At 38.0% G+C, this 51,116-nt stretch overlaps 2 protein-coding genes across 3 annotated transcripts; one reads left to right on the forward strand and one right to left on the reverse strand.

Annotated features, from left to right (window-relative positions):
* Positions 1-1,076: 1,076 nt before the first annotated feature.
* LOC136771785 (aldo-keto reductase family 1 member D1) lies at positions 1,077-20,033 on the reverse strand. 2 transcript variants are annotated; one of them, XM_066724303.1, is made up of 10 exons: positions 19,888-20,027; positions 13,343-13,470; positions 11,166-11,333; positions 6,496-6,612; positions 5,624-5,701; positions 4,711-4,833; positions 4,316-4,425; positions 3,919-4,077; positions 3,065-3,154; positions 1,077-2,563 (listed from the first exon to the last, which is right to left on the reverse strand). In XM_066724303.1, exons 2-10 carry the CDS (start codon positions 13,433-13,435, stop codon positions 2,521-2,523), a joined length of 981 nt encoding a protein of 326 aa, XP_066580400.1. In that variant the 5' UTR covers positions 13,436-13,470; positions 19,888-20,027; the 3' UTR covers positions 1,077-2,520. The 2 variants fall into 2 exon arrangements, with proteins under 2 accessions (XP_066580400.1, XP_066580401.1); XM_066724304.1 differs by lacking the exon at positions 11,166-11,333 and having other exon boundaries at positions 19,888-20,033.
* Positions 20,034-21,424: 1,391 nt separating this feature from the next.
* On the forward strand, positions 21,425-46,419 carry trim24 (tripartite motif containing 24). Its single transcript, XM_066724302.1, has 18 exons — positions 21,425-22,244; positions 26,977-27,095; positions 31,963-32,116; positions 32,406-32,538; positions 34,413-34,529; positions 35,333-35,447; positions 36,431-36,577; positions 37,535-37,649; positions 39,927-40,291; positions 40,800-40,970; positions 42,015-42,126; positions 42,824-42,881; positions 43,232-43,367; positions 43,464-43,717; positions 44,147-44,276; positions 44,660-44,734; positions 45,129-45,284; positions 45,547-46,419. Exons 1-18 carry the CDS (start codon positions 21,962-21,964, stop codon positions 45,742-45,744), a joined length of 2,838 nt encoding a protein of 945 aa, XP_066580399.1. The 5' UTR covers positions 21,425-21,961; the 3' UTR covers positions 45,745-46,419.
* Positions 46,420-51,116: the final 4,697 nt, after the last annotated feature.

Raw genomic sequence — 51,116 nt, forward strand, 5'->3', positions numbered from 1 at the left:
GGCTGACTTGTCGGTCTATCAGTTCATCAACCCTAGGTATTGGATAGGCCTCAAAACACTGAGATTCAAGTAATTATTACAAAACCATAAATACATATCTGCATTAGGTACTAACAAAATGGGCTGGACCACCTTATTTGTGACTTCATATTTATACCCAACCCAGTCTTGGTAGCTGCTATATTAATTCCGTCTCTCTTTGCCTGAGATATGCCACACAGCTTCACATGTAATGTCTGCCCTTGTTTAGCTGCAATATCACATTTGTACACCAGAAAACATCCCTTTTTACATTTATAAATTTGATAACTTCATCTTTCCAGTGAACTGACAATGTATATTTATAGGTTTAGTTATAATTTCCCCCTAAGTTGTTATAATTATCATTAAAAATAAATACCATGTAATAAATACCAGTTACAACAATCAGCTGTCCATTTGTGTGTTCATATATTATTCTAATACAGGGAGAAAATATAATTACCAAACAGCCTCATTTAAAATAAATGACACTTATTAGTATTTTCAGTTAATGTTTGATCTGATACAGGTTTTTTATGTAAAACCCCACTGGTCATGGGAAGGCTAAAAGTTCAACGTGGTCACATATTCACAACCAAGAGACACAAACATCGAATTATGCAGTTCACAGAGTTTGCATAGCCTGTGGCCAATTGCATAAACATAGACTAAGTACTTGTCTTGGTATAATTATAAGTCATACTAATGATAGACACTCAGTTCAAACAGTTGCATAAAACAGTCTCTCCTTAGACTAGTCTTACTTAGTTAATCACGCAATGCATTCTGGGAATTGTAAGACATTTGAAGAACACAAAAAAATGGTGGACATGATTCCACTTCACAGTAAATTAAAATCTGTACTTCTTATTGGAATATAATGGAGAATATATACTTTTGGGGAAATTTTCTGAAACTTGCTCTAACGCACTCAAATACAAGGCATGGGGTAAAATACAAAAGTTAACAGCTAACCCACTGTGTGTGTGATCTGTAAAAGACATACAGAAACAGTGGAAGAATATGCTAAAATAAATATTTACTGCTGGAGTACATCCCTCAAAACTTAAACTTTATTAGTTTTAGGCCGCTAACTCAAATATTCCACATGACACTTAGAACAGAGGATGTGCCAACTGACTGGAAGACAGCAAATGTCATACCAATCCACAAGAAAGGGGACAAAACTGAGCCAGGAAATTACAGACCAATCAGTCTCACCTGCATCACCTGTAAAATGTTGGAAAAAATGATTAGACAGATAATAGAGGAGCATCTTAATGAAAACCATATTCATGCTGATAGTCACCATGGGTTTAGACGAGGCACATCATGTAAAAATGATGAAAGGCATCGACCACATCAAACCAGAGGAGCTTTTCCAGATCTGCAGGGACACACGCACCCAGGGACACAAATGGAAACTGGGCTACAAGGCATTCAAGACAGAAAACAGGAGACACTTCTTCACACAGAGAGGCGTTACAATGTGGAACAAACGCCCCAGCAATGTGGTAGAAGCGACAATTTGGGAACATTCAAAAATAAACTGAATAGGATCGTTGGATCACTTAGATATTAATGGACACCAAACAAGCACGATGGGTCAAATGGCCTCCTCTTGTTTGTATACTTTCTTCTGTTTCTTATGTAAATGGTCAACAGGATTGGTTATTGGGGGAGGAGTCTCTATGTTTTGGGGGATTGCCGGTGGGTGGGACAGCGGATTGTATTAGAGCCAATGGGAGGCTCCGCCCGTCAGCATCAGTGACAGTGTTGTAGACTCAGGCAAACTGTTTCCATGGAAAGACTTCTATTGTAAGATAGCCTTTGGGTGAGGAGGCTAACTTTTAGCCTTAGTCAGTCTTATTTTTTATGCAGCTGTCTAACTAACAAATTAAGACTAGTCTAATGATTTAGGCTAATCTAATATGGTTTTATGCAACTGACCCCAGATGACTTCCAGCAAGGATCGGCAGTATCAATAATACATGTATCCAAAATACATATGTTTATGACATATTATACTTGGTTACATTTTTTATTTAATCTCAGCAGGAAATTGTAATACACTTCCTTTCCCCTTAGATGAGCTTTGATGTGGTTTTATCTGTTCGTAGAGCTGTTTACCATGAACTATATTAATGTGACCGCACCGCAGATGATAAACTGGCTGTAATGCAGACATGGCAACATTATCTAGGTCACCTCTTGTTATAAAGAGTTTTATAAATTGCTTTTCAAATCCCAAATATATACAATTACATGTATTATAAGCACCCCATTTCTATATGCTGAATGTTTTTTTTTTAATGGTCCACAAATACATGAAGGTAGGTTAAACATTTAAAATCAAACAAAATATGTATCTCAGAAACAGCAGACATACAGACAGATATGCACAATCTAGGTTTGCTCTTATTAGTCTCCTGCATTTCAAATCTTTTCAACTCGGGTTTGTGTGATTTCTGTCGATTGACGCTCTGATGCCAACGATGTCTAGAATTCATCATGAAACGGGTATTCTGGATGATCGCTCCACCTGTATGGAAACAATATTTTGTGTTTTCAGGTTAATTACATTTTAACTACCACAAAAAGTGTCATCAACTTTTTTTTTTAATTATTTCCAATTGTGAAAGGAGCTATATAATGAATGCATCGACATCAACATTATCATGGCGCTTTGTCCTGAGGAGATGAATGAATATTATTCTTTGTATGAATACGTAAGCCTTCCTTTGTTGTTGTTTTTGTGTATTTTGTTCTTTGTTTTGTTTTTATGTGCAGTTTTGCTGACTGGTGCTAAAAACACTTTGACTACTTTTCTATTACCTTTGCAGTAAGCAGTCTGTGGCCTTAATAAATTGTCAAATATGACTGCTTGAATTGTTTCTGAGCTGACACCAGGGTCACCTACAATCCTGGTTCAGCATGTATTCAAAATAGTTATAGGTTGTGTTAATCTATTATTGTTTGCATGAATTAAAATTTGATTGAAATAAAGTTGTATGTCCTGCCTTTCCCCCCCAGGGATACCTACATCAGCAGCTCCACAAAGCGTATATTTTTGTTAAGCTCCTCAATGGCTTTCATTTCTTCATCGGTAAGGGAGAAGTCAAAGATCTGTAATGTGAAACAGCACATGGTCAACTAGTGAACACTTTGCCCGTAATTTGTGATAGTGTGTCACAATCCTAAAGGGGTAGGAGAGAAAGGGAATCATATATTTTTGGACTGGAGTGTCTAAGGGTTATTTGAGGATTAAAGTATATATAAACTCTTTACCAAAATTAATAAAGTTATTGGTAAGAGTTGGTTGATTAATCCCCACATTGAAATAAGTACTGAAACACTACATTACTTTACTGGACTAATACATTTCAATTTGTCTGGAAAATTGAAGATATCCATAAACAAACCAAATTGGAAGCTAATCTGAATATCCTTTCTTTTCCTTTTTAATTCTGATCAAAAGTGTCCAAAGTTTCACTATATGAAAGGCAGATACAGGAGACCAGATACATTGTACATTGTGAATCTGAGACTTTTGTTTTGTTTTATTTGTATCCAGATTAAATTCACCACTACAATCAAACAACAAATCCTCAAGCTTGAAAAGGTAGTTTTAATACTAAAAGGGTTTTTCTGATGGTGGTATGAAGACAATGGGTGGGAGCTGAGAGAAAGTATGGAAGACTGGTCTATCTTGTTCCTTTCCCCTGGAGGATGCATTTGAAAATGTGTTTATTTAATTAAGTTCACTCTGATCAGGGTGGTGCCTAACAGACACAGATATTCACAAAGACATCAATGGAAAATGTTATGCCGAAGTGATGAAAGACTCATGCTCATGGAATGCCTGTTTAAGGCAGTAGTTTCATACTAGCCTGGAAGTTGTCCTTGATGCGCTGAGCGCTGAAGCTCTTTGGAATGACCACGACACCCCTCTGAACATTGAAGCGCAAGGACACCTGCGCCGTTGTCTTGTTGTACTTCTTTCCAATCGACACAAGAAGAGCATCTTCTAACAGAGGTGGGCAAGTTAAATTGACCCTATCGAAAGAAAGACTAATTATACCTTATGTTTTTCTCATTTAACTTTAAATGTAAAGGACACATAGCCATTTCCTTCCACTAAACATCTACTGATATCTTGAAAAAATAGCCATAGGCCTTAGACTTTCATTCTACAATATAGATGGTGGGCAGTACCTCTGTTAAATTCCTAAATCTGTAAAACACCCACTGTAGTATTCCAAGAAAATTGAATGATTATCCATATAGTACATACCAAGACGCATCTCGTGACGTTCCCAAAGGGCTGTAGCCCACAATAACAATGTCATTCTGCCGGCAATACTCTAAAAGCTTGGGCTGAGTGAAATATGGGTGACATTCAACCTGTATTTGAGGGAGAAAAATATGTTTGCATAAGTGAGCTGTACACGGCAGGAACACATAAAAAACAGAATCGTGCATTTGAATTTCTGCAACCGGAATCATTCTTTTAACGCATTGAAACTTAACGTTGAAGAGGAAAGATCAGAAATGTATGCAAATCAGGCAGACATGCTTCTAATGCGATTGGACTTTGGAATATGGGCGGTCTTATAGTTTCTAAAAGAGGCAGAGTGCTAACAATCAGCGCTGGTGCGACTTGAAATCCATATTGCAACCAACCAGTACCTGATTTGAAACAGGTTTATGTTTGAGGCCTGGCTTTTTCAGGATCAGCTCCATTTGCCTGTGATTGAAGTTGGACAAGCCAATGGACTTCGTCAACCCTGCATCTTTACATGCTTCCATAGCCTGTTTAATGAACAAAGAAATAAACAAAGAACTAATCACACAAATGTGTATAATATACATATTATACATATTATATAGAAAAACTGCAGTTAAAGGTCCTTTTGTTCTATTCAAATTCAATAATGTCTTGAAAAAGGAATGAAATGCCACTTGTAGGAAAGCTCAGTGCAACATCCTAATGTTAGGACCTTATTGTACATATTGCAGAAAATGCATGTCTATTCACACCCGCCTCGGATGTCTCGTGGGCCTTCAGCACGCAGATTCAGATTTCAAAAGACAATAGCCCATTCTGGTGAGCAAACTGACAGGAGCCGACCCTATAAAAGGTGTACACATCATGCAATGACCAATTTACAGTGAATACTAAGGTCTTGCTCCTCAGCATAGTTGGGGTGCTTACAGTTTTTAACATGAATCACTTAACAGAAAACTGGGAAATGGATCTGTTAACAAATACATCATAATAATACAGTTCTTATTTTATTTCATATTTTTGATTATTCCGAATCTGAAAAGCTATTACCTTTGAAATTTAGCTTTGGTTACACATTACAATAAATGCAAATTAAATCTTGTGGGAGAACCTCAGGAATAACAGATTCATTTCTCATGCACTTCCTCTGAGTAGTGTAACAGTTAAAGTTAGGCTAAGGGTCAAGGTTAGGGATTACAGACTTCAGACCACATCCTTACACAGACACAAGCCAAACTGCATAAAGGTTTCCTTAACAATGTGGAAAACAGCCTGCATATTATTTTATGCTAAATGTGATAGGTGATGGTTTACCTCCCATGTAGCGCAAAGGTCTGACTCGTGGTAAATATGCTTCCCATTCTCATCTTTTGGGTAAAATGTGTCCCCTGGCTAGAAGACAAACAAAACAACAGTCATTTGTGAGGCGCAGGACCTCAGAACAGCAACAACATAGAAGCAACACAATTCCTATTTGTATCTCCAGATGTGGACCTTTGGCCAAACATGTTATCTCAATAGTTGAGTAATGCACAGCTGGCCAGTGATTAATATGAAAGTGTAATAGTTTAAGACATACTGCTGGTTTCCAATCATTTATGTGAAATGAGGAAATAAAGTCAAGCTGTGGCCAAAGACCACAAAGTAAGAAACCCAAGACAGCTGTGAAATCTGGAGCCTTTATTACTAGAGAACCAGCCTGTCACTGTGTACTCAAAACTGTACCATATATGAAAGGTTCATATTTATTAAAATACATGGGGTGGTAAAGGAATAAAATGCAAAGCAAACCTTTTTATTAAAGGCAACACTTGAGCTTATGACACTATTACAGTAATATACGATGACTGTAATTCCACTTATTTTTAATTTGGTTGTCTAAATCTACTGTAATAAATACAGAGACATTATTTATCACGCAGATAGGGAAAAAAAATAACTTTTTTATGAAGGGCAGAAGATTTATGTGTCCTTCAAATCTTGAACACAGGGACCTATTAAAACATTAATTGACAAATACTTTTCTTAAAAAGGGGTTTCTGATCAGATTTATAGAGCATAGAATATTGTTAAAGGTGTTAAAAGCAAAATTTATCACATTTGCTCAACTCAAGTTCTCATAGGAAGAGCAAAATTTAATTGTGAAATTAGTCTCAGAAGAGACCAGATAGAGGCAAACAATGTACCTTAAATGCAATGGGAAGTTCAATTATATAGAGATCAACGTAGTCCAGTTGAAGAGTCTTCAAAGTCCTCTCCAGGGCAGGTCTGACCAACTCGGGGGGGTGGAAGGTATTCCAAAGCTAAAGCAATTCACAGCAATAAAAGTACATACATTTAGTAACAGTGGTTAATGCCTAATGCTGTGATTAATGGTTTATTTATTTGTTTATCGTCGTTGTCAGTTTATCAATCTGTAAAACGCTCTGTGGCTATCCTGTGAAGGGTGCTATACAAAATTAAAAGTGATTGAATCGATTACTCTAATGTAATTTTTCAGCTTTCAATGTTTGCTAACGGAATAAGGGACTGAAATATCTGATATAGTCATCCTGGAGATGGAAAAGGTTGCTATTAACATAACACATGCTTCCACAGCAGTACAGGAATGTCCAGTCCCAACCATCTGTCCAATTCATATTGTCAGCACTTTTCCTGATATTTACCCTACTTTCCTGGCAGATATCCTTTCATATGCCTGTGTGATCCTCTTTAGAAAACCACTGGTCTGGACTGTTCTAGTGTAAAAGCTACTGAAAACATTCCCCATTTGCAGGGGGAAATAATTAAGGTTTCACACAGTTGAAAACAAAAATCATTTGAGAGAAATAATATACATATTCTGTGACTATATTAGACTTATTTAGATTGTAGGTATTTTAAAGATTTTATTTCCAGCTTTTGCTCAAAGCCAATTTGTTTACTCTAGGCATCCTACCAATTTTTTTTTTCTTTAATTTAATAATGTGTTATTACTATAAAAAGAGCCTGGCACCATATCAAGACATTGTGCAACATGAGGTTGGAAATGACTAAAGACTCTTTTTATGTTGACATAAGGATGGCACAGGGTTCTGTCTGTGAGTACAGTTGCCACGCTGAAATGGCTGTAAAGTTTCATGTATAATAAAATTCTAAAATGATTATTAGACATTAATTTGAGCTGTCTACATACAGTGTGCTTCATGAACTCCTGGAGGCTAAGGCTGGCAAAGTTAATACATTGTTTGGAAAATGCTGATTTTGGTTCGATGTCAGTGTCACTCTGTTCAGAGTGCAATCAAACTGTTTAAATTATGTTTCAGTGTGGGCTTGTCATAAGAATTGTACCCTGTATGGACAGTTTAAACTTCCTTAAACTTTTTCACATTTTGCTGTGTCAAACGTTTTGCTCTGTCCAAGTTTCAGTTTTTTTCCAGAGGGCAGTAGGTTTTAAACAGGGACTTTTCTATACTTTGCTCAATTCATTTCCACTTCTATCCTGACCAGTGCCCCAGTCCCTGCCATTGAGAAACCATGACATGATGCTGCACCACCAGGTTTCACAGTAGTGTGCCACAAGGTTCAATTTTAGTTTAGTCAGACCACGAAACATTTTGCCAGAGGTGGAAAGAGTACTGAAAAATCCTACTCAAGTAGAAGTACTGTTACTTTGATGAAAATGTACTCAAGTAGAAGTACTGGTATAAAAAATGACTCAAGTACAAGTAAAAAGTAGCTCATTTAAAAAGTACTTGGAGTACAAATTACATAGTTACTTTTAACAAAGCATTGTCACATGATCTTCAAGCAAACACTTCAATAATGGCCATAGTGCAGAGATATGTAACAATAAAGTAACGGTTCTATTGATTTAAAAGTTTGTGTTATTATTATTATTATTATTATTATTATTATTATTATTATTATTATTATTTCTAAATGTCTGTAGCTGATATTTAAATAAATAAATACAAATAAAATCACAATACCAGCTTACCTAGAACACAAAGAAATGTTGATATACCTTTATTGTTAGTTTATTGTGGGGGATATCACTGGTCAGGACAGGAGGCTGTATTTGGGACAGACTAAAACGAATGACAAATCGGAATATCCATTGACTATAATTGTGAGTGGAATGCCCATAGACTACAATGGGGAAAACAGAAGGACAATTTATATCTCCAAATCCCACACAGGAATCCTAAAATCCTGAATACACTTTCTATAAAATATGCTAATATATAAAATAAAAGTGGAATGACAGCTGATTTCTATGGAATGACAGGCCTGGAATATTGAAAACGCAAAATTCAATTTTAGTATGTCCCTGTATTTTACAGAAACATCCCTTTCCAAAAAGCAAATTGCTATTAAGTACGGGTGTGTAATGTGTGATATTGTCTGATATTTGTTGAATGATGTATCATTTTGATCGGGGACGGAGACGGAGACGGACAGTTTTTAGCATTGGGATTACAAGACAAAACTCGTTTTAGATTAAACTGTGTATACTACGTGAAAAGGGTACCCACTAGGAGTATATCCATAGCAAGAACCTGAATTATGTGTGGAATTGGCTTCAATATCACGTTTTGCCAAGAAGCTCTTCAAATGTTTGCTCACTATAGGGCTGTAACGATTCAACACATTTTCAATTCAGTTCAATTTTTGATTGCAGTTGTTATTTTTCTTCACACACTTGTCTCCAAATTAATAACCTTTTTTGACAAAAATTGAACAATTATTTTAACACTGCCAGCCAGGAAATCAACAATAACAGTATTAACAGTAAATGAACAGTAAGGGCTTATGAAACACACTTTAATGGACTTTGATTGGTTCTAGATTTGCATGAACAGTTTTTCTGGAGTTGTCATGATTGAATTCCAAAGGAAAGATAGAAATTTGCTGAGCCGATCAGGACAGACAAAAGAGAGCTATAGTAGGTGCAAATCTGCTAATTAAATAAATAATGACAATAATATATGAATGTATGACTTGTACAAAATCACGTTTCTGGAGTCAACACGATTATAACTCTTTCACAATGACTAATTTTTATTACAAAGCACAGATTGTCTTCAGTATATCCTGCTCCATAAACTGCAGGTCCCGCAGTTGGAGAAGAAAGTGTTTATAACTTATTACATTTGAGGAGTTCACAGCTGAAACGCCGTATAGGTATTAAATTCAAATATTTTGTGACATAGAAGAATGGATAAGTGGAGAAATTCACACACGCAGAGATATTGTCTGCAGTCATTTTGTTTTTTTCTGATATTGCTCCTTCATTTATTGGTCTTTTTTTCTGTCATCCACATTTATTTTATTTATTTTTTCCATGACAGCCTACAAAATGTGTAAACAAATGCCTTTTTAAAAGTAGCGAATTTGAAAAATACTCAAAAAAGAAACAGCTACTCAATTACTTTCCATCCCTGCATGTTTTGTTTTTTTTGCATACTTCAAATGGGATGCAAGGTGCCAAATTTTTAGAGTGCATGGGACATTTTTGTCAGTTATCAGTAGTCATAGATAACAAGGGAGGCAACATACAATATATCACATTATTTTTACTGGAGCAATTTGTAAACTATAAGGGTACAACAGCAGTGTCCCACACCTGGGACTGAACCCCCAACCCTCCACTCCAGAATCCAGAGCCCTGACCACTACTCCACACTGTAGCTCTTGCCATGGCCTCTAGGAAGCATCTCTGATTGGTCTCCTTGCTCTATCATCCAGTCTGGAGGGACAGCCTGATCTAGGCAGGGTATTGGTGGTATCATACACCTTCCACTTCTAAATAATCATCTGGACTGTGGGATTTTCAAGCCCTTTGATATTTTTTTTACCCATCCCCTAATCTGTGCCTTTCAACAATTTTGTTCGGGAGTTCTTTTGAAACCTCTTTGGGTCTCATGGTTGAATCTTTGATTTGAAATGGACTACCCAGCAGAGGAGACCTACAGGAACTCCTGAAATCATGAGAATCACTACAATGTTTCACAGATTAAATTCAATGGTCCAATGGTGTCCAATTGTGACACTGTGTGGTTTTGGACATGGCGTCTGGGGCTCTCAGGTGGGCCTTAGGAAACAAGGAGGCAGGGGTACAGTGCAAAGATGTGCTTTTATTATATACAGTGTAGTCTAAACTAAACACATAGACAGGTCCCTCTTTACACATATAACTAATTGAAGAGGAGCATACAACAAACAGCAACCAAGTCCAATCACCAATCTATAATCCAATTGCCAAGTTCATTACTATGAGTCAAAAGCTTTTCTTTCTGTCACTCACTGAGGGAACTGAAGGTCACGTGTCTCTCAAGTAATTTTCCTCCCCCGGGGTCCGGGGAGGTGCAGGGCTGTTTGGGCCGGTCTCTCACCGAGCCTCCCAGCACGACAACACAATATATGTTATTATTATTATTATTATTATTATTATTATTATTATTATTATTATTATGTTTTATGCCCGACATATATCCACACATAGAATCTGTAAAAGTTCAGACACCGATGTAAATATAATAATTAACTGAACTGAACTGAAGAGCAGTATTACAGTAGACTAATGAAGATTCAGTTACTTCCAATATAAAGTAATTAAAGACAATGTATAATATAAAGTTCATATAGTAGTTTCTTTCATCTATTGAATTTGAATGTGATTATGTACAACTATGCTTTAGCCACTGAGTAACTTTTCTATAACTACTGTGTATTTATTGTACCTGTAACAGTACCAATGATTTTCCTAAGAGCACAGTTCCCAAACCATAAGTAAGCAGTTTGTTTTAGTACTCTTGGGAGTCTATCATAGAAGAGTGAGAGTTAGGGAGTAAGTCTAAAACAGAAGACGCACCTTGCCACAGTAAAAAATGTCTTCCCTTTTGATGCTTCCTTCAGCGATTTTCTCCCGTATGGCCTGTCCAACCTCGTGTTCATTGAAATACACCAAGGCTCCATCTAAGTGTCGGTATCCAACATCAATCGCCAACTTTACTGATTCATAACAGGTTCCTTTGGGGGTCTAACGAAACAAAAAACAAATAAGAAAAAGTAAGAGGATATTTATAAGGAGATGGGTAGTGAGAGATAAATAGGCCATACATGGAAATATCAAAGAAATGGCAGATAAGCAAATTATAACTAAATACATAGCAAACTATTCTAGCTCAGGGCCTATACTAAAACTCTGTTCAACAGTTTCATAATTTGCTAACTTTACATATACTGTATATTGCATTCCCATGCAAGCATGTTGCAACACAGGTAGATATCTGGGTTTCAAATTGTTGGTAATAAAACAGTGATACCATAACAAGGAATTAAATTGTGGTGCAGAATGCTTCTAATTTTTATTTAAATTTGCATTAAGACACCACACATGTATACAGTCTGTGATCTTTGTACAGCCCATATTGTATGTATGTACTGCATTGGGAGGTTATAGTGTTATAGGCTGTAGTGATAACACCTCTTCGTAATCATGAATCACAGGGGATTACAGTATATTCTTCAATAATACAACATGCATGTACTAGAGAAAAGAAACAATGTATGAATACATATGAATATGAATGTATATAATCATTTGTTTTCTAAAATAAATACATATATAAATAACTATTGACAATTTCAACAATAAACGAAATGACAGTAGATTTTTGAACATATTTGTATCGATGAACAGTCAAATGAATTTTTAAATATGAAAAATCTGCCTGTGGGTGGCATGATTTTGCTTCTTTTAATGGCTGTGTCAATCAGTTCTCTGTTTATGGTTAGCTAGCCACTATGTAGGTTCACTAGGTAGAGATAGACAGCGATATCAAAACGTGTATTATTTATCATTTTCCTTTAAGTCTTGGTCTGAACCTGCACATAGCAATTCTAAAAGGAATTGTTGGCTAATTACTGGTAAATCATTGTCATCTCATACACTCCATCTTGTTTCTCATAAGACTTTTAAATCAGTTAAGAAAGAAAGTGGTAATTGTAGCTAATAATGGGAAGAAGTTGGGGCACTTTTTTTTTTTTTTTTTATTAAATCAACACCAGATTATATTGTGTGGATACGCTGACAATTGCTTTTGATTAAACTAAAATAAATAATATAAATAAAAACGTCTTTTCACTGTCGGTAGCTGCTTCGTCGTGTTTCTGTGTGTGCTCAATCTGTCATTCTCCAACTGGTTTTCTTTTGAGTTGTGTTTTGCTGAGATCGATGTAGTGTAAAGACTGTCATTCCAGAAAGAGCAAGGAGACACTGCAGACATTTCAGCTGCTGCAATGATTGACAAGTTCACTTTAACCACCCACTTCTACAGTGCTTTAGAACTCAAAGCAATCCCGTCGTATGATTGTTGTTGAATAGTCACATAGAGAGTTCTTAAGGCTTATATAAGTATACTGAACACCATTCTGCTGTGTATGCACCATAGATATTATTTTTCTCCTGACATTAACCATATTTTTCCCTAACAGCACCCATGTCTCCTTATTGAGCAATACAACAAACCCTTTGGGACAGAACTGTTAAGGACTTTTTTCAGTTATACCTGTGTTGTAATTCAAATTGGTCACTTAAAGCATTATATATGGCTGCCATAGATCAATAGAACCCCCAAGATTCAAATAGACTATTAATGGTATATGATAAGCACATAATTGCAAGCTACAAACAGGTATGGGTATAAAGTAAGCCTCAATCTGCAGAAAATCATGCAAATAAGACCAAAATTATAATCATTTATGGACTTTCAAATGGGGTTCGTAGTTGGCCAGTGGACCATTAAAAACTGCTAGCGCATTGATGGACTTACTTCAGTTGAAAACAATTCATGATCTGGGTCTTAACAGATAAGAAATAAATATTGAGCAAACAAAAATGTTAGAAAATTTAATCTAAACTTGAGTAGATAGTGCAAACTAAATATTATAATTGGCAAGGGGAATCATAACAAACATTATGTTTCTGCCGGCTTTAGAACCTCCCGGTCTCTTATGATGAAAGATCCATTAAAAATAGATTCTTACTGTCCGTGGGTCCCCATAGGTTCCGAGTCCTATAAGTGGCATCTTATTTCCATCGTTCAAAAGGATGTGGTGGCTTTCTGCTGTCAAATTCATGTTGGTCCAAGACAGATGCACTCTGTTGTGTGCTCCTAAACAATAAAAGCACGGACAAAAATGTTTTCCTTATCATTAAGCCAGTAGGTGACCAAAGAGTCAAGTTAATAGGTAATTCATTCAGCTACCTTTGTTCTCCTGTATTTTTTCCCTCATTCCTACCAAGCCATGCACATAGGTGATATTGATTTTTGAGGGTAAATGACTCGTTTGAACAAATCATGAAATATATGCAAACTGTGGAACATTTACAGTCTTAAATCTGTCTTTCTGTTTTTAGTAACCTTAAGAGGTAATTTCTGTACATGAATATACATATAAATTGATCCACGTAAACATATTCAAAGTATTCTCCTTCTTCCATAAATATGCAGAAACAGGTACATGCAGTGTAAGGTTAACCATATGTTTTTATTAGAAAAAGAGCAATATTATAATGAATTGGTTAGGCCTATATCGTGTTTTTAAATGATTATGAAACTGATTTGATAAAAGTGGAAGTGGGGAGGATTGGCTACGGAGTTTGTATAAGGGTGTAAATGTTAAATATGTTTTTTTTCTCTGCATTTTCTATAAATAAAAAACATGTTCACCAAAACAAGGATTGCATAGATAAATAGTAACCTAGATAATCTGACCCAGTCATTCTACCACTCTGTGGCTCTCTGATTGACCATGGGTTATAGGTTAAGGTTCTCTGCCACTGTGTCCATCGTGCTTGCTGCATCATCTTTGTATTGCTAAAAACACAATTACTATAACAAAACTAAACTAAAACGAACTGTTATGTTGCAGATTGAAAACTAAACCCTAGACCAAATCAAAACTTGGACCTACCTGCCAATTACACATGACAAAACCTGTCGTTGATTAATTTATTGTCAGAAACCACATTCTACTACTTATTATGAATACAAATGTGTGAGAACAACTAGTATTGATCAACACCTATATTGAACTCATCCACATCATTGAATTATTCAGGGCTTGTGTGTATCTGCATTTCTTTCTGTGTCTTGAGAACTCTGTAGCAGACAGAGACATGTGGGTCCCATAACATTTAAAGTCCATTGCCTTGACACTTTCAGGGGATGAGGTTTACATTGATAAGAAACCTTCCTGTTGTTTCTATGAGTCATCCACAAGGTCACAGAAAAGGTGAGTTGGAAGTTTACCAAATGGGCGTCACAAAATAGTTACTCATTATCTATTTTGTTGATTGTTCAGTAGCCAATATACTGTTAGACTATTTCATGAATATTCATGATTTACATTTACCCCACATATGGACATTTTCTTTGTTCTTGTGGCTCAGAACATTTGTGGAGTCAGGGGATCCACTGTTTCATGGTCATGGTTTCTCTATATTATTTTATTACCAAATAAACATCATATTGGATCCTCTGCATTCCTTACAAAAATAATAGGGAACTGGTTTTTAATTTGAGATTTCCAAATAGGTCAAGATTATAATGTACTATTGTTTGGCCAAAACCTGATTCAACCTTGAAACAAAACATTTGCTGCCATTTTGACATTCTGGTTTTGCTGCTTTTCCTGTATCATCTTTGTATGGCTTTTAACACATAAACTGTAACAGCCTTTTGGGATTTTTACCATGATTACTATATTCATTGGGTAAGGACTATTGCCTTAGGTTAAATTCCATTTCTATGGTTATTGTTGCCATAGAAACAGGGATGCAATGTTGTCTTCTGTGAATCTAATTCTGCCTGCAGTCATTTTTACATTTTGCATCCGCTGCATTTCTCACTGTCAATATCGACAGTATTACTAACAAAAATTTTAAGTACATTTGCATGAAATGTATTACTTTTATTATATCCTCACATTTGATATATTTTTAAATATATGATCAAAATGTATGATCCACTTTTTGTATATAATCCATATATTTATTTTATATATTGAAAATGCATTGTGGAAATTTACCTCAACACATAATTTGAACGTACACTTAGGTCCATAAATATTTAGACAATAACACAATTGTCATAATTTTGGCTCTGTACGCCTCTGTAATTTGAGGGTAGTTATATCCAAATTGGGTGAACGGTGGGGGAATTACACCCTTTTTTAATATCTGGTCCCCCCAATTTTAGGAGCTAAAAAGTACTTGGACAAACTCACAATTTAATTCATGATAATTTAAGTTTCAATACTTGATTGCAAATCCTTTGCAGTCAATGACTGCCTGAAGTCTGGAACCCATAGACATCACCAGATGCTGGGTTTCTTCCCTGGTGATGCTCTGCCAGGCCTGCACTGCAGCTGTCTTTAGTTCCTGCTTGTTCTTGGTGTGTTTTGACTTCAGCTGATGTCTTTCCCATAGATCTAAATGCAGATGTAACTTTAGTCACTGTTCCTATTGAAACACTAGCCAGTTGAGCAGTCTGTGACTGAAGCTCCTGCCATTCGTGCCCCAATAATGATCCACTCATTCAAAGTCACTTAAATCCTTTCTTCTTGCCATCTTGATCCAAAATTGAGGTCAACTGTGCCTGCTCAGCATTTTTATACATGCCACAGAGCATGATAGGATGTTAATTGCTTAATTGTATCATGCAGTACACCTGCATTTGTATTCATTATGTTCCTCCACTTATTTATTCAGGTTTTTCCTTTAATTTGTCACCCGTCTGTATATTCTTGTCATTTTAACTCATGTTGGATCTCATGCCTAATCTGGAAATTGTATGAAAGTAATACATGTCAGTTAGTGTTGGAATTATTGAAGTTATGGCTATTAAATATTTACCCTATGCAAATTGGCTCATTATTTAGTATGCACCATTTTACACCCAGTGGGCCTATACATGTAAAGCAGTTTAACAGGTTTACTGAGCAATTTTCTTCACTATGGATCAACAAATGCTGGTGCAGAGAACCCTTGGTCTTTAATGGGAAACCATGAAAATACAAATCATGTACAATACCATTAAAATAATAATCTGCAAACTACTATATATTTATTTGTAAAAAGGCAAAGAAATGATATTAAAATAATCAATCAGTATTTCTGTAAATTTCACACACACACAGAAACACACACACAAAAGTCCATTCTAATATCATATTTATAGTACTAGAAGTAGTAGTAAAGGAAATAGTCTGTTGTTTTTCTGTGTGCTTTACAAGATGGGATGGTTTTCAAACCAAAACACCAAGAGAAAATACATCATGAAGAAAAATTTATCTCAGTCTTAAGCTTTTCAAAACATGTAGAAACCCAACATGAGCATCATAATGGATGAACTGTACTTTCTTCTCTCCTCTCTTCCGTCATTGTCCTCACCTACCATGCTCCTGGAAGACTTCAACATCCACCTCTCCAACCCCTCCCACTCTGCCGGATTTCTTCCCCTCCTCCACTCCTTTAACTTCTCTCTCTCCCCGTTTCCCCCCACTCACAGGGCAGGCCGCCAGCTAGATCTCATCTTCTCCAGAGGCTGCTCCCCTTCGACACTCTCTGTGACACCCCTAGACATCTCAGACCACCACTTCATCTCCGTCTCCATTTCCCTCCCCACCCCACCTCCTTCTGTCACCTTTCGCCATAATCTCTGCTCTGTCTCCTCCTCCACTGCTCTCACTCTCTTACCTTCCATTGACTGTTTTTCCCATCTGTCTCTACAACTCTACTCCACCTTCTCCTCCCCCCCATCTCTCGCTGCTGATGATTTTGCCTCCTTCTTCTCCTCCATGATCACAGATATCCGCAAGCTCTTCAACAGTCCCCCCTCCTCACCTAAACTCCTCCTAAATCTCCTACTAATCAACCTTCATTTTCAGCATTCTCACCTCTCTCGGACTCTGAACTTTCCTCTTTTCCTAGGTCAAAAACCCACGACGTGTGCCCTGGACCCACTCCTCAAGAAACCAACCCTTGACCCCACCTCTCCTCAGAACTACCGTCCTGTCTCCCTACTCCCCTTCCTCTATAAGACCCTTGAGCATGCTGTCCACCATCAGCTCTCTGCATTTCTTTCCCATCACTCACTCCTTGATCCTCTGCAATCTGGCTTCCACACAGCTCACTCCACGGAGACTGCTCTCCTGGCACTCACACACTTTCTCAATTGTGCTCGGGCGGCCTCCCACACCTCAGTCCACACCTGTGCTCTCCTACACTGAGCACAACATCACACGCTGACACCCACCTGCCGATTCTTCCTGAGCAACATACGCTGAATCTGTCCCTTCCTCACCAACTACTCGACTCAGGTGCTCGTCCAGTCCCTGGTCCTCTCCCACCTGGACTATTGAAACTCCCTCCTGGCCGGTCTGCCTGCAACTACTAACCGCCCGCTCCAGCTCAAGCTCATCCAGAACTCTTCGGCTCGTCTGGTATTCTCTCTGCCATGATTCGCACACGCTACTCCACTGCTCCGCTCCCTCCACTGGCTCCTGATACCGACACGCATTCAGTTCAAGACATTGACCCTCACCTACCGCTGTCTCGACCACACTGCACCAAGTTACCTTCAGACCCTTGTCTCTCCATACATCCCCTCCAGACCGCTGCGGTCTTCCGGTGCCAGAAGACTAACCCTGCCTCCTTCCACTCTCTTTCCTCCAGAGCCGCTCCTTCTCATCCCTTGCACCTAAGTGGTGGAACGACCTTCCCACTGAAGTCAAGACCATCACTTCCAGGACTTCTTGTTATTTTTTATGCTGAAGATAGTTCTTAATGACTTTCGCTGTATGTGTGGGGTCATTGTCATGATGGATAAGTATCTGCCTGTACTTCTCAGCATTGAGGAGACCATTAATTCTGACCAAATCCCCACCTCCATTTGCAGAAATGCAGCCCCAAACTTGCCAGGAACCTCCACCATGCTTCACTGTTGCCTGCAGACACTCATTCGTGTACCACTCTCCAGCCCTTCAGTGAACAAACTGCCTTCTGCTACAGCCAAATATTTCAAATTTTGACTCATCAGTCCAGAACATCTGCTGCTATTTTTCTGCAACCCAGTTCCTGTGTTTTCGTGCATAGTTGAGTTGCGTGGCCTTGTTGACACATCGGAGGTATGGCTTTTTGGCCGCAAGTCTTCCATGAAGGCCACTTCTAACCAGACTTCTCCGGACAGTAGATGGGTGTACCAGGGTCCAACTGTTTCTGCCAATTCTGAGCTGATGGCACTGCTGGACGTCCTCCGATTGTGAAGGGAAGTAAGCATGATGTGTCTTTCATCTGCTGCAGTAAGTTTCCTTGGCCGACCACTGCGTCTACGGTCCTCAGTGTTGCCCGTTTCTTTGCGTTTCTTCAAAAGAACTTGGACAGCACATCTGGAAACCCCTGTCTGCCTTGAAATGTCTGCCTGGGAGAGACCTTGCTGCCTACAACTTGTGCACAGTACATTTTATATATATATATATATATATATATATATATATATATATATAACATCAAACACAAAAAAACATTTCTGCAGAAATTGTATTATAAATTATGCCAGTAAAATAAATGTATAATTATATCGTGTTGTTATATGGCATTTGCATTTTAACACGATTAGCATTGCCGAAGCGCAGCACTTCAGGTCACTTCACATTTGGTAGCATAACAATTACTTGAATCCTTAGTACGGTACTAAAGCTGGGGATCAGCTAGTCTCCAACTGTGCTCCGGCATAAATTATATTAATAAATTATAAATATTACATTTAAATCTTTAGATAAATTATATGTTTTCCCCATCTTAATCTTATTGTTACTGTTGTTTAAATCCTAACAACATACGGAATCAAAACAAGAAAATTGTAAGTCAAAATCACTAGACACAAAGTCAGAATTACTAGATGGAAAGTCAGAATTACAAACTAATGGGTCAAGATAATGAAATATTTGTATATGTTGTGTGTGCGTGCGTGTCAGAAATAGTTTCAAAGGAGACCTCTAGTGGCAAATAGCTGATGCCGCCGAAAAGTTATAAGGAAAATAGTTCTGAAATTAGACAATTCATAGAAGAGTATTGAGGTGGGAAAAGAGCCTACAAAACTGTCAAGTTTTATTTTTCATTTAAAAAGATAAAAAGATAGAGATATGCCCCAATGTCACTCATATCCATACTGTTCAGATATGCTACTTATTTTGTTTCTAAACATCAATGTATTGTGATAGGAATGATTCACAGTACAATATTCATAGTACAATATCATGACATTTTCACATGATTGATTAGTCGCTATTTTGTATTATGTTTTATTTATTTTATGTGGTTTGCTAATTATGGATTGATTATTGCTTGAAATTCTTTACATATACTCACTTAATGTTTGTTTGTTTGTTTGTTTGTATATTCTGATTCTATTCTATTTCATTGTATTCTAATTTTACAAGTTCCCCAAGTTTACAAACACACACACACAGGACTAATGAAGAGGATTCAACCAAGAGCTGCAGTCACTCCTTTTTAACAGACTCACCTGTTGGAAGGGATGGCAGTCCTGTCTTGGTATCTATTTCTTGAGATCGGGAGCAGTGAAGGCACGCAGCACAGGAAGTGGGACAGAGGAAATGACCTGTTTGCTTCCATACCTTGTGACTTTGATTATGACGTGCAATTGTTTATCAATACTTGTGCTCTGGAACATAAACAAATTACATAAGTTACACATTTAGGGATTTAGGGTGATACCTAACTAGAAGAGTTCTGCTATGACTGCCAGCATGTATACATGGTAATGGATTTGTGGACTGGGTTTAGTGTAAATGACAGAAAATAGAAAAGTAGGAGTTTCACATCATTAACTGTCAAAAAGCCCATCACATATGCTGCCTATAGGGTCTGAAGCAATTACACTCAACAAGACGCATGCAGTCATATACATTGTTTTGCGTTGAGCTACTACGTTTCAATTGTTAACGTTGTTTTGTCCCCTACCGCCCCCCCCACCTCTGTAGACCACACATTTGTTAATAGGGAAAGATAGTACAGCAGATATGCATATGTTGATTTATTTATTTAGAGTTTGAATGAGCTTGAATGCCCCCGCGACCCTCACCAGGATAAGCGGTTTCGATAATGGATGGATGGATGGATGAGCTTGAATGTAAGTATGTTTAACGTATCTCTTTTGCCATTCTCCAATACAGCAACAGCCTGTTATCACCCTGACACCATAGGCTTTATCATAATGACATGATGGTTTTTGCACGTTTCTCACTCCGCACTGCTTAATTTGTGGGAAGGGAGTGGGGGAAATGGAAATGGGAATGGAAGAAATATTTGTTTTAAATCCTCACTGCTTCCTCTTGCCTGCACTGCTCACTGGTTGTTTGTATGTTTTTGAGTTTTAACTGTTTTAATTATTTGTATTATAATTTATTTTATGAACAATCATTCATCTGAAATATTCCTCCGACTGGCCCCGGTCCCGGATGCTACACAAGTTTCTACAACATAGCTTATATTGAATACTTATATTACATTGATATTTTTCCTTGTAAGACTAGACTTCTTGCTTTAATGCACACTGAACCATGCTCAAAGTTGACAAAAAAAGAAAATATATCAAGATATCTACTATATATTTGAGCCAACAAATATTTACATTTTATGACATTTACATACATTTTTACATATTAACATTAAACAGATCAAGAACAAGAAGTTTGATTTATCCAAAACCTGATCTTGCAGATGGACATTAAGAATGGTTAAAGGAAAACGAATATACTTTCCACCAATACAAGTGTAACTTCTACATAAGTAAATACTTACTACCACTATGTATTATGAGCACTATTAGCCTATTATGATTATGTTGATTATTAATAATAATAATATTAAATGTCCCACCCAGTACAGAAACCAAATAATTTTGTTCAAGTATGTGTATTTGTGTGTCTGACTGGACGTTTACATTATTATTTACATGCACTACTCAATTAAAGATTCAAATGAGCAATTATTTCTCCCAGGCTGCACAGCGGCTCATTTGTCTCCACCCACTGTCGCGACCGCAGCGCTGCAGGATTCGCAGAGCACCCTGGGAAATGTGTGTCTGTGCGCCGCTGCTGTGTTTGTTGAGGGCCTACGGGATTGGTGTTACAGCCGACAAAACATGGCAGCTGGAGTTTAGATGACTGCAAATTACAGCTTTTAATTGCATTTTGAGCGCATTTGGTGTTTTTGCGGTGTGACGGGATCAACGCCGAACCGTGTACAGAAAGATGGAGAGTGACGTGCCTGCCTCTGTGTGATGATACAACAAGCTTCGGGAAACGTGAAGCACAAGAGGATGGTAAACACCGAGGATTGCACTTTGAATTGGCGACAGTAATACGTGATTTGTCGTTTGTGTGGCGACAGTAACGGGACCGAAACGGATGCAAGATTTCAGTCTTGTTCTGTTACACTGGAAACTTAATAACCGGGGGACGACATACTTTTAACGAGCCGTGTTGTTATCGTTCGTTTCATTGAACCGGGGGACGATAGCCGCCTAAAAAGTGGGAATTTGGCAGTGTTATAAATCGGTATAGACTGATGAAACCATGGAGGAAAGCACAGAAATAGCAGCTGGCAAGGACTCTGTGATCGTGGTGGAAAATGAAGCCGAAAGCATGCAAATTGAAGAGGAGAGCCCGAAGCAGCGCAGCTCCCTGAATCTGCTGGACACCTGCGCCGTGTGCACCCTGAGCTTCCAGAGCAGAGAGCCGCGGCTGCTGCCCTGCCTGCACTCCTTCTGCAAGAAATGCCTGCCGCCACCGGCCAGGTATCTGATGCTGCCCGAGAAGAGAGACACCTCTCTTCCTGGGGAAAATGCAGCAAGATCAAGTAAGTAGACGTGCTCGACTGCAAGGGGAAAGAAAGCCAGTCTGTGAAGCTGCAAGTGCTTCCCAAACTTGTTGGCGAATACAAATGCATGGCGTGTAGAGTTTTTTTTTTTTTGCTTGTGCATGTTCTCTCTTTGCACCAACATACAAATGTGTATCAGTAGTTACGACACCTACTTTTGAAGCATTGGATAGCTTGACAGAAGAACTTGGTTGCTATTGCACCACCACGTTTTATGCAACAGAAGTTATTTCACCACCATCGCATTGCTGTGGTCGATTTTATTTAATTCCTTTTTAATTTCCAGTTGAGATTTGTCTGGCCACTGTAGGCTTTGCACCCTTTTCGTGGACAGGAAGAAACTAAAGAGACAACTTTGATTGGAAACGCGATGATGCTACACGCATAAATAGCATATGCAAAACACAAGAGGGGTTTTAAGAATAATATTACTTTTTCGCAAATTGTGTCCATAATGGAAGCGCTACTTACCGGTCCTTGCCTGCTGTAGAACCTGTAAAAAGGAGTAATTGTCATTTGTTGTCATATAAGGTGGCATAAAGCCCATGTAGCCTATATTCAGTGGGTTTAATCTACATTATTGTCCAGGCACAGCATGATCTTGATGCCTACACTTTTTTGTTGTTGCATGGGTGTTGGAGCTGAGGAAATAGGTCAGGCAGATCAACTTTTGCATAGCATGCCAAGAGGAGTCCTTAGGAAACCTCTGTACAGTTCCTGTGCAGCATTAGGCAGGAGGTGATGTTTCAAATGATCATCAGTGGCTGTCCAGCAACCCCATCAAGGAAAGAAATACCAATTTTGAAATTCCCTGCATTCTGTCCAATCTAAAATGAACAAACCTGCTATGCAGTATACATGCTAACACAATCTCCAATGTTCATTGTCTTATTAATTTGGAATAGTGTTGTTTGATGAGTTTTCTTTTATTTTATTGTTTCCCCCTCAAAGTCCTTCTTGCAGCTTATTGGATGCATTTTCTTTAACATGACATTAGCATCAGCTGCAGCCTATTGGATCAATTTTGAAGGATATGAAAAACACAGGATATAAAGTTTTACAACTGGGTAGTAATTCAGTTGTACTTGTCATTTTAAAATGAATATATGGAAAAACCCAGCCCAGCTGCAGTTGTCCAGCTCTGGATTTTGCAATAAAATTAAACTGGCCATTGCATTACAAAAGTAAAACTATAATATATTCAGCATCTCTTTCTGTGTGTACATATTTTATCATAGCTTTATTACTTTGGAACGCTATGAAAGACAATGTTTTTATCAGTTTGAAAAAGCACACATATTAATGGAGTAAAACTGATGTCCTAGTTTAACAATATTCCTATATAGCTGATTGAAATGCAGCAAATGTGATTGCAACTTGGAACTTGGAACTGCAAAATCTTCAACTTTGTGTCACTTTTCCACCTTATAGTAATGACAGTTATGATGAATTGCAATGCATTAGACTAATACATTTAGTTAATTTACATTTAACTAATAATCTTACTGTAATCAGATTACAGTTTGTGACTTCTTGTAATCTATTGCTAACAGAAGGCTCATGGCTCTACATTGTAGGAAATGGGTCACTTGGTCTAAGTTGCTGCACTGTACTCTAGTCCATAAGATGTCCTCCATTGCAATGCATGTATTGTGAATTATTAGGCTGCCTTCATATATAGCAATTCAAATGGATCTGAATTCTAGTGTCATTAATGTAGATCACTGGTTTCTGTTCAGGGTGTAGAAACTTTCTTTGCTGTTCTCTAAGTTAAATCAGATAAGTTTTTGCTGAAGCCTTTCCTACCATGACACACCATAACACTGCCAATTACTGTGTGCACTGCATCACATTGATCTAATTCTGATATAAATTTGACAAAGGTGTAATATTAATGTAATATGTAATGTGCTATGTGGAATACATGAAAACTGAACTTGTAGGTGTGATGCTTTACTACAGTTACAATATTATAGTCATTGTAATGGATGCATACCAAATCTTAAACCTGTTCACTTGTGGTTTTCAGTTTCTGTTACCTTAGATAGCGATATGAAGGAAGTGTAAAAATAGTGTCTGAATCGATCACATTTCATTTAAGCATTGCTAACCTGTATAGCGTTTGATGGATGCAAATCTTAAAAACCAACAATTTATTTATTTATTTTAATTTATATTTTGTAAGACAATGTCCTGTTCGATTTTAAGATAATGTTTTAAATGTTTAATTTGATTGCTCAACCTGGTGCATCATGGAAAGGCAAAGAAATTATTCATCGACTCACAGTTCAGAACCTGAGGCCGTTAAACAGCAAGACAAAACCATGTTATCATACTCCAGGCTCTAGGAACCTATTTAAAGAGGTCACAAGCTTCAATCATGACATGCTTTTGAGGATAAAGAAGAGAGACACAAGACACAAGAGGCAGCAGCTTAAAATCACAGAAAAGCAAGTGAGAGAATTTGATACAGGACAGTGTTGCTCTGACGTGTTGTCATGACTGGACATTTTTGTCAATAAAGTCAGTATATTTGAGGAAGGAACACCACATTATTTAGGTTGGGGAAGTATTGCTAAAAATTCGTAGAGCTTCCGAGTGGCCGAACTGTGTGCTGACTATTGTTCTTAATGTCACGTGTTATGTTGAGGACCTTTAGCATTCTGATTGGATGTCATTTTCTGGGCCAACAGCCAATGCCATTCCAGTGTGTGGAACCTGAACTAATCCAATGTTTCGTGGGCTTGCAGTCGAACAACCACTCCTGTGGTGTACTGAGTGCTTGTAATCCTATGGTTTTATCTGCTGCATTACACTTGAAGAGGGGTGGGAGCGGGGAGAGGTCGCCTATATTGTTGTCTTCATCTTTTCAGTGTTCATGCAAAGGGTCTTTGTATTAAGCTGAGTTAATTAAGAATTCAGTGTCTCTAGATAAAAAAATATATAGTTCCAAATAATAATAAAAAAAGATATATCTCAGACTGTCAAGTCAATAAGTAATTCTCTAGAGAAAGAGGATTCAGTATGATGATGTACGTCTTGAAGTACACGAGAGAGATTGCTCTGAATATGAGATGGACCCACAGAATGCTTGCACGATGACAACAGACCAATACGGTCTGATTTTAGAAAGCTTGACATTTTTGTATCCAGACTAATGTCACAGATTACTTGTTTTGCATAATATTTGATAACCCTAACCATGCAAAGGATGTGTATGTTCAAATAATGGTAATAATGGAAAGCACATTTATTTTAGAAAGAAACCGCAATTAGGCCATGAAATAAAATTGTTCATAAACATTTCACAGGGGTATTGGTGGTTGAGTCATTCTTGTGTGAGTTATACCAGTGGTGCGGGTGTTGATGTCAAAAATATATTTCCACCACCGTTTAAGCAAGATTGTATAACCCATGTATTCATTTAAGCTTTGTGTATTGCTCTGGAGAGGCCTGGTGCAATAGTTGTGTTTTGCTGATTTTTAGAAAAACTTTTTCGTCCAAGGCTATAGAGAGAACAGAAGATGAAAGATTAGCCTGTGATAAAGTTTGGGGTACCTCACTGACGTCACTTAGTTGCCCAGCAACCAAAAGCAGTAATCTTCTATATGATAGTATGTTATTTAGAAAAACTGAGTCTTCCTGACTGGCCGTCTCCCAAAATATTCAACTGAATATCTAGAACTAAAAATGAAACTAATAAAATTGCCATTAACAGCTGCTCTCGACCAAAAAAAAAATCAAGAAAACAAAATAAGGAAATAACAACTAATCTAACCAACATATAAAAGCAGGCCGGTATACCACAAAACCAATATCACTTTGCAAGGGAAAGCAAGATCTGCAGGTGAAGAATCCCTGTATAATGTTTTATATTAATGCTAGCATTAGAAATAGTAGCATGTATACAGACTGAGCAAATCATATCTATCAGGCTAGCAATAGTCTGTTAGAAATTCCTCTCTATGATAAAAGGAACACACAGTGGATAGAAGCCAGCAGGTGCTCATTTGTTAGGATGTTTGTGGACTTAATTGTTTCTCCAGACTGGAGAGGTCCCATCATAGTGATTGATTGACGACTGTGGGACTGGATGTCTCGCAGTACATCAGAGGAATCCACCTGGTTTCCGCATCCCACACCTCCCCCAGGAAGACAATTACAAATGTTCCAGAGGCCAGAGACCTGACCCCAAGGCAACACTTCTTGGGAGCACATGACTGGACCCTGCCCACAGAACCACATGTCATGTTTTCTATAAAGGCTGTTACACTTTTTGTTATGGAAGACTCCACTGAGGCTGGGCATGTTAAATATATTACTCTCTGTATTTCAAATCTGCTGTTTTTAAAGGAGGGTTCAACAGCATGCATCAGAGATCACTCCATTTACCCTGTAAACACAGTGTACAAGAATTGTGGCGCATGTGAACCGAGTATTTGGAATGTATATTCAAACTTGAATATTTTGAAAATGTAAAATTCAGACTACTTGTGGAATGTAACTGAACTAAATAGTGAAATTAAAACCCTTTAAATATGGTTCATTTTTTACTAAGAGATAAAAACTGTCACAAAATTAAGGAAGAAGTTGTATTATGAACATGCCTCCTAAGTGACACCGGGATTCTTAAGTTATATTTAGAACTATGTAACATATCTGTATTGTAGTGGCCGTGTTGTTCACATTTTGTCCATTTTGTTTTTTGCAGTTGCTGTGATACGATGCCCGGTCTGCCAACAGGAATGTGTGGAGATGGACGTGATGGACAACTTCTTTGTGAAGGACACTGTAGAAGTTCCCAGCAGCACTGTAGAAAAGACCAGTCAGGTGTGTACATTGAATTGACATGTACAGTTAGGTCCATAAATATTTGCACAAGGACACAATTGTCGTCATTTTGTCTCTACGCCACCACAATGGATTTGATAGGAAACAATCAATATGTGCTTTAAGTGTAGACTTTCATCTTTAGTGTGAGGGTATTAACATCCAAAATGGGGTGAACAGTGTAGGAATTACACCCATTTTTATATGTGGTCCCCCCCATTTTAGGGGCTCAAAAGTAATTGGACAAACTAACATAATCATTAATTAAATTGTGAGTTTCAATACGTGGTTGCAAATCCTTTGCAGTCAATGACTGCCTGAAGTCTGGAACCCATAGACATCACCAGATGCTGGGTTTCTTCCCTGGTGATGCTCTGCCAGGCCTGCACTGCAGCTGTCTTCAGTTCCTGCTTGTTCTTGGTGTGTTTTGCCCTCAGCAAGTGAAATGAAAACTCAAATGAATTCAGGTCAGGTGATTGAGTTGGCCATTGCAGAACATTACAGTTCTTCACCTTAAAAAAAGTCTTGGGTTTCTTTCCATGCTAATATTTAGTGTTTGCAGTACTCCAAGACATAATATAAACTTATCAATAATATGATTTGTTTTACAGAAGCCTTAAAACTGAAGTAATGACTTTATAGATTTAAGTCCTGGTTCAGTGTGAGATTTTAGTCATGGAGCCCAGTTCAATGATTTCAGTCAACAGGAGACACTCCACCTGGACTCCACATTTTATTTTGCCAAACTGTGTGATTTACACTTTAATGCTGGTGTGACACAATCATTATTGAAACAATAATCAACACATTATGATGGATTCCATTAGACTTTTTTTGTTTACTTTGCTTAAAGTTCTGCAGCTTTCGGTGGCCTCTTGCATCACCAGGACTTTGTTTTTAAAGCACATGATCACATACTTTATTTTACATAACCTTTTTTTATCCTCCCATATACACTTTGTTATGCTGAAAGTTATCAATTGCAGAATTCAGAGAATTATGAACTCCCAAAGAATTAAGACCAACAAAAACACAACACTGCTTGGGGAAAAAACTAAAAATACAAAAAAAAAACCTGAACACAAAAGGTGGAAATATTTCTTGTATAAATTGTTATTTTTACTTTAATGGTGTAAAGCATACATGCATTCTACCACCAAAGCATGTGTAATGAGATGTCTATTTTAATATCTTTATCTCTTCTTGGTATCTGCAGTTCTACTGAATTTCAGGTGGAGAATATGAAATTCAAATGTGATGTAGAGTTTAAACTTTTGCTGCATGTTGGCCAATGCTGATGTTATTACAATGCTACAGCTGCCAAGACTTATTTTATTTCTTTATTTTTCTTTCAGTAAATGCTTATTTTAAACACTGTGCCAACAGCCTGATGATTTCATAAGTGCAAATACTGACTGAATTCCTTAGGTCAGGTTACCAGCACCTAAAAAATCCAGGATATGATGGCATTGGATTCCATTCAATTTAGATAAAAACACATTCTAAACTTGACTCTTCTTACCAATGGCTCAAACTATACTGCTAAAGGTCTTAGTAAATCTAAAGCATGTAGCTGCATGAGTTTTTTGTTGCTTTGATCACCTATTAAGTTATTTTTTAATTCTGCTGTTGAGTGGGAAAACCTTGAATGGCTACACAGTTCTGTACATGAGAGAGTCAGTCTTGTGCTCTACCTGCTTGCTCTCTGTTCAGCTGATGCTGGTCCACTGAGTATTTGAAACACTGTAGAAATTAGTAGATTTTGTGTTTGCCCACTAAGAAGGATTGCTGGTTTGTAATCAGTGACAAATTATTGTGTGTGGGTTTGATTTGAACATTGCTTCCTTCATGCATTTAATCATTTTCATGTGGTTGGCCTGAATAGTTTAAGAATGGGTTTCTGTTATGTTTTGCAGCACAGTGCAAAATCTCTCTGCTGAAAGCAGCCCTTTTCAGCTTTCGTAACCGTTTGTCAGGACACTGCACAACAGCTCAGCTCAGGTGCTTCCTTCACAGAATGTATGCCTTTTGTTTAGGGAGATTAAATTTGGAAGATGACAAGTTTTAGGGTTGGAGTTGTCCTGACCTCATGACTGTAATACAAATCATTAGTTTAATTAAAATTCAAATAAGATGTAAAATGTAAACACACTATATTAGGATTTTTTTTTTTTTTTTTTTTTTTTGACCTTGAGCCCTTATTTTGTATTGGAATGAAGGGTGGTATATGCTACAAGAATGTATTTAATTCACAATAGTGCCCTTCTTTATCTACTGGATATTTTCATTCTGAATCATCCCCATACCTGTAGTGTTCATACAAAAAAAAAAAAAATACGGAGTTATTGTTAACTCTAGTATGCTTTCATTGCAACACATCACACGGTACTCAAGTTAAGGAAACGGAATTCAAAATATTAGTTTAAAATGAACTTAGACAGGACTAATCATTTGCAGAGCAAGTTTAAACTACTCTGCTGCAAAACCTGATATTTTATTAAAGAGTATTGAGAATGGGTGATGTCTGCTTAGTGACTGAGGAAGGAATGAGGTCTGATGTTCGCTGATTGACGTGAGGAAGGGTGAGGTCTGAGGTCTGACGATTGACTGCAGGAGAGGTGAGGTTTGGCGATTGATTTGAGCAGTGGTGATAGAGCTATTGATTCACGAAACCCGAGTGGGGGATGTCTGAGACTTGACTCCAGTGAGGATGATGTCTTGCTGGCCTAGAATGGACACTGTGTTAGTATTTATTTCTATAGCCCTAGACATGCTACTTTGTTACAACCAATTTACTTTCGAAATGGTGAAAATCAAGTTCTTTCCAACCTTGAAACAGTTGATTTATCTCTTTACAGCTGAGAAAACTGTTTTTTTTTTTTTCTCCCTCTCTCCCCCCCCCTCCCTCGTGATGTATATATGTTAAACCTCTTGATATTGAGGAATGCATTAGTCCTCCATTGACATCTCGGATATCAAGACATGAGGTCTAGCAAACTCATAGTTAAATGGATGGGCTGCTTGAAAAATTAAGAGATCACTGAGCTGATAGACAATGCTATGTTAAAGATGCCAAGTTTGTCTGTATGTCAGAAAGTCATGGTTATTCTGAGAAAGCTTGAAATATTTGCATGGTAATGTCTAATTCAATAGTACAATCCCCCAGTCCTTCTCAACATTACTTCTTTTTAACAGATTTACCTCTTCCCTCTTATTGGTAGTTAATGTTTAGTTCTTTAGCTCGCTTTTTATGAAATAAGTGCTATTCATCACAGTTACTTTTGAACATACACGTCCATTTCATGCTTCGTTTGTCAAAGGCTTGGCAAAATAAATATTCGTATTACAGCTGCTGTACCTTTTGCTTTGCTTGGATTACATTGGCGGGTATCCATGGTAACGCAGACCGCGTGTTGGGACAGCAAATGTGATGCTCAAAGCCAAATACATTTATTTCCAAAATATAATTTTGCACATTCACAGATAAATCATTTCTGAAATAAAATTGCCATGACAATATTTTGTTGTGAAGGTTACCATAGAAGAATATATGATTTAAAATAAAATAAATTAAGTAAAAGATAATTAACTTTATCAAGTCAGTGATAGTAGATTAGTAGTCAGTAGTATATCTGCAAAATGAGGAATGAGGATTCAGTAATGCCAAGTTCTTTTTCGAATATCAATCTGAAAGATGATTGTGCAAATAAGGAGATTTTTCTAATAAGTTGATGGGTCCCCATGTACACAGTTCTCTGGGCAAGTAAATGTTCTGCTGTGGAAGTGAGGACAAACAGTCTATAGTGCAGAGTGAGTAGTTCCTGGACTCAATTATTCCAATTCAGTTTGATGGTTGAAAATGTTCAAACTAGGTGCTATCCTGGGGGTCAGGCCAGAACGCTAGGCTTGAACAATGTACTGCGCAGACACACTTCGGTGACACAGATTCGAGCAGGATGAATCACAGACTTGCATTTAGTCTTATGCCTCGTTTCCACTGGCGGACGCGTCCGGCCCCGGACGCTTAAACGGGTGTTTCCACTGGCTAAGCGTCCAGACTTCACAACGGCCTGGTTTTGCAAAAAAAGCTCTGGGACGCGTCTGAGGACGGACTCGTCCGGCACGGCATGGCACGGATGCTTAAGCCAGTGGAACCGAGGCATTAATGGGGCATTGTATTCGAAGCAAAGAATTATTTTTGAGCACCGCATTTTAAGGAAAGGTAATACGAGCAAAGACTGGCCCTCGTGCTCCATTCCTCATTGGTTGGTCTCGCATGGGATTGATGCATCACCTGCTGATTGGCTACTCATCTGGTAGCTGTCATCAGATTTTATGCCCTCCTGTCCTGTTTGATCGTGAGATGCTGCGAGGGTGATTGACACCTTCCAGAACAAAGCCACAGGTTTTATTATGTGAGAACGTGTCAAGACGGTGCCTAAGTGTCTGAGGCCACTATCTCCTCAATGATGGCTTCACATGAAGGTGTAGTATCCCCCTCCACCCAAACTGTGGACTTAAGACAACACATCACATTTTTATAAGCATTTTATGGCCTGATAGAACTGATTTTACTCTTACAGGTCAGAGATGTGGAGAGGGAGAAGAGTTAAAGAATCACCACTTTATCAGTTCTTTTGAACACAATATGCTGGGTGCTTCATGAATGAAAAGAGATCCCCTTCATATTTACTTTGAGCTGTACCAAACATATTTTGTTTATACTGTGATATGAATTCTGTACAGGAACATTTTGTATGCTTTTGTCTTTTGGGATATTGGTTGTGAGAAATCTGGTTTTCGGGCCTTTCCTAACAGTCTGCTGAAATATATTTTTGTCTGTTGAAATCTGACATTTCTCTTACAGCACCAGGTGTGCACGAGCTGTGAGGACAACACCGAAGCCACTGGGTTTTGTGTGGAGTGTGTGGAGTTTCTGTGCGTGACCTGCATTGAGGCGCATCAGAGAGTCAAATTCACCAAGGACCACACCATCAGACAGAAAGAGGAGGTGTCTCCAGGTACACTGCTCACTTCTAACTGCAGACTTCTTTTACGATGCTAGACTGTAACGTTTTTAATTATTCATGTATCATTAATTTATTTATATGAATCTGTTGATCTAAGACAGAAGTTAACGATTTAAAACAAAGAAATAGCAACTCTTGCCACTTCCAAAGTGTTATTTAGCCTCTCTCGCTAATGGATTATGCGCTTTGATATAGTAAGTCATATTAAGTAAATATATTTTTTTGAACAATCTAGTTTATTTTATCTCTGTTGTAAATAAGCAAAATCTTTGTATTACAGAAGTTGTGTGTGTGTCTAATCAGAGGCCTGTTTTCTGCCACGTCCACAAGAAGGAGCCTCTGAAACTGTTCTGTGAAACTTGTGACAGACTTACCTGTCGGGATTGTCAGCTCCTGGAGCACAAAGAGCACAGGTGACTTCTGCTGTTTAATACCTTACCATTACCATATCCTATCCACACAGAAATTTATGCAGCCTTTTTCATGGCATTTTGTTGCTGGCAAGGTCCGTTTGAAAGCCAGCATATCGACACCAGCAATTTTCCACCTCGGGATGTAGTCTAAATGCTAGCAGTTTTGCGGTAACTTGTCTGTGTGAATGGGGCAAGTCTTCAATGACCTTGCGTTGTTGACACAGTATGTTAACGAACTGGCGTAAGCAGTCAGAATAGGGGTGTGTTTTTGCGTTTTGACCACAACACAACAAGGTTAAGCCACCTTTGACCAACAACTTGTGACTGTGACTGTAACGAAAAATGGACCGGGTCATTAAAAATGGTGGAGGTTGAAAATAATGTAGTCGCAGCAATTCTGAGTGTTATTGATGAACCAACAGGTTGATGATGTATGTAATGCTAACAGATGTCAGAAGTTCTATACCAATAAATCATGCAGAGTAGAATTTCTCAATACATAGGCACATGTGTTAGACTGCATTGCAGTGTACACTGATGGTAGTTTGTTTTAAGTTATTTTATTTTAAGGCAGCAATGGCATTTTGCCAGCTTTCAAAGCCAGTGTGAATGGGGATGCAATAGGTAATGCAGGCAGCATTTGCCTCCTTTTTTTGCTGGTATTTCAGCTTGAATGGGGCTATACAATTACATAAACTGTTCAATACACAACAGCCAATCCCTTGAAATTACTTCTGTAAATGTAATTGACTCCAGGTACCGCAAAGGATGAAATTCTAAAGGCCAAACTATTTGTTTTATTGGAAACCATTTTGAAAAGTATTTAGTTGATCAATATTGACTATCAGTTTATTTTCCATACAGACCTTGAAACGTAGTAGGCAGATGTCAAGGACACATGATGATGGCTATCTTAAGGTCATTATAATGCAGTACTATAAGCTTTTATGTTATTGAACAACTAGTCGTATATTTGATCATGATGGGCTTTTGATAGTGGCACAGGCTCAGTTTACTCGATGTTCCTGTGAGGTGAAAACAGAGACTTCAGTGAAGTGCCTATCTCAGCAGTAGGTCATTGACTACTACTCTTCTACCAGTGACAAAACGATCCCTCCTGTTTTGAGGTTTTGTCCTGCCTGAACTTGTCTTTTGCTAACCATCTGACCTTTGCTTCAAAAATAACTAACTGGAAATAAGTTAGTGTTGGTACTAATCTCACTGGGTTGATATTTTACAAACTCCTGTTCCTCTGTGTAGCTGAAAATGCAGAATTAAAATAATTTTCTGCTATATAAAAAAAATCTGTGTTCACATTTTTTAGTGCTGGATATTTTAACATATACTCACCCATAATGTACATTCATTACTTTCCTCACATCCAGATAACTAAAATAATTAAATTTACTACAACATGCTTACTATCCTACAACTTATTATTTTCAGATACTGTAAATAAGTTGAGAAATTATAAGTTCTGGATTGATATAATATATTAATTAGGTGTTAACTGTACTATACTATTCTTACAGTATCACATTTTATGAAAAGGTAAAAGTGATCCTCATTCATAACCAGCTTCTCCAGCAGGACTGTACACATGGAGGAACCTGCACCAGTGTGAAAGCAATTTAATTTGCTATCCTGCCAACACTGCTGGTTTAACTGTATGTTGCCAGTGCCACTCCACTACATTTAAGTACATTGGCTGCTGTCTTCTCTATTGTTAAACTTGTATGTTTGATCCAAGCAATATTCAGCTGAGAAATAATGATCCTTTTATTTTTAATGTTTAACATGTATTTTTAAAAATGTCATGCACCTGCTCAGTTGCTGTCAATGTAATAATTTTCTCCCCCCCCAACTTTCTGCAGATACCAGTTTATAGAAGACGCCTGCAAGAATCACAGAGAGTGTCTTGAAAGCATGACTTTGCAGTTACAGGACAAAAAGAAGGTTGTTGAAAGTGTGTCAGACATCATAAAGAACAGGTATTGCAGTTATAATTAAAGCCTGTTAATGTTAATGACTCTTAAAATTGAAAAGGCACAGTGCTTTTGTGAAATGCTCAATTTAAAACAGGCTATTTCAGTATAATATTACAATGGATCTAGCCAGTGTTGTAACTGGAAAAAACCTCTGATATGCCTTTGGCAGTTTTGGCCTGGAGCACAACTGGCCAGGAGCCACTGAGGCAGAGAGCCTGGAAGCCATCTGGGGAAAACTCGGCTCTTCATAGCGGTGCCACCTCTGTGTTTTGTAGGCGTTTCGACTGATAGATAGGCAGGTGCCATTTTACATGGGCAAAGTGGAAAATAGCAGAAGGGTTTTATAGTATGTTAGTCCGTTGACATGTGCTTTGTCTCTCCCTCCTGCAGTGCAAGGGGGTTTGTGGTTCTGAGCTGGGTTTGATAATTGGCAATTCCAGATTGGGGGTGACAATGGAGCACGAATTTAATTAAAAATGTATAATAAACCAGATAATACACATAAATAATTGATACCCGTTGTGGGATTTTGGGGGGGGGGGGGGGGGGGTTATGAGTGTGTGTGTGTGTGTGTGTGTGTGTGTGTGTGTGTATATATATATATATATATATATATATATATATTAAACACTAAATTGACTAAACTAAACTAATCATTGAATGAAACACTGAACTAAACTGATCATTGAATGAAACACTTTCTCCCATACGATTATCCTGGAAGTGTAGATTTCTCAGCCTCTAATCAGCTGACCTTTATGATGTCAGAACTGTCTATACTTTTTTTTTTTTTTTTTCCTTTGTAGACTTATCAAAGTTGATGAAAATCGTAAGGCAGTTGAGCAGGAAATCAGCTTGGCGATATGTACTTTAATAATGGAAATTAAGAGGAAGGGGAAGGGGTTGACCAATCAGCTGGAGGTAAGTTCGATTTTGTTTTTCTTGGATGCTTGGTTTATAAAGAAATGAGCAGAGCATTCTTGTTGGTGAGTTGTGCCCACTTGTAGCTTTTTCTATTCCCTCAAGCCTTTTTTTGAAATCGCCTAGTATGTTCAGTGTAGGTACTTGTGAACTGTTTAGGGATAAAAAGTGAATGTATTTTTTTCGCCCCCCTCATGACTGGCTTGAGGCTCTTGCCACTCTCAAACCACTGCCAACACCCACACAGGACAGACTCATTAAACCATCTGCTTCTCCGCAGCTTAACAACAACAAAAAATCTATTGCATCTATCCAAAACTGTTAGAGAACGTAAGAAAGGGAAAGGAGTTAGTTTTAAAAAGAGAAACATTTGACACATCAGTGCTACTGATTGGCCTGTAGTATTAGAAACCTGAAAGGTAACAACAAATGCTCATCTTCATCTGAGTTTTCTTATTAGTTTCAGTCCTGGTAAATGCTGTGTTTTAAGTGACAAATTGGCTAAAGGGCTAAGGCTAAGGCTAATAACTAAAACTGTGTTGCTGTTATTTAGACAAGTTTGTGTAATTGTTCAGGGTGTGCCTGAGGGGAAATCAAAGTCTGATGTGATTTCAACACTGCCCACTTCCACAATAACAATATTGAGAGGCTTGCTTTCACATTGCTGACATTCACTCACTTCAAATATTTCTGTTTGATGCTTAAATGCAGGAAGAAAAATGTCAGAAGTAATTTCTAAATGTGATTTTAGTTTTCGGGAGCTTCCAATAAGTGGGAACTTTACCTATGTCTTAAAGGCAAAAATTTTAGTCAACAAAGGATTATAAACTTTGGAATTGATCCAGCAGCCCGATTTTGTTCTCTCCAATGTGGATTTAATCATTGGAACTGTAGTAAGTAATTGGGTTTGAAATGTCACACAGGAAGCCCAGATCTTGGTTTCACACTGCATTTCTTGGTGTTGTTCACACTGTTCTCTCTAGGCCCTCGTGAAGGAACATGAGGCAAACCTGAAGAAGCACCAAGAAGAGATCAACTCTCTGTCTAAACAACTGGAGCATGTTATGAACTTTTCAAAGTGGGCAACATCTAACAGCAGCAGCACTGCACTTCTGTACAGCAAACGGCTGGTGAGAGACGCTCGCTCCACGACATCTGGTTCTGTTTAGAACAATATGCATTGTATATTATTTCACTATATTCCTGTTGACTTTGCCTTGAAGTTGTTTGATTCTCTGTAATGTGTCAAAATTTTGGCTAGCTGATTTTAAGTCTTTGTATCTGTGGTGAACACTTGTGGTTAACTATTGATTCCCTTCTAAACCAACCCACTGCTCCACCCACAACCAGGCTCAATGGTTATATCTTCAGCACAAGGCTGATCATAGATATGCAGTGTACCGTACTGGCCTGGTATACTTTCCCTGACTATTCTTGAATTTGCAGAGTATATATATACCAGAGCATACATTTTTACTCCTATAATCTTCATCTCAGACAAAGGCCCTTGCTCATAGACCTAGTCCTGACATAGGCTGACTTAAACTCTAAACTAAAATGAAGCTTTTAAATAACTTATAACTGTTCAAGTGGTCTACCCAAGAATGTGAGAGGCCAGCTGTAATGGAAAAAATTAAAATGACAATTCCGCTATTCTTGACCAGAAATGTTTTGATTTAAAGACAGCAAAGGAAAAGGCAAGAATATTTGGTTCATACCTTTGCCTACAAAATAAATAAAATAAAAAATAAAATAACCTCAAATTAAATTTTTAGCTGTTCAGAGTACAATTGCATTCATATTGAGTGATAGAGACTATGCTTCATCTTAAATTAGATTTGAAGATTGAAATCCACATAAAATGTTCATATCCTGAAGACAAAGACTTTGGCAAAACTCGAGCTTTACAGTAATTGTATATTCCAACACCCATGGTTTATAGTACTGGCAGGAATCCAAGAGTTCAATTTAATTTTAGATTTTATTGATATAGCTCAAGTAATTTAAAAGATGCATTTAGCCCTAGATACATTTATCAGAGCACTTTGTTTAATTTAGCTTAATCATTATTGTGCATTTTATTTCAGATTTTGTATCAAATCCGAAACCTGTTGCGAGCTAAATGTGAGATGCATGTTGTGCCCCAAAGTTTGGTCCGGTTCCAGTCGGGTCCATCCTTTTGGGCCAAGAATCTTGATCTCGGTAAGGTTTTAAATGTTAAAAAGCGTTTGGGCAATGCTGTGATAGATCCTTAAGTGTTTTGTCTAATTACAGCCATTATAATGTAGAAATTAACCTGCACAAAAAAAAAATGCTAAATGTTTTTTTGAATAATATCCTGTACTCTTATAAGGTGCTTCTGAGGCAATACGAAAAACATTTAAATTGAGATTCACAGTGAAATTCTCCCAGAGCCTAAAAAGAATATACTTTTTAATATTTGGAATAAAATCAGTGATTTCTGGTATTAGAACACTTTACTTGATTACCATTATTGTTGTTAAAAAAACCTCAGTGTAAGTTTGTGTGTGCATGATTTGTATAATGTATATAAATGTTTGCTATATTTACAGTTGCTGTTCTGTAGGTTTCTGAATTACTTGGTAAATAAACAAATAGTTAATTAGTTATATTAATGTTGGTTAATAACACTAGAGTGCTATATTAATCTTGCACTGGGGTCCCCCCAAAAATATATTGTCATCAGAACATAAGAAAGTTTACAAACGAGAGGAGGCCGTTCCACCCTTTGTGCTCGTTTGGTGTCCATTAATAACCAAGTGATCTTAGGATCCTGTCTATTTTTGAATGTTCCCAAATTGTCGCTTCAACCACATCGCTGGGGAGTTTGTTCAGATTGTGACGCCTCTCTGTGTGAAGAAGTGTCTCCTGTTTTCTGTCTTGAATGCCTTGAAGCCCAATTTCCATTTGTATCCCCGGGTGCGTGTGTCCCTGCTGATCTGGAAAAGCTCCTCTGGTTTGATGTGGTCGATGCCTTTCATGATTTTGAAGACTTGAATCAAGTCCCCACGTAGCCTCCTCTGTTCCATGGTGAAAAGGTTCAGTTCCCTCAGTCTCTCAGTAGGACATTCCCTTCAGACCTGGAATAAGTCTGGTTGCTCTCCTCTGAACTGCCTCTAGAGAACTGAATATTATCTAAGTCCCTTTGAATAACCTGTGCTGCCAAGATTGTATCTATTGAGCCACCTACTTAAGTATCAACTGCAAATTTGACAAGTTTTCTAACTATCCCAGAGTCCAGATCATTAAATAGATTAGAGAAAGCAAAGGCCCTAATACTGATCCCTGTGGAACTCCACTAACAACCTCACTCCAGTTAGAAGCGACTCCTCTAATCGACACCCTCTGTTTCCTAGACATCAACCAGTTCATAATCCATCTACTTACATTACCCTGAATGCCTACAGCTTCCAATTTGAGGATCAGTCTTTGGTGTGGAACCTTATCAAGCTTTTTGAAAATCTAAGTGTATATCATATTATATTCTTTCATATGATCTACAGCTGCAGTTGCATGTTCAAACAATTCTAATAGACTATGTATGGTGTAATGCAGTTGTGCAGTTATATCTCCAAATAATGCAGGTTAGACTGATTGGTCTGTAATTTCCTGGCTCAGTTTTGTCCCCTTTCTTGTGGATTGGTATGACATTTGCCGTCTTCCAGTCAGTTGGCACATCCTCTGTTCTAAGTGTTATCTGGAATATTTGAGTTAGTGGCCTATAAATAATTTCCCTAATTTCTTTAAGTACTGTTGGAAATATATCATCTGGCCCAGGTGATTTGTTTGTTTTTAATTCTGCTAGTCCCTTTAGTACCTCCTCCTCATTTATCCTGATCTCTCTTAGGGTTTGACTGGACTGATTGTTAACCTGTGGCATCCAGTTTTTCTTTTTTAAAAACCTCTGTGAAATACTCATTTAGAAAATTTGCCACATTTTATTCGTTTTCCAAGATGATTTCATTTTTGACCTTTATCTGTTTCACTTCCTCCTTTTGGTGTTGTAGTATTGAAAAAAACCCTCTTTGCATTAGTTTTAGCTCCAAGAGCTATATTTCTTTCCATTTTCCTCTTTGCTTTCCTGATCATTTTCTTTCTCTTGATATTTTTTTGGCAAACTTCTATTAAACCATTTTGGCCAATGTTTTTTTGGTCCTCAATTTGCTAAGTTCTGGTACAAATTTCTCCTGAGCCTCAAGTAGTATATTCTTAAAATATAACCATTCATTTCCGACTGAATCTGTATCCAGTGTGCTCCAGTCTACCTCTTCTAAGTGTCGCCTCAGACCTTCAAGGTTTGCTTTTCTAAAATTGTAGACCATTGTTTTAGACTTGGTCCTTTTTTTTTTCTCCCTGGCCTGGCACGTTGTACTGGAAGTATTTAGGAGAAAACTACTGTGGAGGTTCTGCTCTTTAGTTCCTTTCCTAACTCCTAATTGTCCTTCTTCCTGTTCTCAGGCTCTCTAGTGATAGATTGCCCTCCTGCCCAGAACAGCAGCTCTCCAAATGCCCCAATGATGCTGAACCATGCCGGTCAGAAACCGGGCGACTCCCGACTGTTGCCACAGAACACCCTGGCACAGCTGCAGATGCAGGTGGAGCGCCTGGCTCACCACACTGCCCGGCGGCAGCAGCAGCAACAGCCCGCTCCCTGGCAATGGCATCAGGCGCAACACATGCAGAGATCTCCCCCAGGGGGCATGCAGGGCTCCAAGATTCAGAGCCCTACAATGACCTCCCAGCAAAGCCCCAGGTTTGTCACGCAAGGTCCAGCCCCTCAGAGTCTCGCCGCAGCCCCCCAGAACTCTGGATTCCTTCATCACGTGAGTTGGTTTTGCACTTGCTTCCCTTTCCCCACCTCCTGCTCACTCTCTTCATGATTTAATGTCTGGCTCTTGGAGTGTGAATTTTCACAATAGGGCTCTGAAATGAGCACATGAGTTTCCTTTGGTCTCGCCAACATTGATAACAATATGAAAAAAGCCTGACCTTTTCCAGTCTCCTAATACAATTAAGGGCACAAGTTTCTAGGCATTTTGTTTGCCTTTCAAATGTATTGCTTGCATGTCTTGCCTTCCTTTGCAGTGTGCCATGAGAGCATAAAGGTCACAGATGTATTTGCACATTTAATTTGTTAGTATTTCATGTTGTGAAGTGAAATGCAAGTACTTTTAATAATAAATGAATTGTGCTTCCCGACTTCTGAGTGGCACGTTTAATTTCCCCCCACTCACGTGACAAAGGCACATCAACAGTGCAGCTCCTCCAGTAGAACTACATTAATCCACTTTTTAAATTTGAATTGCATTTATTTATTTATTTTTTGCACAGCCTCCTCGTCTAATTAATGTTCAGAATCTCAGGGGGGTCGTGAGCAGCTCCAGCATCCCACCCAAACCAATGGAGGTCTTTCAGAATTATCCCCGACAGACACAGAGTCATCAACGCCTGATGCCCAACCCAAGTACAAGCAGCCATACAGCTCATTCAGTTTTCCAACAGGTAAGTAAGATCACAGGTATTCATTTCAGATCATGACCATGCTCAATGTAGAGCATTTTATTTCCTATTCAAGACATTGTTTTTGACATTCACAAATAATCTGTAGTTAAAAAAAAAAAGGAAAATAACATGACACTGTAAGAAGATCCTTTGGAAAAAGCTTGTTTTACAATCCCAGTCCACTGAACTTACTATCCATTATTCTACTTAGGAATGATCACTTAAGATAATCAAAACCTTTAGGTAAAAAAAATATGTATTTGCAAAAAATGCTAATTCCAGCTATTAGCAGGTGATTTGGCATTACAAAATAGCATCAGTCCTGTACATTTGAATTCCCACCTGTGCATGTGTGTCATGAATTGATAACCTATGAAAAGTTGTTTGTACCGTTATGAGAGCGAATGTTCATGCGTATTAGCAACAAAATATTTAAAGAAGTGTTTTCAAAACCAACAATTAAGGACGAAGAACAAAAAATCTAAAAGCTCATTAAGAATATAGTTCAATGAAGGGCTCAATAAGTCTAGACAATCTGACAATCAGTTTTGGTTGAAATAAAAACAGATTGAAGCCACAGGCTGTTCCAAGGACCAGCATTATTTCATTACAAACATTTATCATTGAAAACAATCTATTGAAAGAAGATCCACTGCACTTGTCTATTTGAAACTACCCCTCCCCCAGAAGCACACCCACAGTAGCTGGCTTTTTAAAACTACACCCACTATCAGAAACGCACGTCTCCCTTGAAAAAGTGATCTTAATCGCTATGATTTTAACTGTAAAGCTTCAATCATAAACTGACAGTTAGAGAGGCAGCTCTGAAATTTTTGGTTTGAGTTTTAAACTTTTTGTTGTTGTACATGAATTGTGTCCAGTTATTCCCTGCCATTCATTTCTTCATAAAAAAAATTTTTTTAAAGTGGGAGATGTAATCTGAAACTTCCAGGATAACTGAAAATTACCAAGCAATGCTACTGTTCCAAAGTCTTGTACAACAATGCAAATCTCCAATGTTGCCTTTCATTCTTCTGTATTCAGTTAAACCGGATGGAAGCTACATATCTGGACAACAGGAAGGGAGAAAGTGGCCCATTAATGTCTAGAACAGTCCCATCTCACAGCTTATCTGTCTCATCCCCAGACAGAAATGGTAAGCTTGAAATTCGAGCTCTATCGAACTGTTGGTCTCATTTTATTGTTGGGATGTTCAGATTCCTTTACTGTACATTACATAAAAATATATGTATTTGTGCTCAGCTTGGAAGCATTTTCCTCTCTTTCTCATCCTAGATGGTTAACTTGATTTACTTTTTAGCGTTTGTTTTGTTTCCTGGATTTGGGTTTGTCTGAGGCAGAAGGAATAGTACATACAGTTAGTCATCTTCGTAATTTGAAACCATGTTATTTGGTGCTTGATTTTGTTCATTAAATGCTACTTATCCATCAGTTATGTAAATTCCAAGTTTGAGAAACACTGATTCAGTCTAGACAAAATAAAAGGTTCAGGTTGCCCGGATCTGTTTAAGCTGGAGTGAGTGTGAAGTTTAGACTGTAACTCCATGGATGTCTGCATTGTGTTCTAGGGTTATCAGTGTTCAGCTCTTAAACAATATCACTTCAAAAACAGCCCGTTTGTTTGAATTACAGCTGTATCCATTTTTCCTTTTGCTGTGAATTAAAGCGTTACATGATAGAAAGAAAAGACACTGAGCAAATGTTTGACCGTGACTATTTTAAAAAGCTTGTGTGAAGGGATCTCACTGGTTAACTGTATTAATAATGATACTTAAAGTAATTTTACGAACTAAAACACCTTGTAAAACAGCATGATTGTTTTCGCATTACAGGCCCGAGTCTGTACTCCCCCATGTCCTCAATTTCCATTCCCAATGAGGTCAATGCTTGGTAAGACTTATTCTTTGTGTCTGTCTTTGTGAAGTAGGTTTTCCTAACACTTCTGATATATTTTTTTTTATATATATATGAGAGATTTAAAGGAACAGAATGTTATTTTAGTATTGCATAGTTACACTTTAGTTACTCAAGTTGTGTTGGTAATCTTCAGCAATGGCATTGAAGGTATATGGATGCAATTTTCCAGCGGATGTAAATCCCCTGAAAAAGTCTTCAATATATTTTTGCCTTTTTTTTTTTTTTACCAATAGTGAAATAGCAGAGGAAATAAGAAATCTAAGAGCAAATCATGATAGTTTCATGTTTTTTTTTGTTTTTTTTGTGCGTTTTTGTATTTTCAGGTCTTACTCCCATAAATCTGTACAGTCTCCGAATAAGCGGCCTTTGACAGGCGTGCTGAAGCAGACAGAGGGAGAATCACCCGGCCCTGTGATTGTGGTGAAAGATGAACCCGATGGCGATGATGACGTCACATTGGTAAGAGCAGAGTTTTATTTATATTAAGTCTTAGTCTTTTTGATTTACTGAAACTTTGCGTTCAGAGTGAACCCACATTTTGATTTTGTTTCTCAGGTTCGGTCTACTGTGAGAGCAAATGTCCCAGACAGTACAGAAGACCAAAACAAGATGGTAGCAGAGCGGCGGCCTTCACAGACGCCCTCCTCTGTGAAAGAGCAGCAGACTGTGAAGGGCAGTGGGCTGGAGGACGATCCCAATGAGGACTGGTGCGCCGTGTGTCAGAACGGGGGGGAGCTGCTGTGCTGTGAGAAGTGCCCCAAAGTCTTTCACCTGACCTGTCATGTTCCCACTCTTCTCGGCTTCCCAAGGTAATGACCAAATTACACTGCAGGGCCACTGTGTTTATTAGTTCTGCCACTAGAGGGGGCTGTTCCATACGGTTGTCATCAGAAGTATTCACACCCTGCATTTCAAACTTATTTGGGGATTCATTTAGTGTAATAAATATTTGTTCTTTGCCCTATACTTGTTTATCAGTGTCTAGCAATGCACTGCTGCTAGACAATCAAACTGCAGGAAATGTTCTAGCAAAAATGCCCACACAACACATTTAATAATCTCCCTTGGGAAAGGTTAGATCAAAATGTTAATCCGGTTGATTGTGTCTTCGGGACAAAATAGCTCAATTTCATTACTATGGGAAAATTGCTATCGAGTTTTATTTTTTGTTGTGATGGAGTGTAATTGGGTGATATGACTACCATGTTAATTCATGTATTTTCCATCTCTCTCCGAAGTGGAGAGTGGTTTTGCACATTCTGCCGGGATCTGTCCAAGCCAGAGGTCGAGTACGATTGTGATAGCAATGCGGAAACGAAAGAAGTCAAGGAGGGAGCGTCAAAGATATTGCTGCCTTTGGATAAAAGGGTATGAAAACTTAATCACCCTTTAAGGGCTTTATTACATCCATGTTTTAAATTAAAAATATTTAATTCTTAGCCTAATCCAACCATAACGGTTATACTTTTTTTTTTTTTTTTTTTTAAGTTAATGGAACTGTGTAAAATCATATGCAAATACATTCTGCAGTGCTGGATAAAATGTTAAATCATGCCATGTCGACAAATTGAGCTTTACACTCCATAAACACTGCTGTCTGGTTTGCAGGAAACCCTCTTCTGTGTAATGTTTGGATTTTACAACTGGTCAAAGTGGGAAAGTGGGCCGCTTCCTCTATTTCTGCTACTGAGAGAGATAGAGCTGCATCTTTACTGTTGTGGGCTGTTATACCTGTTCTTGTCTTTTTCCAGAGATGTGAAAGACTTCTGCTCTATCTTTTCTGCCATGAGCTGAGTGCTGATTTCCAGGAGCCTGTTCCTCCATCAGTAAGTACCCAAACATGTAGCATTGGTATATCCATCCCTGATTATCACTCTAAATAAAATATTAAACTGGTTTGTACACACATTTGAATCGATTAGTTGCATCTTGCCTTATAATACTGTGCATTAAAGTTAGCTTTTTATACCTGTAGAAGATGCATGGGTCTACCTCTTCCCTTCACTAAAACCCCAGAAGTCAGTCTGCCTGTGTGACTCTCACTATGAATATAATCTCCCCTTCTATGCAGCTGGAGTCTAAGCATCTGTAATGCTCAGATTACACAGCACTTCATTTTATAATCTGAATTACTGTCTATGGATGTTAATCCTTCTATTGGAATTTAACAAGCTCTGATGCATTTTCTTTTTTCTTCCATGGCCTTTTTCTCTCTTTCAGATTGTGCCAGATTACTATGAAATCATTAAGACCCCAATGGATCTATCTATTGTGAAGGACAAACTGCAGGCGAGACAAGGCCAGTGTTACAGCACCCCGGAGGAATTTGTTGCGGACGTCAGACTGATCTTCAGGAACTGTGCCGAATTTAATGAGGTATAGCAGCCTTTTAACAGCAGACTGCGAATTGTAGGGGTGTCCAAGAGATCTGAACCCTTCTGGAAGGTTGTTGTATAATCGTGAAACTAACTTCCTGCATTTGGTTCTCTTGTTTCTCTGAATGTGAGTGAATGATTGTTTATTCTGAGTCTTGCTGCAAAGGAAAATAAGTGTGTGTGGTAAACAGGAACTGCAATTTGGGTTAATGCAAGACGTTTGCCTTGACTAATTGACTTTGTTGTCTTTGTCCAACATGCAGACAGATTCTGAAGTTGCAAGTGCGGGGAAAACTCTGTCCTCGATTTTTGAAGAGCACTTAAAGACCCTGTATCCTGCGAGGACATTCCCTGAACTGAAAACTGAAGGACCCTGCCCTGAACCAGAGGACCAAGAGCAGGATGAGATCTCGCAGCCCAAGAAGAAAATGCGTAAATCTGTCGACTCCCAAGTTGCATGATGCTGTCCTGACCTCCCAGCCATCAAGAGGAGAAAAGGCATTAAAATGTGAACATTAATTCCAGATTATTACATGTTTTTGCCAAAAAAAAAAAAAAAAAAAGAAAGTGCCTGCCTTTCTCATTAAAGGTATGGAACATATCTGTATAACAAAGTGTTATTTTCTCTCCGAATTAACTGTTATATCTGGACTCTACAGAATGCAGACATGAAGTATACATTGTTGCCCAAATTGAGTTCCCAATGTGCTTCTGTGTAGCGTTTACCAAAATATCGATGCCATTGTCATTAATAGAATGATTTTGTACCAAAAAAAACATACTCAAGCTAATATGCAGGTGATGCAAAGTTTTTTTCTGTCCCCCTTGGATGTTTTGACTAAAGTTTAGTCAATAACTGTGAACCCAGACAAGATTTCTAGTGTTAATATGAGAAGCAATTGTTTTTTCTAATAGTGTTAGACTTAATATTTTGGAACACTGTATGAAGTTGATTTTATAAAGAACGTTTGGAGTCTTTTCAGAAATTGATTTACTGATCTGGAGTGATTTGTCTCAACTGTCTGTTCAACGTTTGTTAGATGCGAATAACAAGAACAGATTTTTACTGATCATTTATTTTTGTGCAATTTTGTTAGGGTTTCTAGTGATGTTCAGTAAAAACATTGTCAACAGCAGTTAGCAATTCTGTTCCCCTTTTTGTGTGTAAACAAATGTAATTTCTATATTCGAACTGCAATTTCAAGGGTTGCCTATATGATGTTCTATGACTTGGTATGAATGAATTGAATAACTACACAAAGAAATAGAACAGAATTCGTAGGATATTTATGCATACACAGGCCCGTAGCCAGCCTAGTGGAAGGAAGGTTCAAATACTTCATTTTGGTGACTTTTTATGCACTAATTTGTGCTGGATTAGCTTGTCTGCTTGTATCTTAACGAGCACGCTTTTTAATGCACCGAAAATATTTACTACAATGTTGTCAAATTGCTTACCAAGATCATGTACCACCTTTTTCAGTCCAAACATACACACACACACACGTGAATGGAGCGCCGACACAGAGGAACACACATCACACATATTCAGGGTAAAAACCTTCTTAATCGTCACTGTAGCTAGCTAGTTCCACTGGACGAATAACGCTACACCCCTCCACTGAGTTCTGTGAAAATCGGTCTTGGAGTTTTGCGTAATCCTGACAGACACAGACACACAGTAAAAACATTAGATACCTTCTGCTCCTGTGGGGTTGACGACTGTTAGCTAGCACATAGCTAGCGTTAGCTATCTTAACTGTTAGGTTAGGTAGTAAATATAACAACCTTACCCTGTTTGGTAGTCTTTTTGAACATATGTTCAATATTCTGCAACAATGACGCTGCTGCTGCTTTCTCTTCCGTCTCTCCTGCTCTTTTCGCCCCATACTCACTATCCAGCTGGATGTCGTTGGCCTCACAGATTTTGCTATGAGTGCATAACGTCAGTTGCTGCGCATGTAATACTCCTGTAAAGGATGATAATAATGAATACAAAAAAAACGGACTTAAATTCTGGACCTTTGGCAGTGATTTGAACCAAACCCCAGCTGGCTACGGGCATGATGCATGTTTCCAAGTCTTTACTATACCAGCATGCTTAAAAACACTGAGTTCCTAAAAAACATTCTCAAAAATAAGGCATTCTACAGGCAGAGTTGATGGCTTTTTCTCGGTCTGTGTAACTAGTTGATACCACTGACCCAAACTGACAGTCCAAGTTACGTTCTTAAACATGACTGTTACTCCCCTGGGCTTTCCTGTTACTTACAGAGTGATCCCAATACATTCTTCTCCTTTGTGTCTTAATTCAGAGCTATATCCAGACTCCATTTTGCTCCTTATCAATTTTGCCTTGGCAGGACTAAGGTGTAAATCGCTGTCTTTTATTGGCCAAAAATGTTTCGATCCCCAGCCAACACCCACAGAAATCTGATTTTTTTTGCAGCGATTATGTTTGAGTATGAAAGGTAATATTGCATTCTGTGGTTTTTAATTTCACTGAAAAATGTGGCGAATATGTGCTGTAGTGTGGCAAACTCTATAACAAGGGATCAAATTAGGGAAGTTGCTGATTTTAAATGTTTGACAAGTAAGTGTTGTCTCGGGATGAAACCAAAACCGTTATTCAGAGATGTTAAAATTCAATCGCAGCAGCCTGGAAAGGAGAAAAGGAAGCTTATGTTTACAGCAAACATAAAGCTTTTTCTTTATAGTTCACTTTATGGAAGTTGGTTTATGTTCTTACAAACTTATTTTGTGTTTTTTCTTTTATAATATAAATACAAGATGGTTATGGATCTCTTAATTGATAGATTTTCAAAGATTGGCCTTTCCCCCCAGGTTTTTGTTTGAATAAGTTTAAACCTGAAAAGTACAGTTTTGCTTCATATGTATGTATGTATGTATGCATTTATTTATTTATTTAATTAATTCTCAATGCTTAGGAAAGACATTTTAACACTTTCACTGAATGGGAGGTAAAAACACAGATTGCAAGTAATGGATCATGTAACGCATTAGACCTGCTTTAGAGTAAATGTATTATAGTACATGTATTGTCACACTTCAAAGTGTAAAATACTGAAAGCCTGGGCTGTAGAAACTGCATTCAAAGGGAATACACTGAAGAAAATAAGTTGGAAAATGTTACATTGCTACTTCTAAAATAGGAATACAAGTGTTCAACACATGACAATGAGGCGTTGTGAAGTCAGGTAATCTGCAGAATATTTAACGTGCTCTATTCGTTCAGTGCACAGAATACCTCTCTTCAGGCATGAAACCACATTCGCTCTGCAGCATTGTTTTGAATGGCTTTTGAAATATAATTGACACAAAGCTGCAGTATTTCTCTCCAAGGCATTATTTTGGTACAAGTCATCGTGCCAGGTTTGTTTTTGCAGCTGAACTTCTGCACTGTCAGCTGAGAGTACAGTGAAAAGTTTTCTAATGTAGAAGCAAAAGAAAATATTTGTATTCTTACAATCGATTTTATTTTACATAACATTTTGAGAGTGCAGTGCGTGTTATCCTACTCTCTGGTCACGATTCATTGCTTCAGTGTTCACTTCCTACATCTGATTGACTCTAATGTCTTTCTCGGTGGTTATACATTTTATCATGGCCTGAGGCAGCAGTAAGAAGTACTTTATATATAGACTAACTCCCCATGCTGGGAGCTTTGACCTATGACCCTAGGGCCCCACCAAACACGTAAACACCCTGGCGCCCATGGTCGGCCTGTGTAACTGAAGCTCTTACTAGCTTAAAAAGCTTAATGAAGCAGTCCCAACTGTCCCCATACTAGCCATCTGTGTCTCACACTAACGGCTGGCCTGGGCTGTGTATGTACTCAGTGTGTTCAGCATCTTTATGGGTTCAGAAAAGGGTAGTGCTCTGACTAGAAACTTCCATCATTAGTGCTGCACTGCTGTTTGACGTAGATATCGAAAGACAAGCTCAAAAGGAAAAAAAGAGAGCCCCTGCAAAGAGCAAAGATTATCTCCATTTAAAAATGACCTCAGTGGAAGTCATTTGCTCCACCAAAGGGCACTGCACTCATGTTTGCTGTTTCTCGTTAGGCCTTTATGGGGGGTACGAGGAATGAAAAAGGTTTGTGCTGGGGCTGTTTGTGAAGGCTGCAACGATTAATTATTCCTTTAGATCTCTTTGGGGCTGTAGTTTACCACCATTCTAGCCTGTTTCCAATTATGCAGCATCTGTTCAAAAAGGGACTTTCCTGATAACATTCACTTCAGTCTGTTAAAGTATGAGTGGATGTCCGCTTTAAACTTGGTTAAGAATACATTACTCTGTGGAGATGGATTTCTCCACCCTGTTAGTTTGCTATTTTAATACATTTCCTCAGTAGATGTAGAAAGTAATACAGACTTCTGAATAGCGTGGCTGTAGTTTTGCCAGAGCGGTCTGTCTTTCAGAGTGCTGGTACTGGGAGAACACCATTATATTAATGCAGAGAACACCTGAGAAAATCAAGATGGCAATAATAAATGGAGGAATGCTCCAGCACATGAGTGGAGTAATCCATTCAAGACTTACCCATGTTCTTCATATCAAGGAGGTCCTCCAATGTTTTTTAGTTTTCTTTTCTCCGCTCAAACAATGAGTTCGACATATGGCTCCAATTCTGAAGATGGTGTAATCTCGGCACTAACACTTTCATCCCAGATCCAGAGAAGTAAGTGAAATCACTAGGATTCATGTCTAGTATCAAAAGGTTTACCACGTCTTCGAGCAATTATTTATTTCTAAGTTTGGCAGTGCAGCTTTTTCATTTTAGGTTCCTCACATTTGAAACCAATTATATGCCATTAACCATGTTTTTTTTGTTTGTCCCCCCCCCCTCAACCACAGGGTATATAATTTTGTGAAGTTGTAAATGTGGATTTTGCTTAGGTATCCTGAAAGGTTTAAAAAAATAACCTTAACAGTTTCTAATACCACGCCTGTTTACAATTGTCAGATTTAGAATTAAAAATACAAAAGTAGCCATGCTTCTGATTAGTTTATTCAGTGGAATAATGGTTAGAAACAACATTTATTTGAGACCTAAATATACAGGAAGTTAAAAAAGCTATATACACACCTCTCTCTCTCTCTCTCTCTCTAAACATTGAAAGGGCAAGACATCTTAAACTTTTGTTAATCAACCAAAGGAAACTTCTCAAGAAAGTACCTACTGTTCCCCATACATGAGGTGGTTAATGGGATTTGCAACCCAAGTGTGTATTCAGCACACAATGAAAAAAGTTCAACTATGTTGACTTGGTCTTGGGATCAATATAATTGATCTTTAGCTCTACCCTGGGATATCCCATCCCTCTCACAGCCAAACAAGGCCCCTTCATTTTCTTTAGAAGTGTCTGCCCAACCTCTGAACAGGACAACACATTCAATTGTCTCATTGTGTGGTTAATTAATAACGATGGTTCTTTTTATTTTGACGACCACTAGGTTTCAGTGAATTCCTGTTCTTCAATAATTAAAGCTGTTCACCGTGTTACTTTTAGTGTTCATCAAGATTGGGGGTGATGTCCAACAGATACATGAAATGAATCCATTTCTCAATAAAGGTTTAATCTTTAAGTAAATATAGGCTCCTCTGGGTGTTCTTGCAATGCCAGGTCTTCATAGAAGTGTGGTGTGATTCCTGCTGGTCTTAATCACACAAACATTTATCTCTGTCTCTCCACTGAACTACAACATCTGCTCTTTCTCACTACTAGCACTACAGAATGCCTCCTTCCTACCGAGAGCAACATCACAGCTAAGCTACCAAAGCTAGAAAAAACAATGTACACCTGGAATG

Source organism: Amia ocellicauda, chromosome 15 (assembly GCF_036373705.1).
Source record: "Amia ocellicauda isolate fAmiCal2 chromosome 15, fAmiCal2.hap1, whole genome shotgun sequence".
Classification (NCBI taxonomy): Eukaryota; Metazoa; Chordata; class Actinopteri; order Amiiformes; family Amiidae; genus Amia; species Amia ocellicauda.

What these genes read in the sequence shown, in the direction of transcription:
- LOC136771785 (XM_066724303.1), bottom strand. Translation starts at nt 13,435, where the DNA reads ATGAATTTGACAGCAGAAAGCCACCACATCCTTTTGAACGATGGAAAT. An exon ending in ACATTTTTTACTGTGGCAAG is followed by an intron (nt 6,613 to 11,165) that starts GTGCGTCTTCTG and finishes GAATTGCTTTAG; the next exon opens with CTTTGGAATACCTTCCACCC. An exon ending in CGCTTTGTGGAGCTGCTGAT is followed by an intron (nt 2,564 to 3,064) that starts GTAGGTATCCCT and finishes GTTTCCATACAG; the next exon opens with GTGGAGCGATCATCCAGAAT.
- trim24 (XM_066724302.1), top strand. Translation starts at nt 21,962, where the DNA reads ATGGAGGAAAGCACAGAAATAGCAGCTGGCAAGGACTCTGTGATCGTG. An exon ending in CTCATTCAGTTTTCCAACAG is followed by an intron (nt 40,971 to 42,014) that starts GTAAGTAAGATC and finishes TTCTGTATTCAG; the next exon opens with TTAAACCGGATGGAAGCTAC. An exon ending in TGCTGCCTTTGGATAAAAGG is followed by an intron (nt 44,277 to 44,659) that starts GTATGAAAACTT and finishes GTCTTTTTCCAG; the next exon opens with AGATGTGAAAGACTTCTGCT.